At 27.9% G+C, this 72089-nt stretch overlaps 3 protein-coding genes across 3 annotated transcripts in view; 1 reads left to right on the top strand and 2 right to left on the bottom strand.

Annotated features, from left to right (window-relative positions):
- Positions 1-11760, bottom strand: part of LOC112682619 (rho GTPase-activating protein 21-B) — a 56532-nt gene extending 44772 nt beyond the window's left edge. Inside the window, exons 1-2 of the mRNA XM_025553269.1 lie at positions 11200-11760; positions 11065-11116 (exon numbers count right to left, since the gene is read on the bottom strand). Coding sequence (XP_025409054.1) covers positions 11065-11112 — 48 coding nt within the window. The 5' untranslated portion in view covers positions 11113-11116; positions 11200-11760. The remainder of the gene's footprint in view (positions 1-11064; positions 11117-11199) is intronic.
- Positions 11761-25334: 13574 nt separating this feature from the next.
- LOC112682588 (multidrug resistance protein 1A-like) lies at positions 25335-54857 on the top strand. The gene is made up of 27 exons (XM_025553221.1): positions 25335-25610; positions 38204-38301; positions 38383-38443; positions 43310-43447; positions 43732-43790; positions 43862-43988; positions 44068-44201; positions 44288-44459; positions 46691-46815; positions 48849-49020; positions 49735-49959; positions 50025-50150; positions 50233-50436; positions 50501-50752; positions 50829-50950; positions 51027-51111; positions 51485-51628; positions 51718-51819; positions 51889-52050; positions 52134-52337; positions 52452-52552; positions 52887-53027; positions 53108-53264; positions 53357-53551; positions 53634-53840; positions 53910-54056; positions 54580-54857. The coding sequence occupies exons 1-27, from the start codon at positions 25542-25544 to the stop codon at positions 54772-54774; spliced, it is 3924 nt and encodes a 1307-aa protein (XP_025409006.1). The 5' UTR covers positions 25335-25541; the 3' UTR covers positions 54775-54857.
- Positions 54858-61320: 6463 nt separating this feature from the next.
- LOC112682571 (metalloendopeptidase OMA1, mitochondrial-like) lies at positions 61321-62700 on the bottom strand. Its single transcript, XM_025553203.1, has 2 exons — positions 62543-62700; positions 61321-62392 (listed from the first exon to the last, which is right to left on the bottom strand). Exons 1-2 carry the CDS (start codon positions 62698-62700, stop codon positions 61321-61323), a joined length of 1230 nt encoding a protein of 409 aa, XP_025408988.1.
- Positions 62701-72089: the final 9389 nt, after the last annotated feature.

Genomic DNA, 72089 nt, shown 5'->3' with positions numbered 1-72089 from the left:
TGAATAATTATTAATTATGTTCAATACACATAATATATTATGATCAGTAAAATACTAAAATATGGCATCATTATAATAATGTATTTATAATTATAATAAACATTTTCAAATGTACATAACTACTGAAATTTAGTAAATTAACCATTATACATATATTTCACACAGTCTTATCAACTTTTTATAACATTTTTTAACTGGGGAAAAAAAATCAATAAATCAGTAATTAATTCGTTACTTTTTAAATAATAGCCATTATAAGAGTATATTTCTTTTTTAAAGATGATAAAGCCAATCATAATCCATAACCTATCATATAGAATAACAAGTATTTCAAAATCAATAATTAACTTATATTAAATTTTAAACAAATAAACGATGGTTGTTATTTATAATGATGGACTTTCGCTTGTGTAAACTTTCTAATTCTGCTAGAAACATAACCGTGGTTTATGAATATGGCCCACGAATACTTGAAATAAGTCGTTTATTTGTTTTATTATTAGACAAATTAATTTGTAAAACAGGTATATGTAAACTTTTCCTTACACAATTTCGTAAAATCTTTTCTCAATGTATTCTAATTGGCTCAGCAATATAATACACCAATTGTATGGGTTTATGCTCGAGGTATTCATTAATATAAAAGTAGTAAAAAATACGAATCGTGTTTCGATCAGAAGATTTGTGTATGTCTAGAACAGCGTTTCTCAAAGTGTGGGTCACGACCCACTGGTGAGCCGTCAGTCAATTTTTGGAGGGTCGCGAACATTTTTTGAATTATATTGATTCCAAAAAAAATATGTTAAATTAATCAGTAAACTTAACGAATTAAACATATATTTAAAAAGAATACAAGAAGCCAATATATTTACGGTTCATGACAAAATTAAAAGTTTTATGATAAAACTTACTTTAAAGCAAAACAACACTGAAAAGCAAAATTATGTTTGCTTTGAAACATCTCAAATTTTCATAACTAAAAGTGATATAAAATTAGCTGAAGACATAATTAACCACATCAGTTTGCATTTAATTTCGTTGAAAGATAATTTCAATTTTTACTTTCTTGAAGAAATGAAAAAATATGAACAAAATAGCTGGATTGTGAATCTGTTTCAGGAAGCTGTAAGATTTCGACCAAAGCCAATGAAGAATTCATTGATTTATTAAAAGATTCATCTTTAAAACTTCAATTTAGCCGCAATAATGTGATTCAGTTTTGGTTGTCATCTCAACAATCTTTCCAATTCTTTCAACTGAAGTTATAAAAATACTACTCACATCCTTATCTTCATATATGTGTAAAGTTGGATTTTTGGCAATAGTGGGCAACAAAAACAAACATCAGAACAAGATAAACTTATCGAACTCTTTACGTTTGAAAATAACTAAAATTTACGTCGATGTCAATGCTATTATTAACCATAACAGAAAACAAGCACACATTTCGCATACACCTCCATTATTAAAAGTACATTTGTAAAAATATATTAATTATAAACCTATAAAATACTTATAAAATACACAATACCTAGTAAAAATGTATACATATTTATATAATACAAATTTTGTTTTTACTTTTTTTTGAAAAGTGAAATCATGTGGGTGGCGAGATTTTTTGGGGAAAATTTGGATTGCGGTACTAAAAAGATTTAGAACCGCTGGCCTAGAACATTGTAGTATTATTACATACTTGTATTGCAAAATAACGCACGAGGCTGAACAGAAAATATTTTTCTCTTTTTAAATAATAATACTTCGACCTTAAACTACTCGATCGTTAGTTGTAAGGAGCAATTGTGAACAATTATGGTTATAAAATTTTCACAAGGAAAACAATTTAACTAAATAAAACGGGCACAATCAACATATTTATACTTGTTACACCACATTTAAAGTTAATTAATCATGCAAACATGCAATCAATAGAATTTTGACTAATTTATCAAAACAAAATCTATAACTCACATAAAACGCACATATCATGAAATAGTTCTTCCCCCAAAATGGATGTCTACTTTATGATATGAGAATTCATAGTGTATAATACATTTTTTAAAAATTCAAAATAAATTCCTGTCACCTTATAAATTATTTATCCAATTCATGAATAAAAATAATTATAATAGTAATAACGAATTTCAATTACAGGACCAAAAATCCTTATCATAAATATAATATGGTTATATCAGATATGACTCCCAAAAATCATAAAGATACTTCATGGAATTATTTAAAGCTAAGTGAATAAGTTCCAGTTGGTCGTGATTAATTAACTAACAACTATTAATGTTTTGTTATTTATAATCAGTTTTAAAGTTCCGAGGTCTGGTAATTTTCCTTCAACACCTTTGGATGATGCAATGTACATGTGTCTATATACTAGTGTATGTGATACAACTAATGTCTGCGGGATTAGCGATTGTTGATTCTCTCCTGTTCGAGTATAACGTTTTTTTATACTCTACTTTAAATTGTATTTATTTTATACGTGCATTTCTTTTTGTATGATCTACAAGCCACAGAATCTCCACTAACGTTAATGCGAACATAATTTGCTGTTTATTTTTGTATAGTACTTCGCTGCTGCCGATAATTGTGATGTGAAGGTACTAAACCTCATAAACTCGTTGTGTGCTAAGCACGATCGTATATTACTATAAGACTACAATTAAAATTGTTAATAAATAAAATATGCATTTTTCTTCATAATTGACTTAATATGTTGAGTATAACTAATATAGAAGATGTGAGTAAAAAACTTAATTTATTATCTTATGTATTTACGTATAATATATTTATGAAAATATGATAATATTTAATGCTTTTAACTATGTCTAAAATTTCAAAATTTTAACAGTCGTTATTATTTTAAATTATTATTTTGTCCATTATTGTAAATACAGATGAAATAGTATATGATTATATTTTATACATTCATGTAATTCGTATCAACAAAACTAATTTTTATTGGAATGCCGTCATAAGAACCATTTTACCTGTTATGAATTTTAAATCACCAAGCAATATTAAGTTAATTTATATACTTAAGCAATATAATAGAAAAGTAGTCTATGTGATAGTCTTATTAACCAATCAATTAACACCTAATAAACGTATTAACATAGCACAATTTATATTTATACTTCATACATACATTTCATTCAAGTTTTGATATTTATTAAAACTAAATTGGATTAAAATAAATTAAAAATCGACTATATACTATACATAGTACTTTTGTTATTTATGAAATTAATCGTTATTCAACAATAACATGAAGATTTCCTTTTCTAATAATCCTAAAATAATTACCATTGACAATTTTTCACTTTTCTGATATTTACTATAAAATGCATCACACTCATAAAATATGTTTATAACAAAAGGATAATATATATAGATCATTATTTTGCACAATATTCATGAACGTGCTTATAAACTACAAAATGAAATTGTATTTGCTAAGTAATAGAAGAAATATAAATTGTAAATACTATATACATATATACAATGGCAATTTTACATATATTTCATATATTTTTAAGTAAGATAAGTAAGAAGATATATTTTTAATGTTGAAATTAAGAATTAGAAATGTAATACAAAACCTACTTACTTAGAAGTATATAATTTAGAGCATGTTATATTATGGAATGCATAATAAGGTGTTTCAAAAATAACGCAGGATTTAAATCTGCTATAAATTTATTTATTTTAAAACAACATAACAAATATATTATTCTTTTCAAAAGGAGTTAAGGGTTTAGCGAAAAAAAATATCGGGCACATGATCCTCTCTACCAGCCATGCAAGCCAAGCAATTATTCTTTCCATAAAATTTACCATCACTAGGTAATACATTGCCCCATCAAGTTCGTTGAGGATATGGCGGATTTCTTGCTTAAGTTTCAAGACATTTCGAACCTTGTTCTGGTAAACTCGTGACTTAGTGTATCCTTAGTGATTGGTTCTCTTGAAGTGTGACAAGTTGAAACTAAACATTTTTTATGTTCATTTGGTTCAAATAAGGCCAAAGAAAATTACTGAGCTCAGTAGGTATTCTTGTATGGTTAACACAAGACGGTACCAACTTGTTATACTTCAAGAGAAATAATCCCTCTGCTGCGTAAGAAGTTAACCCGAACAGACTAATACCGTTGCGTGGCCAAAACTATCCACCACGATCTTGCGACTTGACACCGTGTGATTTTTTTCTTATAGAAATACACTAAGTCACAAGTTTACCAGAACAAAGTTCGAAATGCCTTGGAATTTAAGCAATTAATCCGTTGTGTCCTCAACGAATTAGATGGGGGCAATGTGTTATCCAGTGATGGTATGGTAAATTTTATGGAAAGAATAATCGCCTGTAGGGCTAGTAGGGAGGGCCATATGTCCGATAATGTTTTTCACTGTTAAACCTTAACTTCTCCTAAAAAGAATTATATATTTGTTATTATTTTTTTTTTTAAATAAAAAAGTTTAATTTATAGCATATTTAAATCTTGCTTTATTTTTGAAACATCCTATACAATGATTATAGATTTTAATATTATACATTTATTAATAATCAATAATTTAGTACCTAAACGATTAGAACAGACATACAACAATACTATTTAATTAGCTCATAATTAATTATTACACAGTATTGCTTAATTTATGTTTTATGACTTTAAAATTTTAAATAATATAATAATATACCTACTAATAGCAATCGATATATTTTATTACGAGCATTTTCTACAGTTACATATAATTTAAATCGATTTAATACATATTACTCATTTTTGATCCACTTAATCAATACAAATTATAGCTATAAAATGCTTGATTAAATATAACACGTATTAAGAAATAATAATTATGAACGATTTTTAATTGTAACCATAACATTTTAGAAACCAAATATTTATTTGTATCAACTGATAGGTACACTTGTATGAATTCATTAATTTTGCATTAATCTTCATTAATTACCAATCTCATTACATATAACATTTCTTACACATTTTTATAGACAGATAGTTTTATTAAGTCAATGACACACGATTGTTTGAAATTTTGCTTTTAAATAGCAAAGCAATAACAATCGTATAATACACGTGTTGTTGCCGCTGTAGTCACAACTTTTACTAATTATCCATCTAACGTCTAGATTCGCGTCCTGTGTGGCAAATTAAAGTGGTATTATCCCAACACTTTCACTAGAAAAACTAAATCCAATAATGTACAGCTTACAATTTGTCAAATGTAAATTTACAGAAGTGAGTAATTGTGATATTTAAAATATAATATAGTATAAGCGTCTAATTATTATAAACAATATAATCGATTCTATTTAACATAAAACTTCATAAATCAAAAATATAAAATTTCATCAAATAGGACTTATTTAATAACATTATCAAAAAACTTCGCAGTTGTACTGACAAATAAAATACATAAATACTCAAAGATCTATAGTTATACTATAATAGAATAAGCTACCATATTTAAAATGCAAGAAAAAATATTACGCATAACTTATTATATTATTATATAATAATATTATATTATTTTTTAGCGTTTACCCATACATCATAATCATTTATGATATACACTTAGGTAGAAAAATTGTTTATACTGTTTATGATCTTCAATTGAAAATTATTAAAGATAAATATGCTATAACAATCCAAGTCAATTAACACTAATAAAAAGAGGACAATTGATGCATTTAAAAACTTTAGAACAGGAGTGGCCAACATGTTGATCGCGATATGAATTCAAGCAATCGTCTTTTTTCGTAATTTTGTCTGAAAACAATGAGTTAAAATGTTTTTTATTTCTATTTTTTTTTTTTTTTTTTTGTAAATTTTTATATCTTTAACAAGCGAATATGAAAATTAAAAAAAGCAATATATTGTAATAATACATAGCAATAAAAAACTATGAAAAAACAAAATTTTACATTGATATCGATTAGCTATTTTATACCCAATCTAATGGATATTCACTATTAAATAACTTTATTTATCGCGTTCATATAAATTTAAAAAAGTATATAAAATTGTAAAATTAAAAGTTATTATTTCTTATTAATATTTTAAACAGAAGAAAAAACAACAAGGAATATGTATATAAAATATATTTTTGCTCAGTGACAAACTTTTTTTTTTCGTCGATCGTGACAACCCAGAAAGACTCAGAAGTCTATCACAATTCTATAAAAATTGGCCACCTCTACCTCAGCTATACAGTATCATAATTTAACAGTTAGCCATAATGTATTTTTTTTAATAATCTAGACTTAATATTTAAGAAATATAACGTGTAAGTTATAAATTTATTATTATAAATAGGATGAATTTAATAATAGTTTTTATTACATTATTTAAAATTAAATTAAGTTCACATCATCACACAACATTTCCACTAAACGTAGTTAAATAAAAATACCGAGTTCATTTAATTATCAAGAATATGATTAGATTAATAGATAATATGTTGGCAAAATAGAGGTCCTTACTTAAGACCAAAGTAAAATTTTGTAAAACATTTTACACAAATATACGAGCTTTAATAAAATATTTACAATTAGTATGTAGTTATAGTTAGTAATATTAGAAGTATAAATACTTTGAAAATTCATTTCATACATCTTGTTTAGTAAAAATACAAAATAAATACATATATTTATTGCACTAAAATAGAAATATTTTTATTTAGCTGTTAGCATAAACGTAAATACTTAAGGTACTATTATATTATGTTTCTCTCTGCAGCAGTGTGATGTCGTGGTGCTATTATGACTTATGACTAACGTAGGTTACCCAAGAAAGAAACTTTTCTTTTTTTATAGTTTATTATCTTTAGTTAGTCGTAGTTTTCTATACTAATAAAGACATCAGCAATTCATGTTTGACAATTCGTGCTCGTAGAAATAAAAAGAAAGCCTGACAAATCAGTGATATGAACGTGACTTATAATCTCTTATGAATCAGAAACATTTTGATGTATTGTGATGTCACCACGAAGATATCAAAAAATTTATTTACTTTTTAACCAGATTTTTAAAAATATCAACTTGTGTTTTATCATTCAGAAATCGATATTAATTACTTTTCATATATTTTTAAAAATAAGATTAAAACTTTATAAAAAATATTAAAAATAAAGTAAAAGTGAAATATTATTCAAATATGTACTATCAAATATTAATAAATCATTAGAAAATGTCAAAACACGAATATGTATCTTAAGTCACTTTATAAAATGTCTACAACACGGTTTATCCATTATGTAAAAATTATTAGTTATTTATATATTTAATGACATTTAACTACAGCCTACTTATTAACAGTTAGGAGAAATTAATATTTTTATCAAGTTAATTACAATTTAATTTACAAATAAAACTACTAAAAAACATATTTTTATTTTATGCATTAAAATAAAGTAATTTCCATGCTTAAAAATAAACAATTAAAACTATTCAAATATAGTATATAGTATAAATAAGTGTACCTACCTAAGCATCTACAGTTCACATTATTTATCCAATAAATTATACGAATTTAGACCTATATTTTAAATTGTAACTAATAAGAAATACATATAAAATAATCAATTTAATTGTACCACAGTCCACAATGTGCAAAACAGGAATAAAAATAATATACAGTGGCCGACGGCATTTTCTGAAAATTTAATGATAACTTGTACAACAAAATTTTTGGAATATAAGAAATAAATAATATTTAATTGTTCTAATATCTTATAACATTAAGAAGGCGATAGAATATTGATAAATATTGTTGTAAATTATCAAATTTACAACATAATAGTTTAACCCCGATATTAAAATGTAGGGCTTTTCCTAGAACTTGTCACTAAGTATATCTAGAATATTTTTAAAATTTTGATCAACACAAATAGATCGACTAAAAGTATTAAATTCTTATCTAAACATTTTTGGAAAATACCCACCATTCGTAAATAATAAAATATAATTAGAAGATCTATGTAAATGATTTAATCTATCCAGTTATGAAAATAAGTTCGATTATGATATAGTATTAGTTGCTCTATGATTTTTTTTTCATTTTATAGTGGTTGACACAGCCCACATACCAATTGACAGGAAACATGCATTGTTGATACTTTGTGACCGCATAATAAAATTCCTGATCTCGTTTATTCAATAGGTACTATTATTATTTTAAATATAATGTCCAGGAAATAACCAATGTAGCTACTGTTAATGAGACTTTCTAAATATATAATGTGTACAATAGTATGTTCTCAACTATAATAATTTTACAAGTACAGTTTGTTGTGATGTTACTAAATATAAAAACTATAAATTGTTATTTAGCAGTGAAAATTTGAATTATTATTTATATATGAAAAGTTCTGCCATGACAAGCAAGTTTGTAAAAAAATCATCGACCTGACAATAGAAGAGTGATTTATTTCTGAATTTATTTGATTGATGTGATATCATGGTCATCTACTTGTCAATTGATGTAAATATAACCAGTCATATACTTAATACCAGTGCTTGACTTGTGGGGGGATGCAGGGAAATGAGTTACCACTTTTAATTTTTAAAAATTATAGCGTCCTCCTATTATTATTACGTTATAATTAAAATGCTTAAAAAGTTTTGGGATGCAATTTTTTTTTAACAGAGTCCCCCTTCTTTAATTTTGCCAAGTCAAGCACTGTTTAATACATAGTTTTATATATATTCATTTTTTTAGTTACTTCAAAACTTTATTTATTGGGTACTTAGTTATTGACAACTATTACATTTAAATGGTTAATTCAAAAAAATGTACTATCTAATGACTTCGTTTAAATTCTATAGAATACATATATATATATATATATATATATATATATATATAATTTATAAAAGTACTTTTAACAGAACATTAATGTCTAGATTATAGGTCTTACATTTTGTTATAAAAATTAATTCAGAACTAAAATAATAAGTTATACAATAATTTAAACACAAAACAACACTAATGGTTAAGTAACTGTGAATATTTGATTGCAACATCGGTTATGTTATAACAAGGTAAATTTTAACTGTCTATAAAAATATTGAACTAAGGATCAAAAGTATAACTTAGAAGCTATTATCATTTGAATAATATTTTTAAACATCATCCATCAGAATCTTATCAAGAACAATATTTAATTAATTTTTACAAATTCTACATTATTTAAAGATTCACAAATGTAATTAATACTTAAAAAAATACTACTCTTTGACAGTTGATGCCAGGTTAACCAAAAATATTAAATTTAAATAAGCCTTGAAATAAGCTTACAAGTACAAAATAATATGTTTAATTTTGTCATACATTTTTCTATATTACAGAGTATAAAAATCAAATAGTGAAATTTATTGTTTTAAGTATAGTAAGTACAAAAAATAAGAATAAAAACATTATTATACGAAGAGAAAAATGTCTAAATTAAAATGTCTAAAGATAGTCAATTTTTTCCATGAGATAACATGTCAAAGAATATCAAATAGGTTGAAATACTTTCATTGGCAAAAGAGAGCAATTGTAAAGTGTGAAAAATAAAAATATTATCTAAACGTCCATACATAATTTTTAATATAAATAGTGAGTTAGACTGACTTCTCAAAACCAAGATATCATATTCATAAAACTTTTTTGATACAAAAATGTTTTATATTATATATTAAACACTACAAATAATTGCTACCATTACAATTCAATAAAAATAACAGATCAACTTAGACAAATCATACAACTTATAAATATAATGGTAATTCTTTTTTAAGTAACCTTTTATTTTTATAAATAAAGAATAAATAAAATTCAAAGAATATCTTATATTAAGAAATATCAGCATTTTAACCTACTTTTTTAAAAATAATATTATGATAAAAAATATAACCAAGTACAGTAAATTTAATAAAAAAAAGAATAAAATAAAAATAAACAGTTAATGTACCTAAAAAATCATAAAGATTTAAATAATTTAATTTATTTTATTTAATAACTCAGTTGACTATGAATTTTTTTTTAGACTAAAATCAGGCATTAAATCGTTAACACAAAGATCTAAACACAGAATAAAAAAAAAAAATGTTAATCTTGTTTATAATTTATTAAATAATAATATTGAAGACATGGATTTACTAGAGCAATATTTATTTATTATAAACAGGTAGTTTGATAAGTAAAATACAGTAAGATCTTAACAAAATATCAGAATTATAACTATAGAATAAAATAAGGAAAACGCATTATTGAAGGAAAGAGAAAAAAACAAAAATACAAATTTAAATATATATATATATGTATATTAACTAATTAATTTATTGGTATATTGACCCTTAGTGTTAAGACATTTAATTTTAGAAATTATATTCTTTTTTTTATCAGTCATCATACTCAAAATTACAATTTATTATGGACCTATCAATAGAATGTTAATTATAATTAATAAAAATTTTTTCTTTTTTTCTTTAATAAAATATTTAAATTAAAATGATTACCTTTGTTTCTAAATTGCCTTATCTATTTATTAATTGTTATGTTTGAAATAAATTTAATTCTGTACTATTGCTTTCAGTTTTGATAAATAAAAAAATAAAAATAAAAATAAATCAAACAATTCATGTTGTTAAATAAATAAGTACTAACTATCTATATAAAAAAGATAGTTCTATTGGTTTTTCAATTTTTCACTAAATGTCAGTATATCGAGGATTTATTATTTAAATGTCAAGGTTTTTAAAAGGTTTTATTTTATTATTATATTGAATAGTTTTTTTAGTATCTTATAACAATTTATTGAATTAGATAATCCTAGAAAATACAAAATACGGTAACATGATAAAAACAAAATAATACAAAATCAATGTACTGTAACAAATATTTTGGTTAATAGTAACAAATCAGGGAAAATTAGTCAATCAATCAGATCATAGACTACCAGGATCAACGGAATGATGATTAGGGTTGAAGGATTAGATATTATGATGGTCACCAAACTAAGAGAAAAAGATAAAAGAAAAAGACTTACCGAAGTTGAAGGCACCCAATCTCTACTCTCCGAAACATCTTCGGCCATCACCCTGCAAGAACACAACATAATTATTGAATCACTAAGTGACAAGTGGTTTTTGGTCTAGTAGAGCCGAAAGGTTTCAAGTTCTACCTGGTTATCGTAATCGAACAGTATCAGTCGGACGGAGCATTTATGGTAGAGTCCGAGGAGTTAGTAGTAGCACCAACAATAATCACACGAAAAAACTCGCTACACACGTCTACAACTGATGCAGCAGTCGTCGCTGTTGTTTTTGTTGTTGTTGTTGTTGTTGTTGATGATGTTGTGGTTGTCGTCGCCGCCGTAGGGACGGTAAAGCGAAAGACCACTCCATTCGTAATCGGTTTTCACGCACTCACGGCGTACGTGTGCCCGGTGCAACGATTTCAACGTTTTACCAGTCGCTGCGCTTGAAAGACGAGTCGCACGTCGACCATCTATGGAAACCGTGCAGAATGAGAACGGATCGTCGCACCACGGATCGATTGGACGGACGACGTAACGGTCTCGGTCAGTTACTCGGCGGTAAAAATTGAAAATTTCAAAAGTAAACGATAACAATGATCACGTAAACATGGAAATGTTCGTGGATCCGGACCGCGGACGGCGCGTGTACTCGAGAAACGGGAAACGGATTGAAATTAAATTAGGAGAGGAGAAAAAAAAAAATCGTGAATAAATAAATGATACGGTGCGTATTCCAATCAGAGACGACGGTGCGCAGTGCGACCAGTGAGGCGCGAGCGAAATATCCGCCGTCGGCCTCCGTCCGTTATCGGTTGGCCGAGATTTTCGCATTTCTCAGTTGTGGCGGCAAAAAAATCGGTATCTTCGAGGTCCGCGTAAAACACAAAAACCCGAAACGTTTCACGTTGCACCCCTCTAACCCGTCGTCGACGTTGTCATCAAAATATTAGATCGTTATCGTAATTCACGGGTGCTCGTGCACAAGGCGGGTACGCGAAACAACATTTTTGGTTGCACGGTGATCCGCACATAGATGGCGCGACGTATTACGGCCTGTGTGAATCGCTGAGGAATTCCGGTGTTGTGAAAATCGCGCGCTCGCCAATTTGTTTTTGTTACCATACGGTAACGCGCTGCCACAGGGCCTATAGATATGTGTACGTTTTGTGCAGTGTGACAACTCAATTGTGTAACGAAATCTTATTCGATACACGAGGCGCCATCGCAGTTAAATGAACAAACATCGTAGAAACCGTTGGTACTCAGTACAGATGAATTTACATTTCTTTGACGGATTTGCATATTTTCTTGGGATTAATGGTGGACGCTTCGATCGATCGTTAAATATCGTGTCGTGTGCACTACGAAAAATTGCGAGTGAATTGCAAATGAGCCTTGCGATAACGTCTTTCGATCCTCTACTCGTCCGGGCCTTCGACGGACGAGTATAATATCCTGAAGACTGATCGAGGAGTTTGAGAGGGGACCTGTTTACGCCGCACGACTCTACGTGTTACGCGTTATATTATTTTACAAATCCTCTGTGACGTGATGGGCATTTTTTAACAGACGAGAGGATTGGGGGAAGAGATTTATGTTTCAATTGACTCAATCTCGTAACGAATTATTAATTGGCTGTGCCGGATCAAAAACAAATTATATAGTACGAACGTTTTGTATCGAAATTCTTTTTTAGACATTTATATCTCTACTATTAAATTCTTGAATGCTAGCACGCGCTGGCAAATTATTATGGATGTGACGTGCAGTAGCGTACCAAATATCTAATAATAACGTGGCTACTATAAAATGGTGCATTATTTTTAATTATTTCACAGGCAACAAAATATTTTACCAATGTTACAGTAAGAAAAATTATCTTAGGATTGCAGTAAAATGTATATTATTTAGCATGAGATCAGGGATGTGCCTTGAATAATTTTATATGTTAAGGCATTAAGGCTTCAGATATTTTGCAACAGTTCCGAATTTAATTTCTATTCTTTTTATCAGTTAGATATTTAATTAATATAAAATAATTAACGACTCAGAATACTGAATTGTAAAAATGGTCGCACTTATTTTAGATTTGCATGTTATTAGTTTTTTATTGTTATTTCATTTTAACGTAAACAATATGTATTGTATTATCTATTTATAATTATTTAAATTATACCTGCATTTTATTAATTAAAATGACGAGTTACGTGAAAGACATATGAAATGTATAATTTCTTAATTTACCTATTTATGTATGGGTACATATAATTTATTATATTAAGTCAGGTCATGGAATATGAACGAGGTTTTGAAATTCTATCCTCTCTCCACTATTGATTTTTTATCATAAAACTAGTTACTTTGCCTCGCAAATAATAATTATATATTAAAAAGAACATTCTTTATCATACTCAGAATCTTAAAGATTTAACTAATGGATTAATATTACCCTCTCCCTTTACATTACCATGACCTCACGCGCAAATTTTCTTTTAAGGAGCCACTTATTACATACATTTATTATTTAGTAAAATATTAGCTTTTCCTATGATATGGTGTATTCATATAAAATCCCTATAAGTAATATATCTAAGCATTTGCTTATTTTGTTTGCAAACGTACAGTACTATTCTCAATGTGCACTATTTATAATAAGTTATAAATTATCATACAAAAAGATATAACATAATTTACAAAACTATTTAATAGTTATTATCAGTGTTGGGAAAGATAACCAATATTTTTATCTAGATTAAGGATACAGATAATGACCAAAGGTTTAAGATAAAAGATAAAAGATAAAAGATAATCTTTCAGTTATCTAGATGGAAAAAAAAGATGAAAGATAAAAGAGAATTATTTAAAATAGCATTTAAGGTCTGACTCTTGGCTATATTTTTAAAATAACTTTTTTATTTAATGCCTTTAGGTTTGATGGAATATTCTTATTATTCTTAAAAGTAAATACGAGTAGGTTAATAAATGATTAACAGATGTAGATTAATTTAAATTATTATTTATTATACCTACCTATATTTTAATATCTGTACAAGTAATGATTACTAAGTGGTCTCACATTATTCATAATTTTTTAACTAAATTTAATTTGGTTATAAATTTAACATTAAGTTTTATGAAGATAATATACTAATATATAAGTATATAACATTTGGTTTACTAGAATTTGTATTAAAATATTTTTTAATGTAATAATTTAAATTTTAAAATACATATAAATGTCACAGTTCACATATTTCAATTATTATTGTATGAAAAATTATGAAAAACGACTAAATAAAACAATAAAATCTTAATTTAATAAAATTGTCAACAAGATGTCCACAAGTGCATTTTTTTTATTCAAGAAACATTTTTAATGCTATTTTATTATTATTATTATTTTAAATTATGATTCAACCCTTTCTCCAATCTTGTGCTATTAACCTAAAGTTAAACAATACTTCACTCACCATTGCTGCTGTTTATTTACCCCTAAAACATAACATAAAAAACACTCAATTCGCCGAATACTTCAACTCATTTAATAATAACTTTATCATAGGTGGTGATTTTAACGCCAAGCATCAGTCATGGGTTTGCCGCGTGAATAACTCCCGAGGAGTCACCTTATACAACTATATAAACACCAAGAGACTTAAAGTTCTAGCCCCACCTGATCCAACCTATTGGCCTTCTTCGGCCCGAAAAAATCCAGATATTCTTGATATCTTTGTCTCCAATTTACCGAACACCTTGTTCCACTCTACTAAAAACTTACTCGATTTAAATTCTGACCATTCATCAATACTACTAACTCTCAGTACTTCCCCTTCTATTAAAGAATACAACAAATTATTTAACAAATTCACAGATAATGTTAAATTACACGAACTAGTCAACACAAAAATCAAGTTAAACTCAAAATTAAAATCACCCAATGACATAGACCTAGCGGTCCTCAATCTTACAAACATAATACAAACCACAGCATGGTCGGCTACTAATACAATACTAGCACCTCCTTCTCCAAGCTCACTTCCTGAAGGTTAGAATTGTAGATTGTAGAATTGTAGAAAAAAGAAGAGCAAGAGCTCTATACCAACGCACGCGCTTACCTTCCCATAAACATAATTACAATAAACTAGCTAATTCACTAAAAAAAACTGCTCACTGAATTTAAGTCAAACATATGGCAAAATCAATTAATGAAACTCACTTCCTTAGACGATAGCCTATGGAAAGAAACAAAACAAATACTTCGCTATAAACCTCCAAATCTCCCTATTAAAAAACCTGATGGTAGCTTAGCTACTTCGGATATCGAAAAAGTTGAACTTTTTAAGGATCATCTTGCTAACACCTTTCAACCACACGCTAATATCATAGACGTTGAAAACATGAATCAAGTCAAAATGTTCTTAAACACCCCCCTTCCAGTATCTCACCCAGTCAAATCATTCACATCTAATGATGTAAAATATGCTATACAAAAATATGCTCTAAAAAAATCACCAGGCTACGATTGCATAACTGCGGAAGTAGTCAGATCCCTTCCAACTAGAGCCATAGTTCACATCACTCATATATTTAATGCCTCACACAGACTTTCCTATTTTCCACTACTTTGGAAATTCGCAACTATAATCTTATTTCCAAAATCCAAACAAACCTCCTGACCTACCTTCATCATACCGTCCAATCAGCCTTCTCCCTTTCTTCGGAAAAATAAAGGAACGGTTAATTCTGAAACGAATCTTCCCGATAATTACTGACAAAAATATTCTTCCTAACACCCAATTTGGGTTTCGCGCTTCCCATTCGAATGTTCATTAAGCACACAGAGTAGTAGACTCCATTTCGTATTCCTTGGAAAAAAAAACTGTTCTGCAATTGCGTGTTTCTAGACATCTCACAAGCATTTGACCGCGTATGGCATGACGGGCTTTTGTATAAAATTAAGAAATTCATGCCTCCCACCTACTACTTACTTATTAAATCCTATATAACTGATCGCCATTTTCAAATACGCTACGGTTCTGCGTTATCTGACGTAGCAGCTATCAAGGCTGGTGTTCCCCAAGGGGGCATTTTGTCTCCTATTCTGAACAATGTCTTCGCTTCTGATCAACCAACTACCCCCAATACATCCGTAGCAGACTACGCTGACGACAAAGCAATAATATCTATTGCCAATAATCCACTCATAGCGTCATACAATCTCCAAACTCACCTTAACTACATGGAAAAATGGTTTACTAACTGGCGATTCAAAGTAAACCAAAGCAAATCTATACATACTACCTTCACCCTCAAACATGCTTCCTGTCCCACAGTTTTTCTATACGGTATTCCTATCCCTTTCTCTCCAAAGATCAAATATCTCGGGATTACTCTCGACCAAAGGTTAACATGGGCTCATCACATAAAAATCAAAAGATTAGCACTAAATTATCGTCTTCGTATCCTCAAACCCTTAATAAGCAATAACTATACCCTCATTAAAACCAAAATTCTGATCTACAAAACACTTCTTAAACCCATTTGGGCATACGGACTCCAACTCTGGGGAAATGCTAAAAAGTCTAATATTCTGAAAATTCAAACATTTCAAAATATCGCTCTCCGAAAAATAATGAACGCACCACCCTACGTGTCTAATCACACCCTTCATACTGACACCAAACTCAAAACAATTAACGACAAAGCCAAAATATATTATAAAAGATTCTACTCCAAACTAATTAATCACCCTAACGAACTCATAAAAAACTTATCTACTCCTTCCATACCTGGTAATCCCCCTAGACGCCTGAAGCGTAAGTGGTGTCGTGATCTCTTAAGTTAAGCTTTAAAAAAAAAAAATAGAAAAAAATCCTTAGAAAGTGCCATCAATGAATGGCTTCTTTCATCAAATCTCCATGTCAATCTTTGTAACTCTCCTCATATATGCTTATTATGTCTAGTCGATACAGATTGTGTATTACGTTTAAAAAAAAAAAAAAAAAAATTATGATTAAAATTAAAAATCAGAATTGTTTTTATTACTTTGCTTTTTTTATATTTATAATTTTATAAAATATTTGTGCAAATGAAAATGTTGAGTTCAAAAATAAAATATAAGTGCATATTTTTAGAGCATATTTGTACTTTTTTAAGAGCATAAGTGCATGCATATTTAATGCTATTTAAGTGCATTAAGTTCCGAGCCCTATTTATGACCAAATTGTTAGTCACCTGTTAATTTTTTCCTGGCAAAAAAAATTCCCTGACTGAAATATTAACCCAGTCCGTCCTTGGTTATAAGTACTTACGGTAAATCATAATTTTTTACGCTAATATTTTTTTGTTGAAAATTAAATGTCTTATAGATAATAATAAAGAGCTATGTTTTGATACGCTATTTAAATGCGGTAATTTATTTACCTAATTAAGCCACGTGGACTGAACGGCCACCAATGATTGAAGTGAATCAAATATTTTCATCAGAATTGGTACTCGTATGTTCTACATGTCTATAAATACATATATTATTTAATACGTGTATTATGAATTATGAACATTTAACGCCGGACAAAATCATGACTTATTTAACTAAATAAGTTGATATAAATACATATACATATATATATATATATACAAATATTAATTGTATGGTTTTTTTTTTTTTTTTTTTATAAAAAACTTATGTAGTAGATATATTATATCTTACTTTCTAACAACCACACATAAAAATAATTATCAATTTTATAATTTTATAGCATAATTTTGTTTTGTTAAATGTTTTGTTTTCTTGTACATGGATCTGCCAATATCTACACTTAAATTAAATAAAGAAATAATGTGACTATCATAACAATTAAGTAGTTCGTAGTTCATAAATTTCCATCATTAAATCAGAATGGATCCAGTTATATATTTATACTTTTTTTTAAAAAAAACTTAAATTAAGGTATATTTTAACCCTTACCTATAGATTAAAAGTAATTAGTTATTCTTCTCAAGAAAAACATTTTATTATTATTTTCATTTAATTTTAATATTAAATGGCATTACCTCTGTTTTTTTTATATCTTTTGTCAACCTTGTTATTGATGCCATCATCTCATTAATTATTTCCGGTAGTCTCATTTAGTAATATTTGTTTGTCATTTACAGTGCTAAATAATTCGGTTACTATATCATTACAGTAGGTGATAAAAGTTATCATAATTATTACTAAACGAATATTTGTCAATCCTCAAACATCATATAGTCATTAAATTTGAACCTATTTTATTTTCATTGAATACCGATAAAATAAAAATTGTTTTATCATTATATCGCTTCAAAAATAATTTTGTTCTACATCGCATATGTTCTTAATATGAATACCTTGAATTATGTTTATTTTTGTAGTTTTACAATTACTAAAGATTGATTCAATAAATTGATTTTATTTTGAAAATATTTAGTTTCTTTTTAGTTTATTATTTATATTATATGAACTAAAATTATATTTACTTGAGCTGCAATAATTATTGGTTCATCTAAGAAAAACAATGAAATTAAAAATGCATTAATTAAGCCTAAACATCCGGAACGTGAAGTATGCATTTCTGTACTTACTTTTTTTATAATACAAATTTCATAAAAATTATGTTGTTTTTTTCAACAACAGGGAATAATAATATTAGTGTTACCTAAAGTTTGGCTAAAACAATAAATCACAAGTTAAATCGACTTAAATGTCAACATTGATGTTTTTATCAATAGCATTACAAATTATTTTGAATTCTTTTAATGTGCTTTTGCTGTTTCCGAAAACTAATAATATTTTTACATACTCACCTATTACAGTAAAATATGTAACCGTATGAAAAAAAAAACATTAATTTCTTGGAAATATTAACAATAAAAGAAAACATTGCATTTTTTGTAAATTAAAAATAATTATTTGATAACTAAATTTCTTTCGTTGTGAAATAATATATCCATATGTATATTTTTAATATGTATTTATTATATATTAGTACCTATGTATATTTACTCTATTTTTTATTTAATGATGTGTAATTATAAATGGAAATAAAAAATGTATTTAATTATAAAAAAAATGTTTGTAAAATTAAAGTAATAAGTAAAACCGATGTGATGAAGAATCATTTTTTAAATTATGACTAATACAACTCTAGCACAGATAAATTAAAACACGTATAATGGTAGACATTTCATGAAAAACAGACTGTTGAGAGAGAAAACAGAATGGCAAGTTAATAGAATATTACTACTGTCAACAATTAATATAAAATAGTGTCTCATATAACCTATAACCGACTATACCAGTAATCATTATTCATTAAAAATGGTTAGTTATTTAATATTGTTTGGCTCATTCTTGTCTACAAAGACAAAATATATATCATTCTCTAATGATATATATTTTGAATTAAAATTTTAAATATTTCATCACATATCAGCTTAATAAGTATAACATACATAATAAATAACTTTATTCAACATCATTTTTTTAATTTATTATAATTATTAACATCTGCAAAGTACCAGGGCCGGATAGGCAAGGTATCAGCCCACCAAGTTTTAGGGTTTTAACCGGCCCTAAAAAATTTAAAGGCCCATTTTTCAAGAAGATAAAGACATCAATTCATATTTATTTACATTTTTGAGTTTTTGACATAATATAGTTTGTTTTGGGTCACTCCTGGCAGCTTTAAGTACAGTATCTCGTTTTAATCTCAAATTTTCCGATATATAATACAAATGAATAGATAATTTAAACCAAAAGAAGAAAAATTAGTTAATTAACATGAATTAATTACAAATATAAAAATTAATATTACTATAGTTACTTTTTTTCATTAAGAAAAAATGTTTTAAATGCAAAGAAACCGAAAAAGACTTAAAAAAAGCAAAATAGCAAATAACAAATTTCTAAATATACAAAAATAAGTCTGCAATATTGTGTCCAAATGCACTTTAACAAATAGAATTCAATTGAAAACTCGAATTGTTAGATTATGTACGACAAAATTAATAAAAATACATCATGTTCTAAAATAAATTGAATATTGTTGTAATGAAATTAATATTTCTTTAAATTTAGTAAAAGATACAGCAAGGTGTAAAGGGTATTATTGTATTTAATATTAACTTATTACAATTCATAACAATATATATTTTAAATGTTTTTTAGGGTGATTTACACTTAAAAAGGCATAGTTTCTACAGCGAGTAATACCTAAAAAAGTTGAAAACTCACAATTTTCTTATCAGGCAACGCCGGGTGTACACAAATAAAAATCTATTTTAAAATAATGCAAATCAATGACTACTCATTGATCATTGCTACATCCGAAAACGACTAAATGTACTAACTTGAAATTCAATATTATGCCACTATATACTAAAATAGTAGCCTCTCTAATAATCTAGACATGTAATAAGGAGGAATTTTAAAAAAACATTGGAACCGCCAAAGACTGAAAGGTAATTTAGCGTACAACCTTAACTACCATTCCAATTCATTTAAAATTTCATTTTATCTGTTTTATAACCAATAGTTACACCAAACTAGACTTAAGATAGTGTAAGTTGATAATTCATTAAGATTCACGTCCCGGACAAGACTGTTCCGCATGAAACCGGGTAATTCAGGTAGTAGCAAATATTTACAATTTACAAAGCTAGCTGAGAATGTCAGCACAACTTTTTCAATCGAGAATTTCATAATTGGTCATCAATTTTAGTTTATATGAAAATCTTTTTAAATATGGACTACTTATGTTTCATAGGTATCATATTGGTAGCTATTGTTAATTTCGTTGCGGGACATTACAAAATATAAATGCGAAGAATTTCGAAAAAACGTTTAGGAGCTTTATAATGATATTTCCCAAAAAATAAATATGATGACATCGGAAAATAATATACATTCCTATATAATAATGTATATATTAGAATAATAAATAATAATGTTAATAATTTTATTTATTGGGTGGCCCAATTTTACAAGTTCAAAAGTTTATAACGGCCAACCGAATGAGAGCAAATTCTAAAAATAGACTTATAAATGCTTGCAAAAAAACATGAAAAATAATGGTACAGAATTAAAAAAAATTACAATATTTAGATGGGCCAACTTTATGTACGTGAATTTATCCCCTCCGTTTTATTTTATTCAAAGAATTCTTATCACTAAAACACATTTCAGTCGTACAAATATAACTACTTATAAGATTATTATTTTTCAATGGATCTGCGTTTGTATTTTTATATGTGTTTTGAAAAATTAACAAATGTGCAAAAATATACGTAACTCAATATACTTACTAAAAAACCAAATATGCTTATTAAATGTTATATTGGAAAACAGTAGGTATTAATAATTAAAAACTATTAGATAACTACAAACACAAAATATAACATCTTAATTATTATTAATTATTGAGAAAATTATCTCTTAATTTTGTAGTATATAACAAATGTTGAATAACTAAATGTAGCAAAATACTTGTTCGATTTAAATAATATTAAATACACTGCAGATATGTTAAACACGAATGCCAGAAACTGTTCGTAAGTACTCCCGAAATAATTTAAAAATATTCGCAGCTATTTCTGTTGGAATAATTCGATTTAGTTTACGGTAAGAAAATATAGAGATTCACTTAACTAGCTAACTGAACAAAATTCATCATGCTAACGGTCGACTAATATAACACAATCAGACAAGTATAAACGATACAGCCTACATATTATACAGTGCGTACAAATACAATATAGAGGCATAGGTTCAATTATACTGTTCATGAATTTTATTTGTAATTTAACTAATAATTAATTATACGAAATTTAGATTTTTGGTTTAATTAATAAAAATGTCCCAATTAATTATATTCTAGTTGACGTTAAATAGCAATTGAAAGAAAAACTTAATATTAGGTAGTATGTTTTAGATATATTTACAAATAATGAATACAAAAATGTAGTCTTATATAATGAAAAAGTTTTAAAAGTTGAAAATTGTAGGCATAAAAATAAAATCGTACATAAAAACGGTGACCAACATGGAATTGTGTGCAGTGTTGTTTTTATCCTATGGACACGCGAGGCACGAACACTGGGCCCCTAAAATTAATGGAACCCCGATGGAGGCTCCGAAAAATAAAATTTACATCCTTACGTTATGACATATTGGCGTAACCAATCTCAACCAAATATTTGACAGTCAGGCTTAAATAATAAATAGTATTCAACTCAAAATTAAGATACTATATTTTCGACAAATGTATTTTTAGCAATAAAATTGATTAACAGCAACTTATTGAAGTACAAAACACGTACATACACAGAGGTAGTAAATATCGTTTGTAATTTTAAATGTTTGTTATAATTTGGAAATTAGTAGGTAATGTGAAATAATAAACGTACTTTTGCTTCTAAAAGAGTCTCTAAACTCTGTGTATCATACCAACAAGAAAGATTTTTCACTTCGTTCTTATAAAATATATAGTGTTTTTAATTTTTTTGAAACTCATGTACCATATACTCGTATGGATATTATTATTCAAAACAAAATAATTTATAATTATTGAGCTTGTTTCAAACAACTTTCAATTTTCAGTACAATTATTTAAATGTAAATAAATATTAAACATGCGTTCATATTATACTACTATGTTATCTCGTTTGTAGGGTTCTATAATATAATTTAGTGAAAACTTACTATTATATTTATTTCTAAAAAAATTATTCTTGGTCATAATAAAAATATGATTAACAGACAAAAATATAGCAGTTAAAACGATTACAAAATATTAATCTATAAAACTACAAAATCATTATTACGAAATAAATTGATAAACCTGCCTACTTTAGGTAATCCATAACAAAATATCAGTATAAAAATATTACGTAAGGATTTAAAACGATTTATAATTTAATAATGAAGGAAATACGAAAATTGATGTAAGGGTTATAATATGATTATAAGTTTTCTGCATTCTCAAATGTAAAACTACAAAACATAGAGTCTGTACAATTCATACTTTGTGTAAAGTCTATGAAAGTAATAATTCTTATTACATTTAAAAATTAAATATTGTTTTATAAATTATAAAATGTTTCATGGAGTTTAATTAAAGAACAAGAGACTTCATAACTTAGGACAGCATACATAATATACTTAAATAAAAGTGAACGTTTTAATAGATATCTTAGAGTTAATAAATTAGTATAAATATGGTTTTTCGGACTATTTACTTTAAAAATGGCCACAGGGAATAATATTAAGAAAAATAGCCTATTTTAAACTTTAAAAGATATATTTGTTAAAAAAAAAGAAATATTTCTCATTCCTCCAAATATTTAGTTCTAATTTTTGGTGAAAGATTTGTTTGTAGACAATGTCAAAAAGCTATTTGTATTTAAATACTTAGAGTTTTCAAGAAAGATAGATCCTATATCGACTTCTAAATATTATTCTTATTGCAAGACTTGATAAAATACTGAAATAGAAATTTACTAAATGTAACAAAAATATTAGATTTTATTCATGTTAATATTTATATTTCATAAGAACACTATTTGAATGTAGATGATACCATATCTATACATAAATACTTTATTAGGTAACTTTAATAATAATTTTTGATTTTCAACAGACATTTTAATTTTTTAGATACATATTTTTTAATTTGTTGTATATCTCATTATTTATGTTGAAAAATATCATCGAATGCCATTGATTGACAAATGGTCAAAATAATTGCAATTGTTATTAGTTATGTTGTAGTATATATTAATTCAAATCTTGATAATTTTGTCAGTTGTTAATCTCGTTCTTATCAGTTTATTGTTACGCATAAAATGACATTAAGAACATCAGGTCATTTCATCAAACGTATGATTTATCAATTCATAATACTCGGTTACCTTTTTTTTTTTTTTTAGTTTATTAATGATGCATGATTAAGTTTTAGATTAAATTTTATTTTTTATGTTATTATCACTATTGGTACAAGCTTAAAATTTATTTTTTTATTGTATTACTGTAAAATGATAATTTGTTTAAGCATAACATATATACTATAGAATATAAAAATTTAATATCTTTATAACCATCACCATCATACACTATAGATACCAATCATCGAGTAAATAATGAAAGTTTATTTCGTTATAATACTACTGGGAAATAAAAAACATAATAAAGAAATAATAAAGAATATATTCTAACCATGATATTTGTTATTTTTATTTATTAAATTTCAATTTCAATACAATTTGATGCATTTTATATAAATTATATGGGCTTATCATGGCTCATTTACAAATAATATTATTTGATTATGAATTATAAAAAAAAATGTTTAAACTGCTTTTGGTAATTATTATTTATTTAGGATGGAAAAAAGTTTGTTAAAAAAATTAAAAAATTAAATACTGTCAAAAATCCCAGGTGGTCCTATTTAATATTTAAAAATGATTGAGGTGGCTTAAGTTTAATGCAAATTATCTGACAAAAAAATCCAACGCAAAGTTATACTACATATTAGCTGTAAAACAATTGACTATGAATAAAATAAGCATTAAAATATACAATATTCTCGTAATTCTGTGGATTAATATCTTATATGACTATATGACATTAAATTTGAACTCATTTTTAGTTATTATTATTATAAAATATTATTATTTATAATTCGTACGAATAAGTGCAATAACTAATGTGTTGAACAGAAATTAACCGTAATAATATTATGAATGAAATTGTGTTGTATTAGAAAAATTAAATTTGACATAGAAATTATGTAGCTAGTATAGCATTTTATATATCTGTGCTTTCAATGTTCTAGGGTTGAATAAAAAATGTATATTGTCAATTACTACTAACATTCTTTTCATGGTTGCAGCTTGCAACTTGCAGTCACCTAATCCCGGGATCAATTATCTTAACATTATAATCGTCGTCATGAGACAAAAATTCTGAAATCGCACAACAACCGTTAAATTTAGTGTATAAATGTTCACTTATAACGTGATTGCAACACCAATGGTGTACCTATGACAGCTTGGTTTTTAATACATCATTATATAATATATAAGTTAAACGTTGAATATAGGTACATTATTTCTGTGATCTGTGCCCTCACGCATAAATGTGCACGTTGTCGGTTGATTTTTTTCTTGAGTACTATATGACTCTTTATTGCCCTCTCCCAAACAACCAAATAGATTAGATATACAATGTTATGTCCTCAATGCGACTCATTTATGGTTAATGTAACCTTAACATTCGTCGGGTAAAATCTCTTTACCACGTAAACACACATCACGACCGTTATTAGACGAAAATGTTTACTATAGTCACGTATGTGTTTTATGCTCCTTTTGTGTCGTCACAATAGATATTTTTTTTTTTTTTACAAAGAAAAGTCAATTTCTCATCAATTTTACGACATTAAAGTGGTAGTATTCTTTTCACGATCATGCCGTCAGGAACTTACACTGTGAATCAAGACAGCTGCAAAAATGGCTTTTCTAACAAATATAAACAGGTACGATAACATTTGACAAATCTGTGCAGGCAATAATAATTTGGAATACAAATACTTTATCCGATCAATTCTGAACGATTTTCGCAAAATAATAGTATCATTTAAAATTTTAGAGTAGTAAAAAAATAGATAAAAACAAGTAATAATTTGTAATGAGATGACTAATAACATTAAGGGAATTTCGTAATAATCACACACGGTTACAAATAATAAACAATACCTTATCATATACCAATAAGAACCAAGTGATGTTTAAGTACAAACATAATTATTATTCAACGCATTTAAGGATCACATTAATTAAATAATAGGGTTATTATAAGGAAGTAGAGTTTAATATTTGAAACATAGAAAGAAAAGAAGATTTTTTAAAAAAAACGAGGTTTAGGTATGTCAATCTTCATAATAATATCTAAAATAATTAACAACAGAATTTTGATACTCTCAAAATTCTGTTGTTAATTATTTTAGATTTCTCTCAACTTCAGTATATTTAAACATAAACAAATGTTTTATCAATTTCAACAATCCACGGAGTTTATTTTATAAATAAAATGTTGAATAAATACAATACTATCATCTAAATCTAATTGTTTTTGAAATATACATTAAAATATATTACAGCATGTAAATTCGATATAAATTAATAAAATTGTACCTTTTATAGATTTTTCATCAGTCAAAGAAAAGGGTAAACAAACTTTTGACAGAACTAATTAGTTTTTACCTGAATCGAAAATTAATATTTATTAACTTTTTTTGCATTACTACGCTTATTAATAATGAGTAAAAAGTTTTCTGACGAAATAGGTATATATTCCGTTATTTTACATTTTTCTTTTTATTTAAAGTTTTCAGAAATATATCCATTAAATTACTATCGATTTTTTTAATGAGCTGGTACTACTTATTCAATTTTCCAGACAATATGAATTATAGTTCATTTTATTTTTGGCATTATTAATACTTAAAATTCAATAATATTTTATAATTACTCGTATGCACTATGTATATGAGTATACAGCCTGTTTGTAAATTATTTAGATTACTTCAGTGACTTTAGTGCAATATTAAACGTGCAATTTTTCATTGTTTAAATAATATAAATTAACTACTAATAATTCCAAATATACATACAATCTTTTTTTTGAATTATAAATTTAAAATTGCTTTACAAAAAAATAGGTTCAAATCAATAGTATGATATTCATTTTTAAACTGCAATGCTGCACGTTTTTCATATATCAATAGCTGTGTTTCAAATGTACTAATAATTAATAAATATTAAACCCTGTATAATACACAACTCCAATCTAAAACGAAATGCATAAAATGTAAATAGTTAGTGCAATTTATTTGTATTTGACAAACGGTTTTTTCATAAAATAAAACAGTATACTTTGTAATATCCGGTAAAATAAAATAATGTATTGATTTAAATAACTCTCCACTAGATAAGCTGAAGCACCCAATCTTATAATGATAATACTTTGGTTAAATAATACTGAAAAAAAAAGTTAAAAAACGATTTACGTCAGGTCATAGTTAAAATATTTTTCCCTAATACTGTTTTACATTTTTTTTTTGACAGTTAAACACTTAATATAAAGTATTCAAGAATAATATATTATATTTGTATTATAACGCTTAAATATAAAAAAATTGGGAATTGACAATGTGATTTAAAATGAAAATAGTTTATTTTTCCATACGGTCGCTTAGCTGGAAAATAAATGGAATATAATAAAACAATAGTAATGCTTTAATGTATTAAAATTATCAACATATATATAATACACTTATTACTCTACCTAAATCTCATTTTAATATATTCTAAAGCTGTTACAAAAACTATATTATTTAAATATTGAACTAGATTCTAATTTCTACATTAATTATTAAACATGTGATGTGTATTATTTCTATAAAATAATGTACTAATGATAATTACAAATTATATATGTTTATTATATAATATAGTGTGTAAATATTAAAAATTACAAAGTAGGGCAAACTTATTATTGAACACGAGGGATGCTACCACAATATATAGGTATGCATCAAATTTAAATAGCATTATTTCAACGTTAGATTTATGACATTATTATTAAATTGTCGTAATTATTAGTAAAGTTAATTGTAGTTAATTTATAAGTGATTTAGTAAATGGTATTCCAAAATGTTTATTCTGAATACCCATCCATACCTATACTTAACTTTTTTTCATATGATAGGGTATACGCTCTTTATTGGTTTACAAAGTTTGGCACCATTCTTAACGAAACCCATTAATTTTATAATATTAGAATCATTTCTGTATACCTATTCGTGATACATAAAACGGTGTTTAATATGACGATTATATAATTTTTATTTAATATTACGTGTATATACACTTATGTAATTTATTCTATTAGAAATGAAGAAGTAAAAAACAAAATAACAAGTATATTAAACACTGATTATTTAAATGTTATTTGCGATAAATTGTGAATAATTAAAGAGCAATAAAATATTAAAAACAACTAATCGTTTTACCATGTAAATCAGCGGTTCTCAAACCGTAGTGTAAAGCTTATGCGGTGGGGGGGGGGGTTCCAATACTTAACAAGAGTGAATCGGATACCCAGATTAATGTTACGTGTACCTATTTCATTTACTCACTTAATTTTATTAATTAAAATTTTATTATTTTTATTATTTTACGATTCTATGTTACTATTATTTATAATTATTTTGAAAAGACGTTACAAATGTCGGTATTTTTGAATGAGTGTAATAAATCAATTTAAGTATAAATTATGTAGATACTAAGTAACAGATAGTAATATTTATATTTATATTCTACAATACTTGAGTATTACGTTTTATAAACTTTACTTATTAAGTGGTATAAATTATAAGAGTGGGTTTCGATATATATTACATACGCGAAAAAAGCAATTTGTTAATAGCCATGCTACATATATAAATATTAGAATATTTCATACTTGTGAGTTATATCTAAAGAATATAGTCTAAAGTAATTTTACAATAAAAATATAACTACGAAGTAAATTTTTACATATAGTTAAATGTAGTTTAGCATTTTTAAAACTATATTTATCAGATTTATCCACAAAACTCACAAGTTTAGAATAATGAAATACTCAATTACTTAATAGTTTAAACATATTAAGTGAAATTGAAAATATTTCGATAAATATTCCAGGTCCCAATGGGAAAATTGTTAAAGATAAATTAAAATACGTCTTAGAAAAATATTAAGGATATATAACTTTTAAAATTTACTTTGAGGTTATGACAGAAAATCAAAATTTTAACTTATATATAACTCCAACATTTTTAAGTATGTATCGATAATAAGTGTAGACGTTGAACGTACTTTTTCATTATATAAACATATTATAAGTAATCGATGATACAATTTTTAAGAACACAATTTAGAGATGTATATAATTATAAATTTTAATTCTAAAAAATTATATATTTTGTAAATATTATATTAATGTTCATGATATTATTTAAGTAACTAATTAATGAATATATTTAATATGATTTTATTATGTAATTTTAATGTATTTCTTATTGAAATTTTAACATATTTATATTGGAATTTTGATAAATTTTCATTGCAATGTTGGCATCTTTTTAGTGCAATTTTAAGATATTTTTAAAACAATTATATCCGGTCTTTAGTTATAATTTATAACTAAAGACTCGTAGACTCGTTGTATATGATGTTGAAAATAGCAACATGCATTTTATGCAAAATCCGGTTTTTAGTTTAATTATCTTTCTTCGTTATAATATTTTTCATATTGAAGCCATCGATGGATAATATAAACAATTAATGTAATACCTATGCCTCAGTTAAATTTGAAATTTATAATCAGTTTTTATCGGTTGTATTTTGTTTCATTGACTTTCAATTATTGTTTATTTGAATATTAAATTAAATTTTAATGTATTTTGTTTATATTTATCTCTCTGCATGATTGTTTTAATGCGGATAGAATAACCATGCTAATAATAATATGTAAAGTTTTGATATCAATATATTTAAATTAGTATTTACTTAAAGTTATATCAAAATTAACAATAGTCTAAAGGGGGGCTCATCTTGTATATAGGGTTGTCATAAATTTATAAGGCGAAATAAGGAAAAAACAAACACATTAATGGCAATGTAATATTTTAAAATAAGTGTATTTGTAAAATAAAATATATTATATATTTATGTATAAATTACAAATAATTGTTTTATTATATATTGTTAATCAATTAAATTCGTCAGAATCAAAAATTAAACAATTCTATATTTTCTCTAAAAGTCTAAGCCGGAACATAAGAACGTCCTGAAAATATTTTTCGGGACACCGGGACACGAAGTTCAAAATCGATGACAATCCCGGTTTCCCGGGACGTATGGCAACCCTACTTGTGTGCCACTTTGGACATACATAATAATTTCACAGGTTGGAAGGCATGGAAAATTTTTGTTTTATGACTTTGATATTATAAAAATCTATTTTTAATTTTGACATCTCAAAAATGTGTTTTAAATCATTATCCTAATGGAAGTCAATCAGTTCCATTTGAATATATTCTACGACAAACTTGACATCAATATAGAAAAAAGATGAATATAATTCAAATATTTTTTTGCATTTATCTGAATTAGTGAAACGACTATAAAAAGCAGCCATAAGTTTTCCTATTTCTTTTGTATGTTTAATGTAATTCATGTGTTTTGATTTTTTCAATTCGTTTATCAATTTTAAGTGTTAAGCATTTTATTAAAAAAAAAAAAAATTAATTAAAATTGTGATTCGTATAAAAATAATTTAACAGTTCTCAACAGCGTGTAAAATATCTTCATATTTTTATTGCCTTTCAAACTTATACATTTTAAAAAATGTTCAGCTATTTAAAATGATTCATTTACTCCACGAACGACTACTGCCAGTTGAGCTGTATCCGAAATGTCTGTATTTTTGTCAAATGCCAAGGAAAATATTTAGAAATCTTGAACTCGACCGCGTAGTTTTATATTAATTTCATTTTAAATGTTATTAATTCGACGACACACTGTTTTTCGGCAGAGACTTAAACTAGAAATTACTTTATTTTTATCAGGAAAAATATCTTTTCTGTAGCTTCTAAATATTCATTCACAAATTCACCATTTTAATTTTTTTATTTTTTTTTCCAATCAAAAAATTGAACAAATTCAAAAGCTTGCTTTAACAATATTGGAAGGTAAAATGGTGTAATGCTGAACTAAAATTTTTTCGTTGAGTTTTTAATCGTTGCTTAAATTCCTTGAGCATGGATTTTTTTACTTCATTATCGAATTTCAAATAATCATTATGTTTGGTTTCAAAATGCCTGTTAACGTAATAGTCCTTAAATACAACGACTGTTTTTTTGGCAAATTAAATACATTCATTTTGAATTTTTAATTGTAAAAAGTATTTTTCTTCCTAATCCTTAATTGTACCTTTTATCTTCTTCTACTATTTTTCTTTTCTTTGCGTTAATACTTAAAACTGCCAAAAACCATTTTATGTTGAAAATATGCTAAAATAATTTTCCCGCAGTTACAACATATAAAATTAAATCGAAAAACAAATTTTCAATTGACACTGAGCGCACTTCTACAGTCACAGCGAACTAGTAGATTATGACTGTTATTGGCCACGTTTTATTTTAACAATATAATTTTCTATAAGCTGGCAACTACCTAAATGTTATTTTTAGATTAGATAAGAATTATTATTATTATTATTATTGCGATTACGTTGACGTTGCGATTACGTACACGGTAACCGTATTGCGAGGATGGTGGCAACTCTTTTGCGCACATTCAAATTTTTTTATCTGAGAATCGACGATTCGATTGCTTACAACGAAAACCTTCATTATCTTGAAAACGGATGACTTTTTGCGCATAACGACGACACATACACACACATATTATATATATACGCCATAAAGCATTGTAAAAAAAAGTTCTAGGATCATCGTCAATACTTAGTGATAAATTTATAATTGGGCAGTAATCTTACGACAGAAAAATTTATTATTTTTATTATAAATTATATTTGAATAAAAATTTTTTAAACAATTTTAAAATGCTGGAAATACATTTATATACTTGGTGGCCATGGAGGAGGGATAAAAGGATGAACTATCAAATCCTCTCTTACCTAATCTATCAAAAAAAGTCTGTAGTCCCTCTCATTTAAAAATGTGCTGTGCCACTGAATTGTAGTGGTACAGGAATTCTGCAATATTTGATTAACACAAAAATAATTTTTTTTTTTGCAAATGTCTGATAAATCTCGTGGATCGCGGGTTGACCATCCTTTACCTAAAATAATATTTGTAATACATCATATGAGACGTTCTATCGTTCAATATATCCTGTAATAGGTATATAACAATATCAAGATTTTATTTTATAATTATAAAACTGAAAGGGTGTACTTTAGGTACTATTCTTCAATTAATTTAAATATCATAAAGTGTATGAATTCAAAGTTATATGTTAAATTAAATAAATCATTATGAATTATAATTTATGGAATTGCGCGGAACGACTTCATTATCGGCTCAAAAGTTATTCAGTTTCGAGGGTCAAAAATTCCAATAGAGTTATTAAAAAAAACGTAATTCAACATTATGGAAAATTATATTAAATTAATCATTTTAGAAGATTCGTGGATGGAAAACAAAAATAATAATAAAATTGATAACAATTAAATTACCGTTCCAGTGTATAAGTACCGTAAAAGATAAATACGTTGGTGCTATAAATAGGATTTACAAAATGCGTACCTATACTGTTTCTGTCTGCAATTACGTTAAAAAAGAAATAAATCGATTTGGATTTGACGCATTCGAGTTCGGTTGTCCACAGAAGAAATATATTGTGCCAACACGTAGCTCGAAATTTGCTATTATATTATACACTGCTAATACTGTTAATAACAGTCTGTTATTATATATATCATCAATGACCTAACCTATATATGTTTATATAATGGATGAGTGGGCACGACAAGTGTGTATGTATTGGACTTGGTTGGATCTAGAACTAGTTTATGGAGGAGGGAGAATATTTATGAGTTATAAATAAAGTACAATAAAGACTTAACCGTAATTTGAGCAATTTAAAAGTCAAATGGGGATAATCGCCACGACCCCCTCCCCCACCATTAATTTGCCACTGGTATCTCAGAAAAACGTCCTCGGGCATACTGAACAACTGCCGTATTATATTTTGTATTTTTATCTAGAATTCACAATCGTGTTTTGCAAGAATAACTATGTACGGGATTCTTTGGGTGTCCCCTGAAACCGATATAATTTATAGAAGTCTCATATAAAACGCCTGCTGATGTCAAGCTTCTTACAGCGCCATGAAACATATTAAAAAAAAAAAAAAGCGTGTAGGTAAGTGCGGTTATGTAAAACAAAAATATTGATCAAAAATGAACGAAACTTATCGTCAAGAACTTTTCTGGACAAACATGGGCATCGGCTATCAAGACCAGCATTCCATTAGTCTCTCTGTTTACAACAAAAACCGTGGCTGTTTTCTATCTACCTAAGAATATGATAGAAACTACTTCTAACATACAATATGGTAACCGAACGTAGACATAATTTGGATTAAACGTTTGTGGGCACTAGGTTTATAACAATAAAAAATATTTGAGTACCTACCTATAACGTAAGCAATAGGTACCATTAAAATGCACCACTGCTCAGTGACGTCCTTACTACCAATAACGCCCTAAGCCAACAACATTTGATGCCCACCTCCAGTCCACCAATTTTTTTTGTTGTAAAATTGACTTCATATTTTTAGTGTATAATTTGCGTAATTTCTTAAATATGATTAATATTTTATAATTAAGGTACCTACTTATCTATTACTATTATTATTGCAGTCATATTTATTTGGTTTTGATGTTATTTCAAATTTGATATTTCATTATCTTTGCTAAATAATAGAAAAATTACTTTTTATTCACAAAATTATAAAAAATGATTTTATTCATAAATTACATAAAATTATGAGTTATATATATCTGAACATAAGCATTCAGGGTAAATATTACAATTGCCTTTTATTTTTATAAGACAACATTTTAAAAATTAATTATAATAATGTTTTTATAGTTTATTACACTGATATAATATTCCAACATTTGAACATTATGTAAGATTAATCAAAGGCATTTTTCCTTGATTTAAGTTTGGCAAACTTTTCCACAATATTGAAAAATCTTATCCTGCGTTTCTGAGGTTATTGTGTGCATACAATTGCCATGATAAGTAAAGTCTGTTTACTGAATTCTCCAATCTCATTTGAACTGATTTATTATTAGAAATGGGTAAAATTAATAATGAATTGATTGAAACATAATATACACATATGTATTATATATTTGGGGGAATAACTGTAATAATATGCATTAATAATTAATAATATTAAGGGTTCGAATTTTATAATATTTGCTAATGGTTATAGAATACAGAAAAAATAGCAAAGGAAGATATAAATTTGTTTTAAGCACTAGAATCTTCAAAATTGAAATTTAATTTTGCTATTTTTTGCGTATTTATAGTATTTTAGATTTTTAGTATAACTTTCAAAGTTTTGATCCTATAATATGCTTATATACTTATATAATATAATAATAGAATACATTATTTATAATTTATCATAAATAATATTTAAATTAATTGAAAAATAGTATTAATTTATGTATTATAATAAAATTTATTTTAAATCATTAACAGGTCATTTAATTTTTTTTATAAATATACTAATTTATAAGATTATATTTTAGATAATAATTTAAAAAATAAAATTAACTGTCAGTAAAAGATAATTAATTAAATTTTGATTTATATTTCTTTTTTTTTTAAATATTTTTGTATACTTTTAAGATAGGGCATATTTTAAGGGGCTTTCAATCGTTTTATAGTGCGTATTTTAGTACTTTTCTATAATACGAAATTCGAATGCTATTAATTATGATTCACTGATAATATTCGTCATAGTATAAAATGTACTATGGTACTTGGTACCTACTACTTATATAATACTTACAAAGTTATAATTTGCTATCATCATTATCATTATTAATTTATCAAAAAAATTAAATCCTACAGTAATATTTATACATGTAGGCAAGTAACACATTATTTACATTATTTAATATTTGATAATATATTTTATAATTTGATAGGCCCTCTTCTCTGATATTTCAATATAAAAGAAAACTTAATGCTTACCTATTTAAAATAAAACACCTCGTTTTTTTTATTATCATTAATTTTTATGACGCCTCCTAAATTCTCAATACTTAGTATTCCCTAAGACACTTACCTCATTGTTCCTCTTAGGACAGCTATGCCGATTCTATTATACATTTTGTGGAGCTAATATGAAGTTTGAGAGTTACTAAGGACCTTCATACACACTTTAAACTGTATCAATTTCATAGAAGTTGATTCATAATTTTATTTTTATTGACGTGATAAATCTCTTACATCCTTTTTATGTATTACAATAATTGAGGAGTAACTATTCATGTACTTCATTCCATATTATAAATTATTTTGATCGAAAGATCCTTTTTAGGGTCATGGAATTTTACTTTTGGAACTTTTTTGTTGTTTTTATTATAAGATCAAATATTGTTATATGCAATATAATACTTTTATGATCATGTCAACTTTTGAACTCGTAATAAGGAAATAATATTGAACGGTCTTTATGACTGGTATTAAACCTCCCGTTATTTAATAATAATTATATAATGGCTTATTATTTTTAATTTAATAATAGTTTATTAGATAATCTGGTTTTCATTCAATTTTTTTCACACGTAAAATTCAAGTGATAAAAATAATTATTTTTTATCATAAATAAAACAAATGAAAGCTTACATAATGTAATCAAAGTTTCTTCTTAATGCATAATTCAAAATATTAAATAACTGATGACAAGTATGTTATAAAATTAGATTATTCCATGCTATGTTGTAATTTTATTCATAATTACTTTTTCCTTATTTAAATTAACATTACACTTTACATTTTTGCATTATATTCTTCACACGTTCTTATGTTATTTAAGACTTTTTAAGTGCATGGTTTTGAATACAAAATCTCATTAATGTAAAAACTTTATAATTTTAATACATTTTTCTATGTTATTCCGTTGAGATAAATTGTTTCTGAATCGATTTTAATATTGGATTTCAATTTTAAAATAACACAGACACTCTCCAAAATTCAAAAAACCTGAAAATTGGGAAGAAAAACGTTTAAATAAATTCAACTTTTTTAACTTGTGTTCAGTTAAACTTATGTTTGGGGTATTTTGGAATAGCATAACGAGATCATACAACAATTGAATTCAATAATCTTTAATATAGCCAAAATAATTTGTTTTTAAAAAACCTTAAGGCTTACTCATAAGTTTTTTTAATTTTTAGTCTTAAATGTTATCCCAGTTTTAATTAAACAATAATTGAGAAAATAATACTATTATCAGAAATTGAAGAACGAAAGGATTATCCTTGTTTTTTTTTTCTATATTTTTAAAATGAGTCATTTCATATTTTATAACCAGATATATAGTTATGATTATAGAAACTAAATGTATGACCCAGATAATATTTTTTTTATTTTGAACATTTTTTAATACAGCAGTATGAGCTCCAAATATTGGTCCTTTGAAAAATTAATTTGTGGCTATATTTTTAAATCAAACAATTGAGTATTTGATAAATCTCTGAACCACCAAAAAAAACCTCTCGGATACTCTGCCATCACATAATGGACGAAACCCTTACGTATTATACCTTTATAGTGAAATGACTGCCAAACTAAAACGTGAATTATAGAGATTAGTGTCCATCGGATACAGCAATGGTAAACGTTTTAAGCGTCTGCATTATCTACAGTTAATTCTATCAGATTGAGTACATCTCATTTAACGCCCATGGACCTCGTGCGCATCGAATTTAAATTTTCCGTACCAAAAAACACCATTTGTGACTACTACGGTAAAAACGAAGTTCAAAGTCAAACAATCTTAACAAACTGGTGTATATATTACTATGCTGCAGTAGGGTGTTTTATTTTCACATGGAACACGTTTTGTCATCGTCGTGGTAGGTTTTAGCTGATGTTTATAGTGTGTGACTGTGATTGCGATGGCGATCAATAATGATGTGTTTTATTCTCATCAAGATTACATTACAACATTTTTATAAAATTCCTAATTTATCTAAACGTGTTCAAAACTTGTCTACACTAAATTATAGTAAACATTATATAGTCACATTGTATAATAGTAATATCAACTACCGTGCAAAGCTGACGCCGGTCAGTTACACTGTATAATTGGAGAATTTCAGATTCATCAGCAAATTACACAATCCAGATAATCAAACATGGGATATTTTTTGAATGTTCCGAACATACGTTTAATGTTACTGCCAAAAATGTTCGATTCCCAAGTCCCGAGGTTATTTGGTGGGTCCAAAATTTAGATATAAGTTTACAATTATATCACTTTTAAATAATCTATCTTAAGCTAAATTACTTAAATAATTTATACCGATATACTATTTTTTAATTATATTTTAATCTATAAGTATTATTTTTAAATGTTATATATTGTAAAATATGACTAACGCTATACGTTATATAAATAGCACATGTTCGATTTCCCCCTTACAGCTATACAAATATACAGCTTACATATATTGTATTTTGGTGTTGAAATATGGCGAAATATGATCAATGACACTGTTTAAGTATCATACTAATGAAGGCTTCTTTTTCCAACTTAAGTAATTCATTTTTTTTTTAATCGTGTCAATTATTATTAACGTACATTATTTGTACTATTATACTTAAATTTCAGTATGAAAGTAATATACTTGTACGATAAAATAGTGTTTTGTACCTATACATAACTTTATTTTTATCGAATTTTAAGCTGGTTTTATTAATTTTAATTTTATAAGTTAACTAATTAAGATAATGAAAAATTTTTATCTTCTAACAATACGAACACTACAAATATTAAATTATTTTATTTAATTCTCGATTAAACATGTAAATAAAGAACAGTCAATATTTTAAGTATTGCTTATTTAACAAAATTGAAACCATCTATTTCAAACTATTTTTAAAATTTACCTATTCTGTTAGGATAATTAATTTTTAATAAGAATTTATATATAAACTTATATATATATACATAACAGTGAGTGGTGATTAATTTAAAAAACGCTAACGTCGATTTATTAATCATTATTAATCTGTTATTCTTTACTATAATATTATCTACATAATGTAGACGGAAAATAAAATTGTGCTTGAGTGTTTAGTTTAGTTACTCATATTATATGGTCAAGTATGCTTTAATTTAGACAAAATTGGTCATTCATACCATGTGTATGCATGTATAAAAATATTATATGTACATTAAGCAGTATAAGATCGATTGAACAACGAATGCGTATTTACAGACAAAATTTGAATTGTTACAGGAACGGTGCGGGCACGTCGAAGATATCGAGTTACCATCAATCATAATGAGCGCATCGATCAACCCGGGTATATCAAACTCCACGCTAAATTTGAATAAGTATATACTTAAACACAATGAGATTTGCATACCACGTATATAATCAACATTGCATTGTGCATTTGTTTTGGTATCTTTTAGGACCATCGTTAAGATGAAGTACATAACCGGGGTCAACGTCAAACCCGGTATCTTCCACATTGTAAGTTTCCTAGGTACATTATTATGATACAATACATGTAAGGTATTTTGATCCATAGTATTATTATCAAATAGATTTATCATTAATAAGAGTATATTATTATACGGTAGTACAGTAGTTCTAAATATAATTAGCCGACGGATGCGCAAACGTGATAAACGAGGTAAAACCAAAACGAGATATTTTTGTATCTGGGGAATCAAATTTATTTACGTTAAAAACGTAAATAAAAATTACAAACGACACGCGAATTATTTATAAGCAAAAATATTAGCTTCTGCCTGTTATAGTGTAAATATTTAATAGTTGAAAATATATCAAATATAAAATAAAAAACGCTGTAAATATGCATACAATGAATGATATTACTATAGAATAAAAAAATCAAAAAATAATCCAAAATTGATTGCTGTTTCATAGAATACGAAAGCAATTGTTTTTTTTTATTAGAGAACCGAAAAGATTTTGGTGAAGAAATAGACGCGATAAAGAAAATTATTATCATGAACTCAAGGCAGCGAGTTGATAAATAACTTTAAAATATATAAGGACTCATTGGCAACGACTACCTATTGAATTCAGCTATATTGAATTGTATTATAATATTAACATGTTATTAAGTAATCGAACGGGTCTAAAACAATTTTTGATGATTTATTTCATTAATTTTATTATACATTTTCCAATGAAATATTAAAATTACTAATTAAAATATTGATATTTTACTGTTTTTAGGTATTGATAGAATTTGTATAACATTTACTCATTGAAATCCAAACGTGTTTACCAAAATTTAAAATTTATATTAAAACTTATTGATGATAAATTTATTCTTAGCTGGATTATTATATTAAATCCAATAATGATGGGAATACGAAATATTGTGTATGTAGATATGGTGGTTTTTCCCTCAATATTTCAGTAGAGTTCCATCCATAATTGCGGTAGGTAATCTACCACATATTATGGATTTTATTATTTTTATTTTTATAAGTCACTCTGATAATGGCGTACATTCAATATTGCTCTGGGGGAGGGGAGGGTTAACAAAAAAAATCACAATCTTTTTTTTTCGTTGCACAGATAAATAAGAAAAATAACTGCTATAAATAGATATTATTTTATACAACTTTTTTACCAATTTACAGTTTACTTTTACATTACAGTAAATTAATAGCTATTAGAATACAAAAACAGCATAGTTAACAAAACTTTTCAAACATCTATCAATATAATTATTTAATTATCATAATATTTGTATAGTTGTATATTTTAAAATTAAAGCGTAATAATGAAACTACGAACATATTACACATATTACACAATAATAAAACAATTTTCTTTTTCTTTTGACCCTGGGGGGTTGAACACGGACACCCCCCCCCCCCCCCCCGTATGTACGCCACTGCACTCTCATATAATATATACGTGATATACTCGTATTTTTAAGTTATTATTAACTGTCGTAAATCCTGGTAAAATAATTATTATTATCACGCATTTTCAAACAGTTCCCAAACCTATGTTGTGTTCAATTTTCTCTTATAACACTATAATGAAGTTGAATAATAATTACGATCTTTACAAAACGATTTACTCGCGAGCGTCTATTTTTATAAATGGAAAAATAAATAGACGGTGTGTGTTAAGTGTGAAACTTATAATATTGATATTTCTTTCATTATAAACTATTATCATTATCATCGGTCCACAGTACACGTATTATGCGTTATTAAGAACCTGCGTGTAATTTTCGTACTGAGGCAATCGCACACCGATAGAAAATTATGGTTGACGGGGTGTGTTCGGATTCCGTGTTGAATGTAATAATTTATGTTTATTCGATTTAAATGCGCACGTGCAGTATAAGTTTCACCTCTACGAGAGAGCATCTATCTTCGTTAACCACGTCCACTTTTTTTGTCGGGTTACATGACAATGTACATTATGCCGTCGTGCTTGAAGTTATTTTCTAGAACTCGTAACTAGTTTATGAAGTAACAACACATCAACGGTAAAATACAATGCATAGTAATTAAGAGAGTACAGGTGATGTTAAGTTATTATTCCGAATCGTCTGCGCGACAAGGGTTCTGAGTGTAACACAAAAGTTTTATGAAGTGAAATTTAAAAAAATTACCTCTACCCATGTATAATTAAAGTTATGTTTCTTATTTTTCAACTCATTAACATATAAAACATTGTGGTAACATCGAGCTGCTCGGTATGTGGAACAAAAAAAATCTGCTTAAATCTCGTAACCCGGTTGTATTGTGTATGAATTTATATTTATTTATTGTAATTCAAACGGGCTAAAGCCTAATACGTTTATATTATAGGCGAAAAAAAAACGGTAGAATTAAATTAAATTAAAAAAAAAATAATAATAACAATAATTCAATTTTACGAACATAATAATAAAAATGTCTCATAATATCTAATAATATAATTATAAAATGACTCAATATAATTAAAATTAAATAAATACATTTAGGTATCATAAGATAATCTAGTGAATCTAATTAAAGCAGCATTTATAACATAGTAAGTTATGTGTAGTTGTGTGTAAAAAGTGTAAGTTGATGTAGTTTGTCACTGAGGGATATGAAAATTTATAAATTTTATCAATTATGAGTAATCAATGTAGCCAATGATCAATTTAAATAAGAATTAATAACAATAATTAATTAAACAATACATTTCTCCGAGTGACCAAGCTGCTTATATTTAGTGCATTTAATAACGGCTTATAAGGTGAATGAGGTTGACACGGGATATTAAAATTGTAGTGTATAAAACGGAGGAATCGATTCTGGATAGTTTCGAGGCATTGTATATAAATATTATCATAGGACAATTGAACTATAGAAATATATTCAAGTGTAGAACGTACAAATTAAAAAGTATAATGTTTTTAATAAAATGGATTTACATGGCCTAGTGATAAAACCAAGAATGGATGATGATTTTTTTTGGATATTTAAATAATGCATTTTAAAAGATAGAGCCTTGTCAAACGTTACATTTAAATAACGATTTCAAACCAACCACTGAAGTAGAATTTTATTTAAATTATAGTTGTGGATAACTAGCAAACGTAATCTGGAAAAAGACATAATTTTGCACTCTTCAATGTTCAACAATAAATTGCTTTGTTTGCACTAAACTGATAATGTGTTTAAGTTGTTTTGCAAGAGGACAAAATCCACAGGGGACTTCACTTATTAAAATAATTTCATATCATCAGCAAACAAAAGCTTACGCCAGTTTAAAAAATGTAAATCATTAATAAACAAAATAAATAACAAAGAAACTAAATGAAAACTTTGTAAAACTCTTGATATAATATTAAATAGATCTAGCATAACATTTTTTTTTTGACTATCTGTTTACTGTTTGTCACATAATAAATCAACCACGATAAAAAAGGATCACGAATACAAATAGCATGGAGTTTATTAGAAAGGTATCGAAAGTTTTTGAAAAATCAGTATAAATTAAATCCACTTGATAACCAGATACAAAAAAAATTCAATATATATATATATATAAATATATATTTAAAATATTATTAAATTAATTGTAATTGATCTACCTCTCAAAAATACATATTAATCATTATAAATTATCGGAGCAATAGTAGGTACACATTTGTATGTAGACAATAGATTTAATATTTTGGGTATAATAGAAATTTGGGATATAGGTCGATAGTTCATTATGCCGGATAAATCTTTTACTTTTTTGATTATGGTTTCGAAACGAATTTCCGAATTATAAGAAAAAGAACCTGAAAAAAGGAATAGATTGAATAAATAAATTTAAACAAATAGCTAAAAAAAATTAACATCAGGCAAAATAACGATTTGATATAATGTTAGGACCAGGACTAGTTTTGATCAAATCAAATTAATTTAGAATAGCGATAATAGTAAGCAAGCACGAGTGTAAGTTAACTTCAGATGAATTTTTTTAGGAAAGACATAATATTCCGTGCCTAAAATGATTGAAATGTACTTATTCTTCATAAGTGTTTATAGTTGCGCTGAAATGTTCAGGCATTATTTTAATTATTCATAAACTATACATATCGTTTGAATTGATCATCTAAAATATGCACTTTAATATCTAATTATTTATACTGTTATCATAAATTTACTATGCACTGAACATTATGTTGTGAAATTTACTATTCTTCCATAATATTAAATTTCATGTTAATTCAATATGTACGTTTTAACACTAATAACATCATACATAATACGAAAATCTTATAATATAGTTTACAATGATTTAACAGTAACATGAAAATTATGCATACAAAATATTATTAAAAAATAATGTATACATGTTACGCTGATATTTTTCGTGTGAATACCTACCATAATATGTAATATTTATTCGTAATAGTTAATTTATTTGAGATGTAACAAAAGTTTTCAGTTTTCTACGTTGACTTTAATAGTAAGTTTATTAAAATATGCACATCATGTACATACTCAGTCACATTTGAATGTCTGTGTATATGATTAAAAATATTTTCAGAAGTTAAAGAAAAAAGTATTTTCAAATGTAAATTTAAATACAATAGAATATAAAAATAATAATAATAATAATAATAATAATGATAGTATTAAAATTTTTTTCAATCAATATCTGACGAACAAATAATTTGATTTTGAGGATAATATATTTATATATTAAAACAATATATATTGATCAAACGTGTGTAGTGACTTTTTATTGGAAATTGATTTCTTTATTCCATTAAAAAATAACCATAACACATAGGGTTTGTACAGTAAAAGCTTATTTTAGTGTATATAATTTATTTAACTTGTTATTTGTATTTGTGACACATTACAGTTTCGATACGCAGACATTTGGGATAAGATACTGATGATTGTTGGCGTCATCACGTCATTGGCTACGGGAGCTAGTTTACCTGTCCTGGCCATGTTTTTCGGTCAAATGACAAACACGTTCATCAGACAAACTGCAGCGGTACTTATTATTTAATAATCTACGATTCATACATGCATTTACATTATATTTTAACAAAAACGGCGAAGCAATTAAATCGACTGAAAATTGAACTGTCAAACCATTCAACGTATTCTTTAATATAAATACAAATTGTATAACGATAACAATTAAACGTTTGTTTAGAACTAAAACGACCATCATCAGTGTTTTAAGTGAAAAGAATAATCTTTCGTTTAAAACGATCGTTAACTGAACCTTTACGTTTACTTAATAATCTACTTATACAATTATTTATTTTGCAGCGAAATCCCATCACGGTTACAACACCAAGTTACAGCTACAATTTTACTTCATTCAACGCGTAAATTATAAATCGTTTTCTTTTTGCAAATGTTTTGTATTAAATTATATTATTATTTTAATCTGTTAAAGCACGACTGCCGAAGTGGATTCATCACTGCCGCCGCTTTCTCCTCAAGAGTTCGACCAGTACATGACGACATATTCGTTGTACTACTTATACATCGGTATTGTCGTATTAATCGCTGCTTTTGTACAGGTGTTGTAGCGCGAAAACCCTTTAGCATTGTGTTACGAATGATTGGTACTTAAGCAGCGAATGTATATTGATTTCACAGACCTGGTGCTGGGAAATGGCATGCGAACGGCAAGTGTACCGACTTCGTAATGTGTTCTTCTCGCAGATCATCAGACAGGATATCACTTGGTTCGACACCAACCAAAGCGGAGATCTTACGACAAAACTGTTCGAGTATGTTGCGTGACGTTGCAAATTTTTTAAAACAACCCATGATGTTTTCGGTATTCTGTTCAATGCCGTTTTACCGTTATTTATAGTGATCTGGAACGAATCCGAGAGGGTATAAGTAGCAAGTTCAGCATACTCACGCAGTATATATCTACATTTGTTTCCGGTCTGCTGATTGGTTTCTACATCAGCCCAGAACTGACAGGTCTGTTGCTTTTCGTCGGACCGATAATTATTGGCATTACGGCTTACCTTAGTCAGGTGAGATGTTATTTGCTCGTATTCACATGATAAGCTCGTGCTCATAATATCCGTACGAGATTGATTCACGCAGTAAAAGTCGAATTCAAAAATAATCCCGAAATGTTTGCTATTGAAATATTGAACTTATTGCTGATTATTTTTTAAAATTGAAATGTTAAATAAATGATCTTGAATTAGACATACATATGTGATTGATATGCATATCGGGATGGATAATGATAATCCATCGCGGATTTAAGAGCGATAGTCAAACCGGTGTTAGTCTCGAGGTGCACTCATGTTATTTCAGATAAATTTATACGTAATTGATATATATATATATATACAGTGGCGTTATTTGTGGGATGAAAGAATGTGCAAATACATTATAATAATCCCATGAATTATTTTTAACACACTTTTTGTGTAGATCATTTCATAAAATTATAATATAAAAAAAAATAACAATAATTTTGTAATTTTTTTTGGTTTGTCACAATATTTTGTTGATCACCAATACAACATGAACTAGTTCATTGAAATGTCTAATGATCGAATAAAGTTAAATTTGATTAGTTGTATTATCTAATTCAGCGGTTCCCAAACTTTTTTTTCAGCGGTACCTTTTTTTGGACCCAATTTACCCAGGGTGCCCTGCTATGAACAACATTATAGAACAAAAAAAACCCTATTGATAACCAATTTTATTAATTTTATTAAAATTTAACTTAATTATAAATTAATGCATTTTTAAACTTAAAAAATAAATAAAAATTATTGTTATTATGATTATAATTATTATATAAAATTAGTATAAAGTATAAATTAGTAATTAAAGTAGTAATTAAAGTAAGTAGTAATTAAAGTATAAATTAGTATAAATTAGGTTAAAATGAGAATATACGAATATACAATAGAAAATATTACATTATTTGCTACAAAGTTTTTACGAAAAACATAAGAAAAAACAATTTTATACATTTTAAACTATTTGTTATGAACCGTACGTAGACCGCGGTGCCCTTAGAAAATTATCATGGTGCCCCTAGGGCACCACGGTGCACAGTTTGGGAATTGCTGATTTAATTTATTATTGAACAATTTTCTGTAGTGATCCATATAATTTTGTGTTAAAACAAAATAAAAACTATTTTTTTTAACAAAATTATTGTTATTTGTTTTATAGTATAATTTCTATGAAATTATTTACATTTACACAAAAAAGCTAGGTATTGAAAAAAATTCAGGATGACTCGACCATGCGAGCAACCTATTACTTTAGATTTTCAATATCGGTTATGCATCCCATGAAAAAATTTGAAATGACGCACACATTTATATATATACAGGGACTCCCGGATGGGGGGGCAGTGGGGGGCCATTGCCCCCCCTAAGATTTTCGGGTCCCTTACAAAATTGGAAGTTATTTTACATAAAGCTGATCTTGGGTATTCAGTGACTATTCGACAATCCTTGTATCTAACAAGTATCTAACATTTTTTTTAATCAACAAATGATGATTCAATTAATTTATTTGCTTCAAACAAAAGGAGATTGTCATTACTTTTTGAATAAAATAATAAAATATGATGCGAATTTAATCAAATAAAGTTGTTTTTTGTTTAAACTTTATTATATTTTTTCTTATAAATATTTAAACTAATAACTAATAATGTAATTTTATATAAACTTAAATGAGTTTTGATTTTTAAAAAATTATTAATAATAGTAATACAAAATATGAGTAGATGAAATATGTAGCAGTAAATCTTCCTATAAGTATTTAGGTACTTACAATTTTTTTGCCCCCCCTGAGCTACATTTCTGTGGGCGTCCCTGTATATATATATATATATATATAAATTTGTGCGGTATTGAACGGTATAATTTGGCGAAAATATGTGTGATTAAGATATAAAAGTGTGCGGTTTCGAACGATGACCTGTTTTTGAAAGTGTGCGGTTATGGACGACGCCCTAAAAATTAATATTTTTCATTTAAACTAACCTAGCGAATAATTGCAAAGTAAAAAATGTATTAATATCTATGTGAACAGTAGTGATCAGTGATCGATTTATTTATATTAGTTTTATTTTAATTACAGCCTTTTAATTTTTAGACTTTTTTCTTCATTATACTTTTGTGTTGTGACTTATTTTTTTTTTCAAGTTTTTCAATATTGTACTATCCGGTTACCCTCATAATGTAGCGTAAACAATAATCGCGCGGAATTGTCTTTGGATTTTTAGAACTCATCCGCGGCTAGTTGTAAAGAACAAATTAAGTACGCGGCTGCCGGATCGATTGCCGAAGAAGTGTTTACCGCCATTAGAACCGTAGCCGCATTTGGATTGGAAAAAAAAGTGATCTCCGGGTTCGTACTTAAACATAATATAATGAGTATTATAAATATTAATTATACCCACTTTGTAAGTCAATGCCGGACTTTGAATTTTTGTGCCCTTAGGCACTGCTGAACATACGCTTTCAATGCCAAGTAAAAACTGGTTCTCCAATATCTTTTTAAAAATGTAGTCTCTCTCTATAAATTATTTGTATTCTGGTTGCTCTTGTTTTGCTCATACCCTATTCATAGTCTCGCAATATTTTTTTTATTTATTTGCATGCACTGTAAACAATAATAAAGTTCATATTATAAATAATTTTAAATTAAGATCATGGGATAAATTAAAGTTAATTATTATGTAAAATCAAATAAAAATATCAAAGTATTAAATATTAATAAAAAAAAAAAATTATGTAAGTTTGATGTAACCTAGGGTGACCATACGTCCTGTTTTTTACAGGATTGTCCTTTATTTCAGTATTGTGTCCTATTGTCCTGACAAACTTCTTTCAGGACACTTTTTGTCCTGTTTTTTTTGATCAAACGAAATTAATTTGAAAACGAAACTTACGAAAGTAATGAATAATGATTATAATTATAATCTTGTGATTGTTTGAATTTATCAGTATGAGAAGAATGTTTACGAGTTATCGGAACTTATCTGAGTTATCGAAATGACCATTTTGGAAAAATGGGGATATCAATTTGAACCACTAAAAGTTTTTCGTTGGATTCAAGTACTAGATTTTCCAATTTGGATTGACATTTAAGAGAGTTTGAAATATATTATTAAGAATAATCCAACATTGAAATTCGATGAAGATGAACTTTTTGACGAATTTAATCATGTGATAAATGTAATGAAGGTTAATTTTAAAAACTAGTAATGGTTTAAAAGCCGAAGATAGGTGTTGTGAAATATTTAAAATTCTAGAAAAAAATTACATTTCAATTAAATATTTTACGGTTATTTTAGAGCATTCAATGGCTATTCCCGGAACTAACGCGTCGGTAGAAAGAGTATTTTAAATTACAAATGTTTTATGGACAGATGAGAAAAGTCGATTTCTCGTGGACACAATTAGATCGATAATGATCGTAAAACAACATTTTAAAAAATGTTTCTTGTACAGAATTTCATATATTTCTTTAAGAAAATCCACAATTATTAAAGCTAATTACTTCTTCAGAAAAATATGAAAGATCAAATAGTGAAAACATGTCTGAACAATCGTCATCAAAATGAATTAAGAAGTTTTATAAAAAAGTAAAGTACATGAATTTAATGTTATACAGTGTTATTAAAAATTGTGTTTTTTCACAATTAAAAATTAATAAATATATATATATATATGTCCTGTATTTTTTTTTTTTACATATGGTCACCCTAATGTAACCAAATTTATAGTGCCTAACGTCGTGTTTTTCAGATAATAAGTCATCTATTATTTCATCAAACAATATCTGCCGAGTAATTTTGTTTTCAATATTAAGTATAATTAGTGAATTCATTCTTTCTTGATACTTAATAGATCATAAGAAATTTTTGCTATTTTCGAACATGAAAAATATCGTTCTGCTGAACAATTGGTCTGTAAAAATACCCAACATAATTTCAATATTTTGAAAAATTGTTGTGTAGTTTCTCTTATACAAAAATGTTCGTAAATTAAATAGATTGGATTTTTCATGTAAATGATTAACGTTAGTTGGTGACAACGGTAATTGGTAACCCAAACTCCACAACATAACAGAGAAACAATAATAAGCAACTTAATAGGTAAACGTATAGATAATTTATTTTTAAAATTATATTTACTGATTGTTAAGTTTTTTGACAAAACAAAAAAAATTAAAAATCTTAATTTCAAAAGAATTAAAATAAAAATATTGAAATAAAAAAAAAAAAAAAAAGCCGGAGGAAAATCTTTTCACTTTCCCTAAATGTTGCGCCCTAGACACCTGCCTATGTTGCCTATTCGTAAATCCAACACTGCCGTTAATATTCATTGGTTCCATGTATTTATAATGGTCCATTTACACTACGTTTATTGAAATAGGTATACCGCCGCGTTGAAAGAAGGAAGTAAAATCGCTATACGGAGGTACAGGATTTTTTCTATCGGACTCGGCACTATGTTCATGCTGATGTACATCGGATACGGCGTAGCGTTCTATTATGGGGCTAAATTGGTCGCAAGAGGAGAGGCTACACCTGGCACAGTTTTCACCGTGACTATATTATAATATAATCGTGAAATAAAACTGCAACAATTTTTCCTTTTTTTAACCCGACTAATTACACCATGATTGTGCAAAAAATTTGCAACACGATTGCGCCCCGATCTCTTTTTACCTGATAAAATCATAACACCATTGTGCACCAAATTATATGTATATATACTATGTATAATAATTTATGTACAACATAAAATAATGTATAAAATACATACTTTCTACTTATTAATTCACAATTTTCCTTCCAAATTATTACAGGCTTAGGACTATCAATTAATTTTCATCGTTGACTTGGTTAAAAATTGTTTTTTTTTTCTTTACTGATAGTCATTAGTCGATAATACTATTATAACTATTATTAGCTCAATTCCGATTTTGAAAAAGTGCATTTTGTAAATTAATAGTTTAAGTGCATGTATATGCACATTATAGAAAGTATATATTGTATATATTATTTTATGTGGTACATAAATTATTACACCTACATAATAAATACACATATTATTTGGTACGCAATGATGTGTTTTTATTAGGTAAAAAGGGATTGGGGCGCAATCGTGTTGCAAATTTTTTGTGCAATCGTGATGTAATTAGTCGGGTCAAAAAAGGAAAAAATTGCGCAATCATGTTGCATCATGAAATAATTACAATGAACAATATTTCGACTATCCTTTTGATGACGGTGTATTGTTTTGCGTTTCTTCACAGGTATTCTTTAGCGTGATGTCGGGCGCGTTTTCAGTAGGAAACGCTTTGCCGTATATGAACGCGGTCACCACGGCCATGGGAGTGGCGAGAAATCTCTACGGTGTTATCGATAGAGTCCCGGAAATCGACGCGTCATCCAAGAGCGGGAAAAAGCCAAAGGATATTACCGGCAAAATCGAAGTAAAAAACGTTGAATTCAGTTATCCGTCGAGGCCAACAATCAAAGTGAGCGAACTGCGCCAGTGTCTCAGTAACTCGACGAGATATGTTTTATATCAAATGATTTTCAGGTACTTAATGGTTTAAATCTAACAATCGAACCCGGCCAGACTGTAGCGTTAGTGGGTTCAAGCGGTGCCGGTAAAAGTACTATTATTGGTTTGCTTTTACGATTTTACGATCCAGAAGCGGGACAAGTAATTTATAGCCGTTTAGTAAACTATAGAACTCAATAATAACTAATACATCACGCTCGAATTGTTATTTTGGTTTTTTTAGATTTATCTAGATTCGAATAAACTCTCCGATCTAAATGTCCATTGGCTTCGAGATCAAATTGGACTCGTATCTCAGGAGCCAATTCTTTTCGGAGTGTCGATTTCTGATAACATCCGATATGGGCGAGAAGACGTTACGGACGAAGAACTTGTAGAAGCTGCATCACAAGCAATGGCGCACGATTTTATTAAAGAACTACCGAACGTAATGTGTTTTATTAAAATGCACACAAATGAGAAATTTCAGCAATTTGGATTAATTATTTCAGGGTTATAACACATTTGTGGGAGATAGAGGTTGTCAACTCTCGGGTGGACAAAAACAACGAATCGCAATAGCAAGAGCACTGGTTAGAAACCCGAAAATATTGTTATTGGACGAAGCTACATCAGCGCTAGACTCACAAAGCGAAGGGATCGTGCAAAAAGCATTGGATCGAGTGATGAAAGGCAGAACGACGATTATCGTGGCCCATAGACTTTCAACAATTAAAAATGCAGACGTCATTCACGCAATGAAGGTATTCAGTTAAATATTATTCAAATATGATTTAATTAAATACGCAGTATATTTGTCATATATTTATACGTGTTTAGAATGGTAAAATTGTCGAATCTGGAACACATGACGATTTGATGCATAAAAAAGGCGTATACCACAACTTGGTGGTGTCACAACTTAAAGTAAGTGATAAGAATCAAGAAGATTCAACTTGTAGGTAAGTAAACTTTATGTTAACGTATAGTGTAAGTGGATTAATACATATTTAATTTATTCTGGAATACAACATAAAGACAGGAATATGATAATGCTTGTGCAAACTATGAAGAAATGTCTGAAAATCAGTCTACGTGTGGCGAGAGTGTATTGGATGAAAATGTAAGTACCTATTATGTCGTAAATGTTTTTTTTTTTTATATAAATATTTATAATCTCTTTCACGCATTTCATCGATCAATAATTTTAATATTGTAATCATGATGCTATCATATAACATGATTTACGGACAGCCATTCATCATATCATATTAAATATTGTTTTAAGACCAATATTCCTGAGGAGTTTCAGAAGCTCAATAGTAATAGAAAAACGAGTATAGAAATATGTCGTAATAATTATTCGGTAAAGATAAAAATATGGTTCATTATTCGCTTTATGTGACGTCATAATGTCCTAACCAAGTCGATTACGCTAGCGTATACTTAATAATTACACGAGATTATATGTATTTAAATAATTATTCGGTTTTCAGAAAAAGAATTCAAAGTACTGCATGTGGAAACTCATAAAAGTTAATTCACCGGAATGGGCATATCTGTTGTTCGGTTGTATCGGTTGTATCATAAACGGCGGTTTGGTCCCTATTTACGCTTATTTCTACGGACAAGTATTCGAGGTAAGACATTATTAAAATAATCAGTTATCTTCGACATCGTTAAACAACGGTGTGCTATTGAACTAATGGAATAATTTTTTTGAAATTAGTGTTTGACGCTGAAAGGCGAAGCATTGGAAAGAGAAGCAACATTTTGGTCCGCAATGTTTGTTTTACTAGGAGTAGCCTCGGGTTTGGCCATACTATGCCAAGTACGTACTTTAAACGTTTCGTTTAAATATTCCATACAGTTCATGTGAGAATGTATGCATTATTCGCAGACATGGTTACTAACGTTCGCCGCTGAAAAACTGATGATGCGCTTACGGGTGCTGGCGTTTACAAATATACTCAGACAAGCGGTCGGATGGTTCGACGACAAGGAATCGAGTCCCGGCTGTCTGACGACCAAGTTGGCCAGAGATGCCCCGGTAGTGAAAGCGGTAGGTGGTAACTTCTACACGCGGTCCGTGAGCTCGACCAGACGATTAAATTTCGGTCTCGGGTTTGTATTTCATTTTTTTAGGCCGGCGGAATGCGAGCCGGCCAAGTGATGTCGGCAGTCGTTACCATTACCTCGGCCGTGTGCATAGCGTTCATTTACGGATGGAAACTGGCCATGATACTGGTGATCGCCGTTCCTTTTATAATCGGTGCCGGGTACCAACAGCAGATGAGTCTCAGAAAGAACCAACGCAGAGACGCGAAATTTATGGACGAAGCGGGCAGAGTAATAAATTTTACGCACGCTCGCGGTCTTCGGGGCGTTAGATAAATTACTTGCATGCCTTCACATTGTAAAATGTATAAAAAATAAAACAAAAAAAAAAAAATGTAATTTCAGATAGCAACCGAAAGTGTACAGAACGTGCGCACCGTGCAGTCGTTAGGAAAAGAGAAAAAGTTTGTCGACCTTTATCGCGAAAGCTTGAAAATTCCTAACAGGTATAATATTATTAAAATAATAATACGCGCGTGCGTGTAAAAGTATAGCAAAAACTCGCACGTTCTGGTGTCTAAAACTTGATATTAATAAAGTCATAAAAAAAATCGAATAAATTAAAAATTATTAAATGGTTAACACTCGTAAATTAATATATAAATAAAAAACAGTTTATATAAAGAAATAAAAAAAATCCTCATTTTATTGACTCTGTATGTTTTTAATTCGAAACCGGTTGTACTTTACAAGTATAATAATACTCCTGGGTAAACATTTATTCATTAATTCATTTGTTTACTTGATATTAAATTGTGTTTTCATCACGTGTATGTGCAGGGAAGCGAAAAAACAAACGTACCTGTACGCGACATTATTCGCTTTGTCGCAATCGATCACGTACATACTATACTCCATCGCTTTTAAGTACGGATCTTATTTGGTACTTCAAGAAGAAATGACTCCGTCCGCCGTTTACAGGTCGGTTCGTAGTAAAACAACAACTTGCCGAACGTGTGTTCTCCTGATAATAAATTAACAATTAATACCGTCGTTCATAGGGTATTTTTCGCACTGTCGTTCTCCGCACATTCCGTCGGCCACACGATGGCTTTTCTCCAGGACTACGCCAAAGCGAAACATTCCGCTTCGATCATATTTCAACTGATCGAAAAACCAACGGAAATCGATAGCCAATCGAACGACGGATATACGCCGGTTCGGTTATTTATGTTTTTTAAGCGCGGGTTATTAATATTTGATCATTTATCGTAACACTACGGTGATATGTGTACTATAATCGTTCACAGGAAATAACCGGTAAGATATCATTTAGAGGAGTTCATTTTTCGTATCCAACGAGACGGGCAAACAAAATCCTAAACCACATGGATTTTACTGTTGAATCCGGAAAAACACTGGCGTTGGTCGGCGAATCGGGATGTGGCAAAAGTACTGTTATATCGCTTCTCGAACGTTTTTATAATCCTTCTTGCGGCACGATCGTAAGTGTATACCGTCAAGTGCCGAGTACTATATTATTATAATATATACATTTATACATTACACGAACGCGTTCATCTTTAGGAAATAGATGACTGTGATATCCGAAATATGAATATTCAGCATTTGCGAAAAAATATCGGCCTGGTTACGCAGGAGCCTGTATTATTCGACTGTTCGATCAAAGAAAACATCAGCCATGGTGTGTGCGATAATAATGTGAATTTCGATATGATTGTCGAAGCCGCGAAAAAAGCAAACGCACACAACTTTATAATGAGTTTACCACAAGTATAAAACGTTTCTTTTCCAATACTAATCTATACTAAGATAACATATTAGTAAAAATTAAATCTTTAGGGTTACGATACAATAGCTGGTGACAGGGGCATGCAGTTGTCTGGCGGTCAAAAACAACGAATCGCTATAGCTAGAGCATTGATAAAAAATCCTAAAATACTATTGTTAGACGAAGCTACATCTGCACTAGACACCGAAAACGAAAAAGTAAATATTAAACAATATTTATTGTAATATTTATCACTTATAAATAATAATGGACCAAATATAATTACTCAAAGTAACTTTTTTAAATTTTAATTTTTCGAACCAAAATGTTAAGATTGTCGATTTTTTTTTCTTTTATGCAATCATCGATACCTTAAAATATTTTCCAGCAATCTATTTGTTAGTAAACAAGTTTTTTACGAAGTTTGGTGATTTTATTATATACTAATATACACCACGTTTGATTCGGATTTTTTTTTTAAACTATTATAAAAAGTACCTATTTCATTCTATCATTAGCTTTATAAATTCCGTTTGCTTTTTTTCTTAAATAAACTGTGAAAAAATTAATCCATTTTCTCAATATATATGTAATAGCATCGCTGTAATGTTTTTGAAAATAGCATAAAATAATAAGTCACTTGTATGGTCTTGTTTAAATATGTATTTATGTAATATTAAAAATCGACTAAGTAACAAAATAAAAAAATATACTAATCATAATTTATCATATCAAATTCAGGTTGTGCAAGAAGCGCTGGACGAAGCCAGAAAAGGAAGAACGTGTATAATAATTGCCCATCGTCTGTCTACCATTCAAACGGCTGATATCATAGGTGTTGTTCGTCGAGGACAAATCATTGAAATTGGTACTCATGAAGAGTTATTTGAAATGAATGGATGTTATTATGAATTAATAAAAAGGCAACACATGTAATAATAAAAAATAACCGTGTCATATATGATTTAGCAATAACATACAAAAGTATATTGAATTAAATAATGTTTATATTTATAAGATTTTTTTTTTATATTTGTGAGTAATTTTCTACCTTATTTTAAAATGATTTTCATATGAATCCAATTTTATTATATTTTTGTAAAAATAATCAATATAATGCAAAGACTCAGTAAATTATAAACAGTTTTTTAAAAAGGTCAGATTATTTTTGAAAATTGAAAAAACAATTTGTTCGATTCAAGTTGTGCTTTTAAATTTATTTTAATTTTAATACACTTATTATACTTGCTAACCAATTTGAAAATAACAACACCAATGTGATTTAAAAGACATTGATCTATCTGGCCTATGGTAATAGCAAACTATGTTTAGGAGTACATAACATGGAGCTATACATAGTTATTTCATTATACTATGTTTCGTATTTTTACTTAACTAATTGGCAAGTACAATTAAATAAAGCAGGGATGAAAAACGTTTTTAATTATTTCGTTTTCATTTATTCTTATTTCTTATACCTAACTAATAGTTATTAAACTATATGTTAGTAACTAATTCAAATGTTTCTAAATTAATTAATTATTGAATTATAAACCCAGACGAACATAGACTTGTTTATTCTTGATTTTAAATACCTTATGGATATCAGAATAATTAATATCAAATAATTTAACCATTTAAGAAAATATGTAAAATACAATCACTGATAAAGTAAAAACTAAAAAGTCATGTTATGTTTACTATTAACTATAATAGCCAATAGGATAATGAGTACGTATAATAAATTATAAAACAAAATCAATTTCTAATCAACTGCTAATATCAATAGATAATAATATAATTGTATTATAATAATTGAAGCGGCAACCATGTTATAGATTACACCATGAACCATGGCCGTCGACATGAAAGATAATATAATTTTACCGTTACCACTGCAATGTGTATGTCCCATGTGGACTATAATTATTATGTTATGCTATTAATATATTTTATTTGTTAACAATTACCTATTAGTTATCAGAATTATCAACTTCTTGATAACAGATATATTTTTTTTTTTTTAATAAATAATAATAGTATAATACTATAATTTATTTTTCGTTTTCGTTTTTGATTTCATTATAATATTTTTTTCGTTTTCGTTATTCATTATTTTTTCGTTTAATAACGTTTTTTTAAAAACGTTTACCATTCCTGACATAAAGTAATGTTTACAAAATAAGACAATACGAGACTCATAAAAAATAAATTATCATTATTTATTTGTTTTATATTACTCTTAACACAGCTTAAAAGGTTTAATTTAATTTGTGTCGAAGCGAATTTTCGTTAAATGAAATCATCTCAATAAAAAAATTGGAATATTGTATTTTATTTTTATTTATTTCAATATACGCTATGCGGAATTTGAGAAAAGTATTACAGTATTACAGAACACTAGTAATTAAATTATGATTTAAACTACATGAAATTAATGTTTAGATTAATTGAACAAAGAATAGTACTATGTTTAAAGTTACATAAAGAGCAAAATAAGATATAAATGTTAGCCAAGGTACGAAAAACTACAGACTATTATTCAAAATCGACATCATCCTTGGTAAAGATGCATTTTTCCCAAAATTTGTACAATTTGGTGGTATATAAAAGATGTCCTTGGACCTAGTGTAACCAGGAACACAAATGCCAATATCAATAAACATTTTTCATTGCCTGTATAATGATATGGTCTTTGGTATACTACTTAGGTATACTTCAGTTGTATATTATACTTAATTTTTATGTAAACACAATCAGGCACGGATCCATGGTGGGCCATGGGAGTTATGAACACTTCCCCCAAAAAAAATTCATCTAGATTAGGTCCTTCGTGTTAGTTAAAAATCAATATATGCATAAATTGTGTTTTTAAATTTTTTTCAATTAGATATTTTCTTGCAATAAAAATGTTATAAAACATATTATTTTTACATACGTTTAAACTACATCACCACTTGTTCATAAATTCATAATTTCTATCCAACTTCCAAGAATATTCTATATAAATGATTATAAACTTATTGATCGACTTATTTGATATAATATTGTTGGTGAGTAAATTTAAATATAATAGTAAATATATGGAAATATTCGAATACTTCGACGGAAAGATAACTTATCTTAGATAAGATTATTGTCAATCCGTTATCCGTATGTCTATAGGTATTTAATATTATATACTTGCTAAGGCACCGCTAATCACTAATTTAGATTCTAATAACTTGTTAAAAAATACTATACATACGATCATTCTCTACTGTCAGTCATCTTAAGACGTGACTTCGTTCAAAAATGGGTGAGGAACGCTTCATCGGTCTTGTTTTGCTCAATATTCACAAGAATATACCCATAAATGTTGATGATATTATTTCTAAATCTGGAAAAACAAAAAAAAGAAGATTAAACTTTGTAATTTAATTTTAAAAATTTAAAATTTAATTTATTAATAACATTCCAATTTGAATTAATAGTTTACTTTTATTATTTTGTAATTGTGTATTATCTTTTTGACGAACATCACACCAGCTTCGCTCAGTAAGAAATTTACCAAAAAAAATATGCAAATAATTAGTACGTAATTAATATGTATTATTATTAATAAATAATAATATTATTATATTAGTATTATTATTATGTATAATTAGTATGTATTTGTATGCAGGGTTTCTAAACGAAACGTAAAAAAACGTAAAAACGGTAAAAGAACATTATTTTTGTTCATAAACCAAAATATAACGGAACGAAAACAATTATTAAATTTAGTTTATTGGGTCCTTCATATGAAATCACAGTATAAACTATTAAGTTTACTGACTTTTTTAATGAAAAACGTTAAAATCTTAAAACTTCTTTAAAAAATTGACATAGAAACGCCATAACCTATCAAGTTCTTTGAAAAATTACTAAAAAAACGTTATAACTTATTAAGTTCCTTTATCAATTACAAGAAAAACGTTATAACTTATTAAGTTCTTTAAACAATTATACAAAGAACGTAATAAGCTATGTAAGCTGTGTTTTCGAGCTTTGAAAAAATCGTTATGAATCAAAATTATCTTTTGACTATTTTGAATTCAAAATTATTTAAGAATAATTAGTAATTTAATATTAAAATCCAGATCATGAATTACATCTATTCCTATCTTTACTAATAATTAAGATAAATATTAAAAATATACCCCAACAGGATAATGTAACTTGGAAAAAACTAAAGAAGCTTCAGCCAAAATAAATCCAAAAGCCGATTATTTATTTTTTACAATATAAGAAAATATAATATAATGAAGATAATATAGGTAATAAGTTATTATGATTAATAATATAGTAGTATATCCAGTCTTGAGAGCTTCCAAATTTTTTGGTAATCTCAACATTTTCCCTAATCTCAGTGATTTTTTTATAGTTGATTTTTTACTTTCTATTTTGAATAATCTAGAATAGATAGTTGTAAAGTATGAGCAGCACATCGTATACTCCTCAATACCTCCGATATATTAACTGCTGCACTCCTTGAATATTAAAGGCAATGTCGCTTTTTATTTTTATTTTCTTGTTCATTTATTATATTATTATCTTCATCAGAATATTCAGAAACATTGTTACCGTTTTCTTCATCAATGTGAACTTGGTCATCTTCAAAATTGTGTTCATTTTCAGAACGTTCAAGAAATATAAACGTTATTCAAGAACGTATAACTTTAAAGCATTCGAAAACATATGACTGTAAAACGTTCTTCTGATCAAATGTTCAAGAACGTATTATTTCAAAACATTCTTCTATTAAATTTACAAGAACGAATAACTTAACAACGTTTATTAGGTCTATCATTCAAGAATTTTAAATATTTTTATGTTTTTTTGGTGAACATTTCAAAAAACATTAACAATTTTAACGTTTTTCTATTAAAATGTTCGGTGAACTATTTAGTTTATAACGTTAAAATTGTTACGTGCCAACCGTTCGATCCGTGATTTCAGTGTCAACGTCTCAGTCAACGCTTGGTTGTAGGTGTAGTGAAGAATAATCAAGACTTTTTAAAATAATTTAATTTATTTAAACTCATAAAATTATTCTAACTAAAATTTCGTAAATATTCTAAGTCCAAACAATTTGAGTTTGTAGAAATTAAAGTCCTAACAATTATGACTTATAAAAATAGTGTGAAATATTTCTATGTCCGGACCATGACATAAACTGACGTGAAGGTACTCAGCACAGCATAGTCAAAACTCGTCTGATTTGTCCTTGTTTTCAGGTCCCTTTTATATCTGATATATGTATGCGTGTGTGTAAATCTCAAGTGTATGTGTGTGTAAATGAAAACGATAATAAAATAAGATAATTTCCTATGGATTTTGAGTGTGTGCGCGTTATCTCTGGACCGTGACATAATTATTGACGCAATGCCCAGGATGTGCTCACTACTATTTCGATTAACTATTTTATTTCAATTTCCCATAAAACCGTTTATGTGAACCCTTTCACTTGTCCACGCTTGTGATTTTGATATTCTAATTCCTTATTGTAATCTCTAGTGTAATAACCACGTGAACACAATAATCTAACTTACCCCCAGTTGTGGTTTTTGATGTTCATGGGAACCTCCTTGTGATGTGTTTTATTATGTGACTACGCAGGACGCGACACAATCTAAAGCCGTTTGTTGATCATAGCTTGATTTAACGTTTATCACAAATAAAGTTCAAAAACAAATTATGAAACTGAACCAAAAATTATCGGTTAAGGTAACCTTTTTTGTATAACCCTTTGCTAAATTTGTATAACCTTGATTTGTGAAATATTTTAATTTTTATGTGGGCGGGGTTAGCGTAATATCATTTCAGTCTCGCCCAAAAGGAATTCGATAACATTTGTACATTCAATTATGCCAATATTTAACACCCAATTAGTATAAATTTGTACAATCATCCCCGAAGTCCAACCTCTAATCCCTTTTTCGAAAATATGACATGGCCACGGCCTGTTCTTTAATAAAATAAATAAATAATGGATATTTTCAAGAGATTGGCATTAAACAAGCAACCCAATTGCTCGAAAAATAATTTCTTTAACTCTTCATACTAATTGGATACTGAATATATTGGTATTAGAAGAATTGCAGATATTTAAAAAATTTATGTGCGGGCGGGACTGGAGTGACGTTGTATTCGTAAAAAGTGAATTGTCGAAGAAAGAATTAAAAATCGGACTTCGGAGATGGTCGTTCAAATTCATACTAATTGAATGTTAAAAATTGAAATAATTGGATATACGAATGTTATCAAATTCCTTGTGGGCGGGGTTGAAATACCATAACGCCAATCGCACATATATAAAAAATGAAATATTTCATAAACCGTGGTTATACAAATTTCGTAAAAGGGTCATATAAATTCATGAGTGTCGGGTCAATGCGCGATCGATTGTCGGTCGCCGAAGGTCTTGCGACGAATTTTTCGGAAGTAGCGCAATAAAAAAGTGACGTCGATGACGAGCTTCGGGTCCGTGGTAGAGTCACGAACGGATCATGGAGGTCGCTCGAGTGACGGAGCGTTGGGGCAACGGCAGTGTTGTGGTGGAGCGTGTGGAGATACGTAATAATTATTATTAATTATTAATGTAATAATTTTTTATTGTCGCTATTATTACACAGCAATGTCAATGCAATACAGACATGCTGTAGTACACCGTAAAATACACGAAATATACGAAGTACGCGCAACACTAAAAATATTACGTTTTACGTGTACTGGTCAGTGGTCACTGGTGTACTACGTAGTGTCTCGACTACTACCCACTACTACCCGATGTACATATTAAATTACTATATTATACTGATTGCTGTCTATTAGTTCTTGTGTATTATAAATTAATAAAATACATATTTATTAAATCATGAAACAAATACCTCATATAAATAATCAACAATATTATTATTATTATTAAAAATAAATTATTAACATGAGGAATTTGTTTAATGATCTAATGAATATGTATTTTATCATACATAAAAAATAATAGACAAATAATAGCAATCTGTATAATATACCAATTTAATATTATTGTTCTAATTAATTCGCTTAGGTTTTAAACAATTAAATAATAGTAAATACTGAGTAAATAGAATTAAAGTGACCTTTAAATTCAAATGGTAGATGAAATCATTTTTACATTGATAAAACATATTTCAAAACTAGATATAAAAATGAAAAACTACATCTCCGAAATAAAACTTAAAAGAGTGCTCTAATATTATTCTAGAAAATAACTACACTTAAAAAAATATATAATTGATATTATGGGATATTAGAGAATAAAATTAAAGATATAGGAAAGTCTTTCTGAAGAGACTTAGGACTCCTTCACACGAAGCCATCAGTGATAGGCCACCAAAAGATAATCTACGCCGCGCGGCCGTACCTTGTCATAACAACGGTACAACGGCAAAATTTTTATTATTATTAGTTTCGTACCGCTCTCTATGGGAATTTCATTTTCACATCATCGAAAAACCGACCAGTGTGCAATCTACAGTATTTACTATCAATGGTGTTAAGAAACGTGGCGTGGCAATTGGCTAATTTCTGCAGTTTTCGAGCCTCATTCATTAGTTGGTTCAGGTGTTCCGCTCGGCTTCGGTGTGTCGGGTGAGTATGTAGCCACCAAAAGGTGCGGCTATGGGGAAACGACCGTTCATTAGCGTCGGCCCAGGAAGTCCACAGCTTTGGGCCTTGCGTGATGTCCACGCAGGCTCGCGCGGCCATCATGAATCCGATTTCGTCAGCCTCTTTCTCCATGCGCCTCGAGAGTGGCATTTGGAAACATAACAACTTCATCGTGGCTCCACCCAACATGAATAAAGTAAACGCGGAAAATGCAGGCAGCAGCGTCCAGGCGACCACGTTGGCCACTATCTGGAAGATGTCCAACAACATATCCTGGCTCCACTGACGGTTGGTGTGGCGCAGCATGATATGGGAAATCTCGTGGCCGATGATGATACCCAGTTGATCGTCGTTAGTCATATCCATCAAGCTGCTGCTAATGTACACCAACCCAAAAGGCAATGCGAACGCGTTCGGTTCGTCGTTATCCTCCGTGTAGAGCGACCAACGAATGTCCCGGATCGCGGTAAACTGTGAGTTTGCCTCCAACAGCTGCCTAGTTATGAGTTGTACGCGGTTGTACTTGTTCCCGTCGTGGTTCCTCAGATCCCTCCCGGTAATGGTCATCAAGTATAGCCAATTCCTTTTGCTAATTTCGGCTATCGTGCTGTCATTGTATAGGCACAAGATCAGCTGGCCCGTGATCGGGTCCCGTTCGACGTTGTGCAATATTACCGCGGAGCACAGACACGCCGTGAGCGCCATGCCACTAAACAGGGTCTTTTTATTGTTTTCCGCCTTCTCCCGGTACTGGCGCTTCTTGTTGTCGTTCTGCCTGGACCACCATTTCCGTATCACCCATCCTGTTAAGGCTCCGATCCCTTTGAGCACGGGAATCACTATACTGGCGTCCGTCAATATTCCGCGGGAACAGGTCACGCGGTGGCTATATGGGAAGAAATAGTTCATGTGAAAAATTATTTACGCGACGAAACCGTTCGGGGTGTATGCGAAAACTTATTTTTCGATTCCGAATAATACGAGTACATAGTATCGAAATGAAACAACCTTGCTGTATCGTAAGAAAAAATCTCACCCGAAACTCGGTTGTTCAAAGTGGCGCTTTTGCCATTCCGACATTGGGTATGGTCTTCTTAATGCCATGCTGCTCATCATTCGATGATCTTGGCAATTTTTCAATGATCTGAATCGCATGATCGAAGGCAAATTTTTTTTAAATAAAGACCGGAACATGGTTGATTGTTGAATCTGATAGCAAGGCGAAAAAATTAAATGCCCGTGTTTGAGCAGATAAAATAAGTAAGATCTACTACTTACAATCAATTTGTTAACTTTGTTGATTATGACGAATTTTCCTTTGAATTATATGAAACTGTTTTTATTGTTTATTTTATGATAGTAATATATTTATTGATTTGACAGACTTTGATTAAAGCCAAAATATTTAAAAATTCCGTTGTTTATTTTAATTATTAAATATTTAAAATGTTATAAATAATTCAAATTATAAAAATAAATTTATTATTTAATAAAAAACTAAATAAGTATAAAAAAATAAATTAATGATATAGAAATAAAATTAAAAAATCATGTTTTAAAATCATGTCAGTCTTCAAAAAGGAAATGTAACAATTAAATATATTTAATTAATGTATGCATTCTGCCGCATATTCCAATTTGAATTTTACAGTTGAATTTGTTATAATTAGGGCCCGAAACTTGATGATCTAAAAATATGTAAAAAATGCATGAAAAAAAATGCATAAAAAATTACATAAAAATGTTAAAAAAGTGTATATTTTACTATAAAAATTTGATGAATATTGTTTTGATATGAATTATAATTTATAAATTAATTAAATAAAACTATATATAATTTACTCAAATTAATTTTTTTTATGGCTAGTTTTCATAGTTAAAAAAATGTTAATATATACTACTTTTCATAAAATTTCGTTTTTTATCGAATTTCTTATTTTTAATCTACTCTGTAACAAAAACATACGAATTTAATTAAAATGAACATCTTTACGTACCTAATCATTTTTATTATTTTTGTTTAACTTTCAAAATTGTTACACTTTATAATTAAGATTTTCTTAATATTTTCGAACAAAAATGAAAGGCGATCATCCCACAATAGTGTTTTGTAGATCGAAAAAATTCTCTCAACAAATTTGATACGAGTTAAATTATTTTCACGTGATGTCGCTACTACATTTGTGATGGCAATTAAACAAAATTTGAATCGAAATAAAAGCCGGTTATCACGGTGGCGCACAGTGGTTTTTGTTCTAGCTTGCATTAATTAATACCTTTTAAATATGAATTAAAAAAATTTGAAAATTATCAATTTTATTAGTCTTTGACATGCTAAATCCAAATTTGTTTCAGTTCAAATCAGTATTGAAGTCAACCCTTAATTAGGGGTAAAAAAAAAACCTGTTTCTAAATTTTCATATAATTTGCATATTGTAAATCAACTAATTGACATGTTTTAGGTTGCTGAATCCAAATACTATACTATTTCTATTTTGTAATTTATCCCTAATTATGGGAAATAGAGAATGTTTTTTTTTTTTTAATTTATATATATATATATTTTGACATTAATCGCTGTTAAAATTTAATTCATACAATGTTATATTCAATAGCGATTTAGCTTCATTTGATAAGTCTTGTAATTTTTTTTTGGAAGTAATCTTATGGTAGATATTAACGGGTCAAATGCTATTAATAACAAATGTAAGAGGTCTTCGTTGATATTTATTCTTGAGTTTTTCTTGTGTGGTGTTGTCTGTACATTATATAATCTTTACTTCGAGATTCTTGGGCCTCCTCTTATTATTGTCCTAAAATTATAAATGTTAAATTTGCTTAATTATTCTGAAAAAAAATTTAAATTTAAAAAAATAGAAATACTTACCTGTCGGTAAAATATCAGAGCGAATAATATTATTATAATAATATTATTATTAGTACCATGAATTAATATTTTATGCACACTTGATGGTATATAAAATGAGGGGAAACAAAATGTTTTGCTGTTTTTTCTCCATACTCATCAAAAGCATCTATATTAAAATCCTAGCCACTTAGCTATTAGACTTAACTATTACACTTAACCATTAGAATATTTTTAAAACGTTCAATCAGTTTTACATCAACTCCTGTGATCTCTACCGATTTTTCTACATTTCTAAAGAATGTTCTAGCAGTATTTCCATTATTTTTAATCCCGTATCCTATAAAAATAATGATTAAAACAAATAAGTAATTTTAGGAATAAGATAAAAATCTTGGGTTCAAAAGTCAAATACTTTATTGATTTCATTGAATTGTTATTAATATTTGTGTACAGGTGCATACACAAAAAAATATTCTAGGGATGGTTGAACCCCTGAAATTCTCTTATTGAATGCACCTGTATGTGTGCAATCCGTCTAACACTCCCTCTTTCCGCATATAATACAATGTATGGTACAATACTGTTTAACATGCATTTTATTTTTATTTTGACTCTTGAAGATGTTAATTTTATAAACATTATTAAAAAAATTAGGAAATCTGGGAAAAAGGTAGACATAATATAGAAAGGTGGTAGTCACTGTCTGATAAACGCTAATGTGAAATGGAGGGAGGTTAATTATAACGAAAATGAATTTTATTATATTTTGTTGAATTTTTTGTAATTGGTACGCATCATGTCAAATCGAAATTTAATATAAATATAAATTCAAAGATATTTTTTCAGTACGAAAATCAATGTCTTATAATTTGTTAAAAACAAAACATTCCACTTTTATTCCATTTTGGACAGAGTTTGCAGTTTCAAGGGTTGCCACTGATTTACACGACATGAAATGTTTTTATGTACTGATCGTAAGCGATATGTTTTCCTGAACCGTTCTAAAAGGTGATGCCACCCGAGTCATTTCGACGGATGAGTAACTTGCTAGTGTGGCCAAATAAATTATAATCATGCTCGAGCTTTAAAGTAAAGTGTCGCTAATGGATTTTCCGTCAAACGAATCAAATTCATGTTGACATACTATGTTCTCCCGATTCGTGCATAATTGTTTAGATGCCGTTGTACATTTTTCAAATAAATAATGTACTTTTCAGAGAGGGAAAAAAATAAAAAACACTTTCTTTAAAGTGACAAAATATTATTTACTTACCGTTATCGCATCTTGTTTTTATTTATTTTTATTAACGTTGATTTCGTGTCTTGCGACAAAATTATAATAAAATGCCCAAATACATCAATAAAATGCATAATAATTTGAAAACGGCGAAACGATTAGAAATCGAGTAAATCAACCCACGCGAGCCACTGCCGCCGATGCGTCTCGTGACAAATGAAGAGCGAATCACAATGATGAACGTAAGAGTAACGGTCTTTCTTTTTGTACCATTTTTTTTCAATGAAATCTGAATGTCTTATATAGGCACAAGAAATAAAAATGGATAAATTGAATACAGAATTTCTGTTATTACCGATGATTAAAATAAAATAATAAAATCGACCTTTTGGCTCAGAAAAAGGTCTTGTACGTAAGGCAATATGCATAGAATATTTTGCAATGAAGTCAAAATGAATCAAGTAATAGTAAAGTCAATTAAGATCTAAAGATTTTACCAGTATTTTACTATTTTTGACTTCGAGTGATTCAAAGAATATGTTTTACCGTGGAATGCGTTTTTTAAAATTTAAAATTTATTTTTATTTTCTAGATATTCTTTTCGGTTGAATGCTTCGATCATCAATGTTGTTTTCAGTTTTGACAGGAAATTTTGTATAGTTAGAATGCAGTAGCTATAGGGAGATCATTATTTAAATTTGTATATTCAAACTCATCCTAGTGAAATTTTAACACTTTCGATTTAAAAAAAAAATACAATATAAAAAAATGTATAAATTAAACTAAAAAATATTTAGGTACACTATTAAAAAAAAAAAAAAAAACGTTAATGATTTCTTCTGTATTTGATTGGAAATAGATACTAGGCATAGGCATTTTTTAACTTAAAACATTTACCGCCGAAGGGCTATCATACAAATTTTAAAAACTGCAATACAAATTCATACATATTATGTATTATGTATTAATATTTATATATTATATTTTTATTTTTTTTATTTAGCTTTTACGAGCCATTTAGGCTCTTTGCTTCTAAAACCAGTTTTCCCCAAACATCTCTTTACTTATTATGTATTCATATAAATTATGTATGAGTTTGTATTACAGTTTTTAAAATTTGTACGATAGTCCTTCGGCGGTAAATGCGTTAAGTTAAAAAATGCCTATTTCTAGTATCTATTTTCAATCAAATACTGAAGAAATCATTGAAATTTTTTATTAAAATAGTGGACCTTAACATTTTAGTTTAATATATATATTTTTTTTAAATCGAAATATTAAAATTTCACTAGGGTGAGATTGAAACCACATCACTTCAGAACCCCATTATTTTTGTTCGATAATGGGAAAACCAAGGTCGAAAAAATTCGAAAAATGGTCGTACAAATTTTATACAAAATATTGATGAGAATTTTCAAAAATTCCAAATATATAGGTGAGGTCGGGGTGATGTAACGTACGTATATTGTATTCGATAAGAAAATAAATTAAAGTTTGCATTTGTAAAATTCCATATCTTATAAAATTAATTAAATTACCACTTATTTCTAATTAATCAAGTTTGATCTTGTAAATAAAATACAGGGGGACCTCGATAAGTCGAAATTTAAGGGAAATGCAATTTATTTTGACTTATTGAGGTTTTGAATTACTACGGTTTTCGAGTTACCAAGGTTTAAGAAAAAAAAAAAAATTTTAAAAAAAGAATTTTTAAAATGTATGTATGTATTAAAATTTTTTAAGTAGCAACTAGCAATTAGAGCCGGCGCTAGGTATTGCGGGGCCCTAGACATTAGCCTTTAGGATATAAAATGTCAATGTATCTCACGGTATTAAGATGATAATTTAAAATTACAGGGGCACTTTAACAAGCATGGGGCCCTGGACAATTATCCCATTTGTTCTTTCCTAGAGCCGGCACTACTGACAATACCGATACAAATGAAAAATACTGTTGTGTACCGAGGTTAGTAAATACATAAGATAATAAACACAATTATATAAAATTACCGTACACACGTAATCGATCGATCGCAACTGGCAATACCAATACAAATGAAAAATATTGTTGTGTGCCGAGATTAGTTAATACATACGATAATAAACACAATAAACGTGATTAGAAAAAAATCATCGGAACGTTTAGACACATGTTTATAAAGCTATTCGTCATTATCCGTCTATATTCGGAGCACAATATATTCGAGTTATCTATATATATTTTTTTTTTTTTGAGTAATCATGGTTTACGCAAGGGAACAGAATTTTTTTCGACTTATCAAGGTTTTCGATTAATCGAGGTTCCACTGTATATTATATTACTGTTATTATATTATTAAGTAAAATAAATAAAAAATTAAATAACTATTATTTTAAGACATTTGATTACTGCTGAATATTTCATAATTTACGTAAAAAAAATTTGTAGCACCATTTATAAAAATATAATACTAAAATGTTATGATTTTAATATATTTTATGATTAAAAATGTATTGTTCGAATTGTTTAAAATATCGAATGATAGAAAAAAAAAAATATGAAAACGATAATTTAGTTATAACACTGTATCATTTAATTTACCATTATCCATTACAGTACACGAGAATATTGCATTATAATAAAAACCTAAAAGTGATTTCAAATATTCTACGCCCGGGAATAAATATTTGTGCTTCATCTGTCCCAGTTCCATTACTGCTCGTTGTTTTAACTTTTAAATAAAATATTCAAACTATTTTTGAATACATAACATTGCAAACATTTAAACAGAAACAAAACTGTTTTTAAAAAATTATATGTTAAAGATAACACAACAAAATTTTGGGAATTATCTTGTATACTTATAATTATTATAATTAAAAACGGAACAAGGAAAGGAACATTTCTAGTTTACGGAGCACCCTAAAATTTAGTAATTTTTTTGGGGGACTTAGTCATAAGTTGGGTGAAAAAACTGATGGTGAAATTGAAATTTAGTGTAAGAACTTAGTTTTAAAGTTATAGTTAGTTGTTAATAACTTTATACTACAACTCTTAAATTATCCTTATGCATCAGTATTTGTGTTTAATAGCGTTGCGTAATGCGTAGTAGCGTTAACTATTTATCCATGGAACCGAATTTGATCCCCACACAGGTAAAATCAATTTTTGCACTTTTTTTTTTTAACGATAATTTTGTATCTGGTTTTGATCATTATCGTAATGAACATTTTTGAATTTTTTTTTTTGAAAAATCGAAATTTTAATTTTAAAAAATTTAGGACTTCGCTCGTTACACCTGCCGGCTTCACTTACAAAATTGAGTGACACTGCGTGGCACTTTTCGAGGGGATGGGGCTTCGCAACAACAGCAGTAGCGGTTCTGGCATTAAATTGTTGAAGAGGTAACAACTTAGTAGCTCTAACCGGACTTAAGATTTTAAAAATTTTAAATTTTTGTATGAGAGGTCCATCTTGTCTGAAGTAATTGTGGAATGCATTTCCCTAGAATACTATCAACTACATTAGAACGGTATGATGAGTTATGGAAAAATGCCGATATACCAGTCATACTAACGAAAAATATGCGACATTTTTCGTTATTATTACAGCTATATTGCAATACTAAATTTAATTTATGTGCTAAACAATGGGTGAATAATGCATTGGGTGCAATTTCTTTAATTCGGGATTGTATTTTTTTCAAAATGAAAATTCATCAATAATGATAATATCGCTTCGGGGTTTTGGAGAGAAGAGCTCTTATTGTTTTAAAATACACGTAAAAATGTCAAATATTTAAATTTTTGTACGAAAATTAATTTAAAAAAAAATAAAGTGGGTCATTATAAAAAAAATCCCAAGTAAATCAGAATTTTCTGCTAAAGTTAGATCACAAATCTGCACAAACGTGGAATAAACAAACAGATCAATAAGAAATAAAAAATTGGTTAGTGGGAAGGCTAAGTCCTTAGTCCCCTCCCTCCTTAAATGTTTAACATCTCGGAAATGGGTTAAGCAGAAACGAAGGGAATAAAAGCAAAAACAAACACAAACGGCTGTAAAAATTTGAACTCGAAAGTTCGAGGTAGTGGGGGAGATGTGTATGTCCCCCCCTTGAAAGTTCAATAACTCGGAAATGGGTTAAGCACAAATGATGGGAATAAAAGCACAAACAAGCACAAATGAAGCACAAACGACTGTAAACATTTTAAGTCGAAAATCCGAGGTGGGGGGGGGGCTGAGGACATGCAGCTGTTAAACATAATTGTTTACGAATTACCTATGATTATACAATTTGTTTATGTCATGTTACAAAATATTAATACAGTGGTAAATTTGTATAAAAATAAATACAGATCGGCGGTGGTCACTATTACGAGTTTTTGGTACTATAAAGATTATAATATTATTGTTGTATTATTGTTTATTAAGTGCATTGGGAGCCGGAGCAATACAAATAATAGCCGTTGATGAGTTAATTTATTTTGTCAAACGATATAAAACTTAAAATTTTGACTGTCACATACCTAATATTTTATTATTAAACTCTACATTTTTTTAAAAATTTTTATTAAATCCATGAAATGTGCATATAAATGTTCTTAAACCCAAAATATGCAAATTGGTACAAAAAGAAACAAAATATGCAAAATTATGCAACAAAAATTTTTATATCTGAAATATGCATATTATGAATCGAATTTGTATCGAATTAGAATTTCAATATGCACTTTCTAGACAAATATGCAAATGCCTAAAGTTCCGAGCCTTAATGATAACTATGAATAAACTTAAAAAACAAATATTGTATTATCATATTGTTTTTTGTTACAAGGAATACACTTATAATCCACTTTAAACTCTTATAAGTGGCCTCTTGAAATAGCCTGACTCATAGTTCTTTAACAGTCAATCCGCCCCTATTTGGGCCCATATTTTAAGAATAAATTTCCGGGCCCCGCGGTTGCCGGCTATCCGGTTGGGCTAGACCAACACTGTATATTTTCGTATGTTGTAGTTTTAAGTGCATATTTAGCACATGCAAAATTAATATATACTTTTCTAACTAAATCGATGGAATATTTTATCAAATATAGGCATTTATTGTGATCTATAACGGTAGAATTTATTGTTCAATGATGGAAATCGTTAGAAAGGCTAGCTTTTCGCGGTGGTTAATTTTTTTTTTACTTTCAACTTTTGAAATATAATTATTCAATATACTGGATAGTTTTATATCATTAAAGTTATAAAATTATCTTGTGCGTTTTTTTCTACAGTTTTATTTTGATCAGTGATAAAGAGTTAACTAAAAAATAATTGTAATTATGACGCAATTTAGGTTAGTTTTTATTATCTACCCAAACTTTCAGTATAAGATGAAACCAGCAAATTCTTATCTTAAGAAAATCTTATTCCTTTAATTAGAATTAATTCTTTAATTAAAAATCATAAGCCTTTATCAAGTCTAACCGGGAATATGTATCAAAATGTAATAAAAACATATAGACGAGCATATTATTAAGGCTACGGTTGCTTCAGTTCAAAGAAATATGATCCGGTGCATACCAAAGCGACCACGTAAAGCCACTTGAAACATTTTATGATAGGACACAATACTTGTTTAACCTTAAACCCTTGTAAATGTATTACATATACCTAACATGATCTATGTATTATAAATTGTATTTGATATTCTGTTATATTTCGAATATACCAGCTCCCCAGAGCACAATATTTTTATGGTATTTTTATTAAATATTTTATATTTATATTTTCTTGTCCATGTTCCATTTTTTTTTTTATTAAATAATATCTTACGTAAAGGTAATAATAATTTTACTAAAAAATGAGATCCTAATAAATACAGCCACGAAATATGCAATTTTAAAGATTATGGTTATTTGCTACACGATGATAACACTTGGTTAGGTCTACGCCATACTGATCCACGAGGAGTTTACTATAAAAAAAGGGGAGCATTGGGATCATAAATTTGTAATTAATTGTATCAATGATTACGCTCAAAACTATAAATAACATTGAACTATGGTTTAAACTGCGCAGTCGGTCGGTCCAATAATCTAAAGCATGAATAGATTTACATAATTATGCACATTGTATTACATATATTTATTTATTGTAAGGTATATTTTATTAAAATTTAATAAATTTAATAATAATATTTAATGTTATAAAAATTTGCAATGTCTATTATATTTTCACACTGATTTTCATGCGTTAAGACATTCGTATCACCCCATAGTAACCTAAATATTGTATTATTACGGAATAAATATTCCTATTCCGTACGTGATAAAAAATAAATTATTTATATTTAAAAAATAATATTTGATTTTGACCATACAAGAGGGGATCCAGCATTTATTTATGGTCGGGACATTTTATAAGAGAAATTTTATATTTTGATAATATAGTTGATCATAGGCGTATGTAAAAGATTTTTGATGGGTTTGAAATCCCTTAATAGAAAA

The sequence above is a fragment of the Sipha flava genome, unplaced genomic scaffold (assembly GCF_003268045.1).
Source record: "Sipha flava isolate LNK unplaced genomic scaffold, YSA_version1 207_pilon_pilon, whole genome shotgun sequence".
Taxonomy (NCBI): Eukaryota; Metazoa; Arthropoda; class Insecta; order Hemiptera; family Aphididae; genus Sipha; species Sipha flava.
Note: the sequence above shows the minus strand (reverse complement) of the source record. Positions and strands in the feature narration are given on the sequence as shown.

Bases quoted from the DNA above. Each gene is read 5' to 3' on its own strand.
- LOC112682588 (XM_025553221.1), top strand. From the start codon at position 25,542: ATGCCGTCAGGAACTTACACTGTGAATCAAGACAGCTGCAAAAATGGC. The intron at 44,202-44,287 runs GTATGTTGCGTG...CGTTATTTATAG, and splicing joins CTTACGACAAAACTGTTCGA to TGATCTGGAACGAATCCGAG. The intron at 50,151-50,232 runs GTAATTTATAGC...TGGTTTTTTTAG, and splicing joins ACGATCCAGAAGCGGGACAA to ATTTATCTAGATTCGAATAA.
- LOC112682571 (XM_025553203.1), bottom strand. From the start codon at position 62,700: ATGTTCCGGTCTTTATTTAAAAAAAATTTGCCTTCGATCATGCGATTC. The intron at 62,393-62,542 runs GTGAGATTTTTT...CTTCCCATATAG, and splicing joins TTTGAACAACCGAGTTTCGG to CCACCGCGTGACCTGTTCCC.